The sequence below is a fragment of the Scyliorhinus torazame genome, chromosome 21, assembly GCF_047496885.1.
Source record: "Scyliorhinus torazame isolate Kashiwa2021f chromosome 21, sScyTor2.1, whole genome shotgun sequence".
NCBI classification, from domain to species: Eukaryota; Metazoa; Chordata; class Chondrichthyes; order Carcharhiniformes; family Scyliorhinidae; genus Scyliorhinus; species Scyliorhinus torazame.
The window spans coordinates 47708619-47780707 of record NC_092727.1 but is presented as its reverse complement, the minus strand read 5'-3'; positions in this window follow the sequence as shown (position 1 = coordinate 47780707).

The following is a 72089-nucleotide window of genomic DNA, read 5'->3' as shown; positions in this document are numbered from 1 at the left end:
CATTGAGTGGTACCCCCTACGGTTTGTGTAGAGCAGCCTGTTATCCGCAGGTGCTGGTAGGGGGACATGCATTGCGTTCATCACCCCCTGGACCCGGGGCATCTCGTCGATGGCGGTGAACCCCGCTGCCCGGGCATCCTGTTGAGCAGCTGGTTCTCCAACCTGGGCGGTTGCCACCTGCCCCTCTGCTGCCCGCTCCACTGCTGCTCGCTCCACTGCTGCTGGTTCCTCCCCCTCAAGTAGCGCCAGCTCGGACAGACACAGGGCATCCCCCAGGGCCACTGCGACCAGCAGGAAGCCAACCATTGCTGGTTGAGTTCCAATATCCATTGTCTGCAGAGGGGAATAGGCCAACGTGTTAGCATGGTATACCCCCATGCCCAACTACCATGATGGCCCCAGTTGGCACTGCAGGTTCACCCCCCCATGTCTTCCCCCCCCCACCCCTGTCTCCCCCCCACCCCCGCATCCGTAGCCAACACCGTGGGTGCCTCTGGCTCTCGTCCCTGATGCCAGGGGTACCGTTGGCTGGCACCGCCCATGCCAAGGGTAGGCACTGTGGCCACCATAGGGGCTGTTGTGGGTGTTGCCCTGGGTGGGCCGCCGGTGGGTGGTGCCCGGGGTGGGGGTGAGGGTGCCCATGAGGTCGGTATCACTCTACAGAACCAGGGTGGGTGGTCAGTGGGGTGCGCAGACCACGGTAATGGTGGTCCATGCCTGGACACCACCCTAGTCCCGTGGGGGGTCACTCCAGCCACTAGGCCTGTTCTCTCCCCCCCCCTCCCCCCACCACCACAGCCAGCCTGCAGTCGCTCTTCATCGGGTCATACCTCTTCTCTCCCTCTCCTTCATCAGCCACGGCACCTATTTCACGATTTTTAAAAGCGCGAGTGAACCGCGCCATCGGGAACTCGGCCCATCAGATGAGGAGAATAGCGGAGGCCCTGGGTTGGTCACGTTAATGATATGCAAACGGTGTTGACTGTACATGGGTTCCTGAATGCATTGACGCCGCTGTCGAAGTGATGGAGAATTGCAATTTGGCATCAAATCGGTACCTGCCATGATTGTGGCTTTGGAACCAATTCTCTGCTCACTCGCGTTTCGGCGTCAGTTAACAGAGAATCTCGCCCACAATGTTTTACCAGCCTTTGGAGCCATGCCAATAAGTCTGTCACTGACTCCCCTGGCGTCTATACAGCCGTGTCAAACTGATGCCTTTGCATTATGGCGGTTGGTTCACCACTAACTCCACAGGTTCAGCGAAGGACCGGGGCTGCTGGGTAAGTGAGGTCTTGATTATGCCAAAGGTTGGGGCTCCACAAGCGGTCAGGAGGATTACCTTCCATTAGTCCTCTCCACCAATACCATTCACCGAGAAGAAATGCTGCTTTGCTCAGCATATACGGCCCAATCTGCTAGGCCTACACCATAGGCCTCTAATTTCCTGAAGAGAGGTATTTTCAAAACTCCTCCGATCTTGTCCCAGTATGAGAGTATTGCAATGCAGCTGGGATGTCTAGAATAGCAATCGCTATTTTGACCTTGAAGCCAATATGAAGACCCAGGAAGCCCAAGAAAATAAATAAACGCAAATTTATTCCAATCAAAAAAACAGCTGCAACATTATGTCTTGGTTGGAACTAACAGATTGATGGTCCCTGTATAGAGCAAGGTTATGAGTCCCAGATGGGCAGGCTGTTGTTTGCAAATTGAGAAACTCATATTCCATTTTTCTCGGCACCAGTCAGCTCTCCCCCTCAAAGGGGAAAGCAGCCTATGGTCATCTGGGACAATGGCGACTTTACCTATCCCTCTAAGGGACTGCCCCTTTTACTTTGTCCCTCAGTCTGTTTAATTTTTTAGTGTAAAATTGTTGGATGCAGATTTTCTGCTTGCCCTGGCCGACGGGGGGGCCGGGGGGGTGGGGGTGGGGGGGTGGGGGGGGTCTGGAACAAGGAAATCATATTATCAGGATACGAGGTAGGATGTTTGGCACTGAGATGAGGAGAAACCTCTTCATTCAGTGGGTAAACTTGTGCAATTTTAAACAAGAGAAATAATGAAATGTATTGACTTTAGATTATGTATAAATCCAACATTCCACAAATCGTGTTAGCTTCCGACCATAGAAATGAAATGAAAATCGCTTATTGTCACGAGTAGGCTTCTAGAAAAATAGGAACAGGAGTAGGCCATTTCTAGACTCTAAAAGTGTTGAGGGGTATGGGGAGAGGGTGGGAGTATGGTGTTGGGATAAAGTATCAACCATGGTCATATTAAATGATGGAACAGGATCGAAGGACCAAATGGCCTACTCCTGCTCCTATTTTCTGTTTCTATTGCAGGAAGCCAATAGGATTTGTGGAATATTGGATTGATACATAGCCTAATATCCTTTCTCAGTCAATTATAGTGTTGTGCAACACTGAGAGATTCCATAATTTACACAAATGCATTTCATCATTTATCAAAGGACAAATTATAAAGTTTTAATATTAGTGCAGTTTAAGGAGGCTTTTTCTGGTGTTGGGAAACTGGTAATTCACAAACTACTTATTCTTTGTTCATATCTATCAATTAAATTACACATCAATCATTCCACGGCCTAGATCTTCTGGCGATGGCGTGGGAGGTTGACCTTGTCGGACTTGTCAAGCCATTCAAACATCCATTGACCTCGACAGGACAGAAGATCCAGTTTCTGTAGTTCATGATCAATGAGCAAAGTCAACCTTCACAGTTGCTATTCAGTACTCCAGAGATGTTCGAGAAGTATGAAGTACTGTTTCTTGATTTTAACTTCATGTACTATCTTGAAGAGGGATGTGAATTGTTCCTGAAAGATAGGGTGAGTAAAAATCATTGGACAGCCAAAGTAAATATCTCCTAGCCTGGAGCTGCAAATAGTGACATAAAGGTAGGATAGCTGATTTGTTATGTTGTTGGTGTAACATAAGCGGCTTCCTTGTGGTGCACTTGACAAAGGAAGGTTCAGACGTGGAGATAGCTTCAACACGTTTATTAAGCTATTTACACTTCTATTACTCGGGTTCGACACTACTGCTAATCCTACTATAGCTACCCAGATTGACGAACCAGTTGCTGCAATCCACATGGTGGGAGTGATATTGAATCAACCCTGTGTCTGTACTCACTGACTGTCTCCACTGGAAAGAGGCAGATCATGTGTGTGGTGTCCTTTATATATGGGTTGGTGTAATGCCCCCCTGTGGTCGTATCACCTCCTTGTGTATCGTGATTGTCCATTGGCCGTTTCCTATCTAACTGATCTATTGGCTGAGTGTGTGTGTGTGTGTGATGTTTCTAGTGCTCCCTCTAGTGTCTCGCTAGCCTACATGTATTTACATTGATGCACATCACCACAATAGCAGAATGTGTTAGTAGAGTAAAAGCCAGTGCTAAGTGAAAGCAAAACCAAAGTAGAAGTGACAGATGGTCTGGAGGGGCGGGGGGGGGGGGGGGGCGTTGGGGGGGAGAGAGACAGGTAGTGTTTGCATTAGCATAAATCAAGGGAAACAAAACAAAATCAAAAAGGGGGTTAAGTTAGAGGAGAAAGTTAACAACTAAAGTTGTTGAACTCACTGTTAAATCCGGAAGGTTGTAATGTGCCCAATGGGAAGATGAGGTGTTGTTCTTCCAATTATACAAGCTGAAACATGCTGAGTTGAAAAGGCAAGTGACAGGAAGGTTGGGATCATGCTTACGGGCTGAGTGAAAGTATTCTGCAAAGCAGTCACCAGTCTGTGTTTAGTTTCCTCGATGTAGAGGAGACTGCATTGGGAGCAGAAAATACAGTAGACTAAAGGAGGCGCAAGTGAAACATTGCATGACCTGAAATGAGTGTTTGGGGCCTTGGACAGTGAGGAGGATGGAGGTAAAGGAAGTGTTGCACCTTCTGCGATTATATGGGAAGGAGATGATGGGTTGAGGATGGTGGGGGGAGTCACAGAGGGAGTGGTCCCTATGGAATGCTAATGGTGGGGGGGGGGGGGGGGATGGTTGAGGGGAAGATGTGTTTAAGTGATAGCATCTTGCTGGATTGGCGGAAATAGTGGAGGATGATACTTTGAATGTGAAGGCTGGAGTGGTGTACATTCAGGACAAAGGGGACCAGCTCATGGCTCTGGGAGGGAGGGGAAGGTGTGAGGGCAGAGGTGCGGGAGGTGGGTCGGACATAATTGACCGCCCTCTCAACTACAGTGGGGGTGGAATCCTTGATTGAAAGAAAAGGCTGACATGTCAGAAGAGCTGTTTTCTAAGGTGGAGGGGGGAAGAAATTGGGAAACTGGGATGGAGTCCTTACAGGAAACAGGGTGTGAAGAACTATAGTCAAGGTGGCTGTGGGAGTTGGTGGGTTTATAATCAATATTGATGCTCAGTCACCATAAATGGAGACAGATATGGCAAGGAAGGAAAGGGAAGTGTTGGACATGGACCACTATTAGCACTTCTTTCGTCCTTCTCCCGTTGTCTTGTGCCAGTGACATTTTTGTCAATTGCCCCTTAGCTCCAACCTATCCCAGAAATTCAATCCTGCATCTCCCTCCTCCACCCTCTCCTTTCCAACTATACAATCCATCACATTTCTATCCCTCTTCAGATCTCTAAAAGAGTCAAATGGACTCAAAACGTTAACTCTGTTTCTCTCTCCACAAATGATGCCAGGCCTGCTGCATTTACCAGCATTTTCTATTTTTATATCTAGGCCTTAAGTTTTGGATTGCCTCGCTAAACCTCCCCAAGTCAGGTGGATGTACCTTTAAGAAATGGGTGTTTATCAAATAGCTGCAGTGATGTCATAGTGTGGGTGGAGCTGGGCTGTCTGTCTTTCACTTTTATTTTGAGCTCCATTGTGTTTTTGGTTTAGTTTTCAGAGGTGGAGAGCTGCATTCAAAGCAAGCAGCTGTGTAATGATCTCTCTCTCTACAAGCTAAAGAATGTCTCCAGATCATTGATGATTTCAAAGTAATGCCTGTTTCTGTGGAGCATTTAAACTTGCTGTCTTTATTTAAAAAGGGTTTAACTTGTGGATGTTGTTTGGAAGGCTATTAAGGGTTATCTATAGAGTACTGTATCTTTTGGGGGGGGTTGTCAGGGTTGGTAATTGATAAACTGTTTCCTGTGTGTTTATAAAATGTGAACTGGATTCATAGAATAAACATTGTTTTGTTTTAAACATACTTTAGCTCTCTGTTGCATCACACCTGTAAAGTGGGCCCTTGTGCTCCCCATAACCAAAATCTATTTAAAGTTGTGGGTCAGGTGAACTCCATGATATACTTTGGTGTTCTCTAAACCCTGGCCTATTAGGATGCTTCATAAAACCTGCCTCTTTCTTTTGGTCACTGCTCCTAATGTCCCCTTCTTTAACCTCGTATATGTTTTTGGTTTGATTAAAGGTTGTGAAGCACCTTGTGGTGCTTTGCTACATTAAAGGTGCTCTACAAATGTACGTGTTGTTTAAAAGGGTTTGTGCCCTGCTTATGGTGAAGTTAACGTTTCAAAGCTGGTCAAACTTGATTGAAATGTTTTTGAAGTGGTGATTAAAGTAGTGAACAGCAGAATGTCAATAGATGATCCTTAATGAAGTTCTAGAAGACAGTTGATAAAGTCTTTCAGAAGAGACTGATAGCTAAACTTATAGTAATGGAATTGAAGCTAAATTATTGACCTGATAAAGGGCGAAATCTAACGGCCTCGCCTTCCCCGAACTGGGGCACGACAAGGTTGGTAATTCTCATGAGAGGCTTCTCAGGGAACAATAATAATAATCTTTATTATTTAATCAAATCATAATCAAAGACCCCTCCCACCGGCTTACTCACTCTTCCAACTTCTTCCATTGGGCAGGAGATACAAAAGTCTGAGAACACGCACGAACAGATTCAAAAACAGCTTCTTTCCCGCTGTTACCAGACACCGAAACGACCCTCTTATGGACTGACCTGATGAATACTACACTCCTGTATGCCCTACCCGATGCCAGTGTCTAGGTATTGTTGCCCTATTATGTATTTTCTTTTCTTTTCATGTACTAAATGATCTGTTTGAGTTGCACGCAGAAAAATACTTTCCACTGTCTCTCGGTACACGTGACAATAAACAAATCCAATAATAATCTTCACTATTAATAATAATAATCTGTATTATTGTCACAAGTAGGTTTACATTAACACTGCAATGAGGTTACTGTGAAAATCCCCGAGTCTCCACATTCCGGCGCCTGTTCGGGTACACAGAGGGAGAATTCAGAATGCCCAAATTACCTAACAGCACATCTTTTGGGACTTGTGGGAGGAAACCCATGCAGACACGGGGAGAACGTGCAGACTCCATACAGACAGTGACCCAAGCCGGGAATTGAACCTGGGACCCTGGCGCTGTGAAGCAACAGTGCTAACCACTATGCTACTGTGCCGCCCGCAGAAGGAGTATGATGTAGAGTTACCAAAATGATACCTGGATTCCAAGAGTTAAAATTCGGGAAAACATCACACAAACTACTATTGAACTCCTTGGAATATCAAAAGCTGTGGGGTGACTTGACTGAAGTTTTCAAGATGCTCAGGAGAATAGACAGGGTAGATCGAGAAAAACAATTTTTGTTGGTTGGGGAGACTAGGGGTGAGATTTTCCAACCCTTCAGACCGCGGGATCTTCTAGTCCCACCAAAGTCAACCCCCCTGCTAGGCAAGTTCCCCAGCAGCGAGTCATGAGAAAGCCTGGGGGCTTTGGTGGGACTGTCCAATGGCTCACCACATTCACTGTGGGAAAACTTGCCGCCTGGTTCTGGAAAATCCCAGTCTAGGACGGAGGGCAAATATAGAGCCAGACCTTTCAGGAGTGAAATAAATGCACAAAGGGTGCTCAAAGTTTGGAATGCTCTTCTGAAAATGACAATTGGTAATGGATGAATTGCAAATTTTATATCTGTGATTGACAGATCAGCTTTATCCAAAGTTATCAAAGAATATGGGGCAAAGCTGGCAAATTGGAGTCAGGTCATAGATCAGCCATTATTTTATTGAATGGTGGTTTAGGCCAGTTGGCCTATTCCTGTTCCTATGCCCCTCTGAGTACCTCTGAGAAATTTCCACGGCTCTGATCTTTGAAGATCAGGCAGCACGGTGATACAGTGGTTAACACTGTTACCTCACAGCACCAGGGACCCTGGTTCCATTCTCACCTTGGGTGACTGTCTGTGTGGAGTTTGCACATTCTCCCCGTGTCTGCGTGGATTTCCTCCGGGTGCTCCGGTTTCCTCCCACAGTCCAAAGATGTGCAAGTTAGGTGGATTGGTCATGTTAAATTGCCCGTAGTGTCCAAAGGTTAGGTGAGGTTTCGGGGTTGCAGGGAGTGGGACCAGGTAGGGTGCTATTTCAGCGGGGTCAGTGCAGACTCAATGGGCCGAATGGCCTTCTTCAATGAAGGGATTTAAAAAATACTTTGTAACTCACCAAACCCGGCGTCTGCGTTGATTCAAGTAATTCAGAGTCCTTGGAAAGAAAATAAACATATGCTAGGAACACACGTACAATATGAATGAACAACTAGGTAGACTTCCGGGTGCGGCGATGACCAGCTAAGTCGCACGTTTCGGCAGCTCCCGGTGGAACGGACTTTTGGGCTCTTAATAGGAGCCCCAACGGCAATTTTAACGGCTAAAAACACTGTGCGGTAAACCAGAAGGGAATCCCCCCTGGACACGGATGGAAAAAGGAGAGGAAAGTGGCCGGATTGCGGTGGATCCTCTAGAGCAGCGGCAAGGAGGGCAAGCACAAAGCAAGATGTCGTCGGAAGGTGGCCGTTTAATATGGGGCCCTAACCAACAAGAGTTCCTGCGGCGCTGCGTGGAAGAACTTAAAAAGGAGATGAAGAAGGAGCTGTTGGCCCCGATATTACAGGCGATTGAAGGGCTAAAGGAGGAGCAAAAGACCCAGGAGCAGGAGCTTCGGGTCGTGAAGGCAAAGGCTGCTGAGAATGAGGACGAAATACAGGGCCTGGTGGCGAAGACAGAGATGCACGAGGCACAACACAAAAGGTGTATGGAAAGGCTGGAGGTGCTGGAGAATAATGCGAGGAGGAAGAATTTAAGGATTCTTCGTCTTCCCGAAGGTGCAGAAGGGGCGGACGTCGGGGCATATGTAAGCACGATGCTGCACTCGTTAATGGGATCGGAGGCCCCGTCGGGCCCGTTGGAGGTGGAGGGAGCTTATCGAGTTATGGCGCGAAGACCGAGGGCTGGAGAAATTCCTCGAGCCACAGTGGTGAGATTTCTCCGATATAAGGACAGAGAGATGGTCCTCAGATGGGCAAAGAAAACTCGGAGCAGTAGGTGGGAGAACGCGGTGATCCGCGTATATCAAGATTGGAGTGCGGAGGTGGCGAGAAGGAGAGCAAGCTTTAATCGGGCCAAGGCGGTGCTTCACAAAAGGAAGGTCAAATTTGGAATGCTGCAGCCGGCAAGACTGTGGGGTCACACATCAAGGGAAACACCACTACTTTGAAACGGCAGAAGAGGCGTGGACATTTATTGTCGATGAGAAACTGGAATAGGCGGGCTAGAAAAAGAACGTTTGGGACAAAGTGGTGGGGTGATTACATGGGGTGAAGGGGGGGGGGGGAAAGGGGGAAGGGATGATTTCTCACGTTGTTAATCTTGCGACCCTGTAACATTTCTCTCTTCCCCATGTCGTGGGGGAGGGGGGGGAGCGAGGATGAGGAGCTGTGGGCGCCGGCCATTGGGGGCGGGGCCAAATGGGAAACGCGGGCTTTGTTCCCGCGCTATGGTAATCATGGCGGGAACAGGGAAGCAGGAAGGAGGGGGCCTCGCACAGTGGGGGCCGAGGTCACGGGGGGAAGCCGAGGTCGGCCAGAGTTTGCTGACTTCTGGGAGCAACATGGGGGGTGCAATTACGCTAGACAGGGATCTAGCGGGGGGGGGGGGGTTAACTGGGTTGCTGCTGCTGGGGAGAAGGGGGAGCTGGTACGGGGTGGGGTGGTCGGGGCGGGAGTGCGCCGTTGGGGGGAGATACGGCTACGTGGGAACCGGGTGAGGAGCTGGATTGAAAAAGGAGATGGCTAGTCGACAAGGGGGGGGGGGGGGGCGGTAAAGAGCCCCCCAACCCGGCTGATCATGTGGAATGTGAGAGGGCTGAACGGGCCAATTGAAAGGGCACGGGTACTCGCACACCTAAAGAAACTTAAGGCAGATGTGGTTATGTTGCAGGAGACGCATTTGAAACTGATAGACCAGGTCAGACTACGGAAAGGATGGATGGGGCAGGTGTTTCATTCAGGGTTAGACGTAAAAAACAGGGGGGTGGCTATATTAGTGGGGAAGCGGGTAATGTTTGAGGCAAAGACCATAGTGGCGGATAGTGGGGGCAGATACGTGATGGTGAGTGGCAGATTGCAAGGGGAGGCGGTGGTTTTAGTGAACGTATATGCCCCGAACTGAGATGATGCCAATTTTATGAGGCGTATGTTGGGACGTATCCCGGACCTAGAGGCGGGAAAGTTGGTAATGGGTGGAGATTTTAATACGGTGCTGGACCCAGGGCTGGACAGATCGAGGTCCAGGACCGGAAGGAGGCCGGCTGCAGCTAGGGTGCTCAAGGACTTTATGGAGCAGATGGGAGGAGTAGACCCCTGGAGATTTAGTAGGCCTAGGAGTAAGGAGTTTTTGTTTTTCTCCTATGTCCACAAAGTTTATTCACGGATAAACTTCTTTGTTTTGGGAAGGGCACTGATCCCGAAGGTGACAGGGACGGAGTACACGGCTATAGCTATTTCGGACCACGCCCCACATTGGGTGGACCTGGAGATAGGGGAGGAAAAAGAACAGCACCCACCCTGGAGAATGGACATGGGATTATTAGCAGATGAGGTGGTGTGTTTAAGGGTGAGGGGGTGTATTGAAAGGTACTTGGAACTCAATGACAATGGGGAGGTTCAGGTGGGAGTGGTCTGGGAGGTGTTGAAGGCAGTGGTTAGAGGGGAGCTGATATCTATCAGGGCACATAAAGGAAAGCAGGAGGGTAGGGAAAGGGAGCGGTTGTTGAAAGAACTTTTGAGGGTGGACAGACAATATGCGGAGGCACCGGAGAAGGGACTGTACAGGGAAAGGCAAAGGCTACATGTAGAATTTGACTTGTTGACTACGGGTAATGCAGAGGCACAATGGAGGAAGGCACAAGGTGTACAGTACGAATATGGGGAGAAAGCGAGCAGGTTGCTGGCCCACCAACTGAGGAAAAGGGGAGCAGCGAGGGAGATAGGGGGGGTGAGAGATGAGGAGGGAGAGATGGAGCGAGGAGCGGAGAGAGTGAATGGAGTGTTCAAGGCATTTTATGAAAGATTATATGAAGCTCAGCCCCCGGAAGGGAAGGAGAGAATGATGCGCTTTCTGGATCAGCTGGAATTTCCTAAGGTGGAGGAGCAGGAGAGGGCGGGACTGGGAGCACAGATTGAGACGGAGGAAGTAGTGAAAGGGATTGGGAGCATGCAGGCGGGGAAGGCCCCGGGACCAGACGGATTCCCAGTGGAATTTTATAGGAAGTATATGGACTTGCTGGCCCCGCTATTGACGAGAACCTTTAATGAGGCTAGGGAAAGGGGGCAGCTGCCCCCGACTATGTCAGAGGCAACGATATCACTCCTCCTAAAGAAGGAAATAGACCCGCTGCAATGCGGGTCCTATAGGCCCATTTCCCTCCTAAATGTGGATGCTAAGATTCTGGCCAAGGTAATGGCAACGAGGATAGAGGATTGTGTCCCGGGGGTGGTTCATGAGGACCAAACTGGGTTTGTGAAGGGGAGACAGCTGAACACGAATATACGGAGGCTGCTAGGGGTAATGATGATGCCCCCGCCAGAGGGGGAAGCGGAGATAGTGGTGGCGATGGATGCCGAGAAAGCATTTGATAGAGTGAAGTGGGATTATTTGTGGGAGGTGCTGAGATTTGGCTTTGGAGATGGGTATATCGGATGGGTACAGTTGCTGTATAGGGCCCCGATGGCGAGCGTGGTCACGAATGGACGGGGGTCTGATTATTTTCGGCTCCATAGAGGGACGAGGCAGGGATGTCCTCTGTCCCCGTTATTGTTTGCACTGGCGATTGAGCCCCTGGCCATAGCACTGAGGGGTTCCAGGAAGTGGAGGGGAGTACTCAGGGAAGGAGAAGAACACCGGGTACCTCTGTACGCGGATGATTTGTTGCTGTATGTGGCGGACCCGGCGGAGGGGATGCCAGAGATAATGCGGATACTTGGGGAGTTTGGGGATTTTTCAGGGTATAAATTGAACATGGGGAAAAGTGAGTTGTTCGTGGTGCATCCGGGGGAGCAGAGCTGGGAAATAGAGGATTTACATTTGAGGAAGGTAACAAGGGACTTCCGGTACTTGGGGATTCAGATTGCCAAGAATTGGGGTACATTACACAGGCTTAATTTAACGCGGTTGGTGGAACAGATGGAGGAGGACTTTAAGAGATGGGACATGGTGTCCCTGTCACTGGCAGGTAGGGTGCAGGCGGTTAAAATGGTGGTCCTCGCGAGATTCCTTTTTGTGTTTCAGTGCCTCCCGGTAATGGTCACGAAGGCTTTTTTCAAGAGAATCGAGAAGAGCATTATGAGTTTTGTGTGGGCCGGGAAGACCCCGAGAGTGAGGAGGGGATTTTTGCAGCGTAGTAGGGACAGGGGGGGGGGCTGGCACTACCGAGCCTAAACGACTATTACTGGGCCGCCAATATTTCAATGGTGTGTAAGTGGATGAGAGAAGGGGAGGGAGCGGTGTGGAAGAGATTGGAGAGGGCGTCCTGCAGGTGTACTAGCCTACAAGCAATGGTGACGGCACCGTTGCCGTTCTCACCGAAGAAATACACCAAAAGCCCAGTGGTGGTGGCTACATTAAAAATTTGGGGGCAGTGGAGACGGCATAGGGGAAAGACGGGAGCCTCGGTGCGGTCCCCGATAAGAAATAACCATAGGTTTATTCCGGGGAGAATGGATGGGGGATTTGGAGCATGGCAAAGAGCTGGGGTAGTACAATTCAGAGATCTGTTCGTAGATGGGACGTTTGCGAGTCTGGGAGCGCTGATGGAAAAATATGGGTTGCCCCAAGGGAATTAATTTCGGTCTATGCAACTGAGGGCTTTTGCGAGGCAACAGGTGAGGGAATTCCCGCAGCTCCCGACGCAGGAGGTGCAGGACAGAGTGATCTCAGAGACATGGGTGGGGGATGGTAGGGTGTCGGACATATATAGGGAAATGAGGGACGAGGGGGAGATCATGGTAGATGAGCTGAAAGGGAAATGGGAAGAAGAGCTGGGGGAGGAGATTGAGGAGGGGCTGTGGGCTGATGCCCTACGTAGGGTAAACTCATCGTCCTCGTGTGCCCGGCTAAGCCTGATACAATTTAAGGTGTTACACAGGGCGCATATGACTGGAGCACGGCTCAGTAAATCTTTTGGGGTAGAGGATAGGTGTGGGAGATGCTCGAGAAGCCCAGCGAATCACACCCACATGTTCTGGTCATGCCCGGCACTACAGGGGTTCTGGGTGGGGGTGGCAAAGGTGCTTTTGAAGGTGGTGGGGGTCCAGGTCGAACCAAGCTGGGGGTTGGCTATATTCGGGTTGCAGAAGAGCCGGGAGTGCAGGAGGCGAGAGAGGCTGATGTTTTGGCCTTTGCGTCCCTAGTAGCCCGGTGCAGGATATTGTTAATGTGGAAGGAAGCCAAACCCCCGGGTGTGGAGACCTGGATAAACGACATGGCAGGGTTTATAAAGTTAGAACGGATCAAGTTCGTATTAAGGGGTTCGGCTCAGGGGTTCACCAGGCGGTGGCAACCGTTCGTCGACTACCTCACAGAAAGATAGAGGGAATGGAAAAGAAGAAGACAACAGCAGCAACCCAGGGGGGAGGGGGGGGGGGGGGGGGGGGGGAGGAACCGGGCGGACTCTCAGGGATGTCATTGTATATGTATAGACACTTGTTATAGGTAATGTATATTGGATTGTTGGATTGTATCTTTGGAGAGTAACTATTTTTGACAAGGCAGTTGCCACTCAGTTTTGTTTTTGTTTTTGTTTATATATTATTTATTTATTTGTTTAAAACTGGCCACGGGTATTTATATTGCTTTGTTGTTGTTCAAAAGAAAAATTATGTACTGTTATGTTTGGCCACAAAATTTTGAATAAAATATATTTTTTTAAAAAATGAATGAACAACTACATTTTCTGAAGAATAAAGAAAGATTAACCAATAAAAAACGGATCAAGAATTGGTGTTGATTATGGGCTTGACAATAATAGCAGTGTTGTGGATTGGAACAACTTACATTTTGTCAAACACAGGCTCGGTCAGAGCAACTGGTAAATTGGTTCTTATATTTTCCTGATAATTTGTGTCACAGGTCAGAAGATCACCCTCTCTACAAAATACTTTGAATTACACAGGGTGCAATATTTATGGGAAGGCAGGAAGAGAAAGGGGCAAAGTGTGTTAAAGGGGGAAGGGTATGTGTATTAGGGGGAGGGGATATATATTACGGGGGTGGGATGGGTGTTACGGGGGAGGGGATGTGTGTTACATGGGAACGGTATTGTGGTACAGGATGGAGCAGCATGTAGTTTTGGGGTAGGGGGGAAGCTGCTAACTCGGCAATGGAAATTGAGAGATGCTGGGGTAAATAGGGTGCAATTATTGCAGAAAAAATATATACATATTAGTGTTATGTTGATTGTTTTTATTTTGAAGAGGGAGAATCTGTTAGGAAAGAGTTAATGTTCCCTAGTATTTAAATTTGGAATTGGGGTTTTAACACTTTAATAGATTGCACTTATTGTTTAATAGACTGCACCAATATATAAAGGGGATAGAGGTGGCACTGTTTTGTTGTTGGAGAAGTGATTACTGAACACAATAAACTTGGAGTTGAAGAAGTCAGACTTGTTCCCAAATTCTTATTTTGAAGTTACCATCGAAGCTTAACATCAGTCTTTAAAAATATTCAGCGATGCTGCTGACACTGACTTCTGAGGCAGAGAGTCCCAAAGTTGCACAACCCTTTGAGTGAAACACATTTCTCCCCATCCCAGTCCGATAAAGGGAAATAGCTAAGTTTAAAACAGTACCCCCTAGTTCTGGACTCGCCCACAACAGGAGTCACACTTTCCATGTCCACCTTGTCAAGACTGTTCAGGATCTTATAAACTTAATCAACTCACCCCTCACTCTACTAAACTCCAGTGGAAACAGGCCTAGACTGGCCAACCTTTCCTCATAAGCCAACCCGCTCATTCCAGGCATCAATCTAGTAAACCTCCTCTGAACCACCTCCAATAAATTTACATCCTTCCTTAAATAAGGAGACCAACACTGCAACCAATAGGCAAAACTTTCAGAAATTTACTTGAAGGGTTGTCTCTGGTGAGAAACATGGTGTGCAGCTGCGTTTAGAGTAAACAAATGCTGCAGACATCTCTGAACCTGAAATGCTGGTGAGGTAGGGTCCAATAGAGATGGCAACACTGGCTCCACTGAGATCAGGGTGGCCCGATCTGCACTAAAAAAAACTTTCCCCCTCATCTCATGGTGAGAGGGAACCATCCCCTCGCAAACACACGCACTCACCCCCCCCCCCGCACACACACGCACTCACCACACCCCCCGCGCGCACACACGCACTCACCACCCCCCCCCCCTCGCAAACACACGCACTCACCCCCCCCGCACACAAACTGACTCACCACACCCCCCGCGCACCGCGCACACACACGCACTCCCCCCCCTCCGCACACACAAGCACTCATCCCCCCCACACACACACGCACTCCCCCCCCCTCGCAAACACACGCACTCCCCCCCCCCGCACACACACGCACTCCCCCCCCCCCCGCACACACACACGCACTCACCCCCCCCCGCACACACACGGACTCACCACACCCTCCCCCCGTGCACACACGGACTCACCACACCCTCCCCCCGCGCACACACGGACTCACCACCCCCCCCTCGCAAACACACGCACTCACCCCCCCCCCCCCGCACACACACGGACTCACCACCCCCCCTATCGCAAACACACGCACTCAACCCCCCCCCCCCGCACACACACGGACTCACCACCCCCCCCCGCGCACACACACGCACTCACCCCCCCCCCCGCACACACACGGACTCACCACACCCCCCCCGCACACACGCACTCACCACACCCCCCGCGCACACACACGCACTCACCCCCCCCTCGCGCACACACACGCACTCCCCCTCCCGCACACACATGCACTCACCACACCCCCCGCGCACACACACGCACTCCCCCCCGCACACACATGCACTCACCACCCCCCGCGTGCACACATGCACTCACCACACACCCCCGCGCACACACATGCACTCACCACACCCCCCGCGCACACACGCACTCACCACACCCCCCGCGCACACACACGCACTCACCCCCCCCCTCGCGCACACACACGCACTCCCCCTCCCGCACACACATGCACTCACCACACCCCCCGCGCACACACACGCACTCCCCCCCGCACACACATGCACTCACCACCCCCCGCGTGCACACATGCACTCACCACACACCCCCGCGCACACACACACACTCACCACACCCCCCTCGCGCACACACTCACCACACCCCCCGTGCACGCACACACTCACCACACACCCCTCGCAAACACACGCACTCACCCCCCCCGCACAAACGCACTCACCCCCTCGCGCACACACACACTCACCACACCCCCCTCGCGCACACACACACTCACCACACCCCCCGCGCACACACGCACTCACCACACCCCCCTCGCAAACACACGCACTCACCCCCCCCGCACACACGCACTCACCACACCCCCCGCGCACACACACACATAACGGGGCCACCCCCCCCCCCCCCCACAATAGGCCACCGGGAACTTCCTTCCACGCGCACTAGGGGGAACCTGCTGCCCACCCCCCCAACCATGGATAAGGGGAAGCTCCCCCACACAAGCACTGGAGCAACCCGGTCCCACAACACATAAGGAGAAACCCCCCCAGCACTGTCCCCTAGTACAGCAGAGCCGGGCACAGTGCTAGGGGTCAGTGCTAGGGCATGTTCTTCGGGGCTATATTTACCTTTGCACCCTGGCTGGTTCCCTTCACCTGGTTCACATTCTTCAAAAGCTGTTGTAAATGTCACCGATATGACATCATGATGGTCAGGGGGGAGTTTCTTATGTGGGGGAACATATGGCGGGAAGTCCTTCAATTTTTGCATTAGAATTTATGGGAAGGAGGGTGGGAACCTCGTTATGTCACTGGTAAGGGCAGGGAAAATCATGCAAGATTTTGCAGCCACCTCATCGTTTGCGCTCACGACTAACGTGGGTCCAAAATCACCACCAATATTCGAGATGTGGGGCGAAATTCTCCCCCAACGGCGGGATGTCCGCCGACTGGCGCCAAAGCCGGTGCCAATCAGACAGGCATCGCGCCGGCCCAAAGGTGCGGAATGCTCCGCATCTTTGGCGGCCTAGCCCCAACATTGAGGGGCTAGGCCGGCGCCGGAGGGATTTCCGCCCCGCCAGCTGGCGGAAATGGCGTTTGTTGCCCCGCCAGCTGGCGCGGAAATGCGGCGCATGCGCGGGAGCGTCAGTGGCCGCTGTCAGTTTCCCGCGCATGCGCAGTGGGGAGAGTCTCTTCCGCCTCCGCCATGGTGGAGGCCGTGGCGGAGGCCGAAGGGAAAGAGTGCCCCCACGGCACAGGCCCGCCGGCGGATCGGTGAGCCCCGATCGTGGGCCAGGCCACCGTGGGGGCACCCCCCGGGGTCAGATCGCCCCGCGCCCCCCCCAGGACCCCGGAGCCCGCCCACGCCGCCTGGTCCCGCCGGTAAATACCAGCTTTGATTTACGCCGGCGGGACAGGCAATTCCTGGGCGGGACTTCGGCCCATCCGGGCCGGAGAATTGAACGGGGGGTCCCGCCAACCGGCGCGGCCCGATTCCCGCCCCCGCCCAATCTCCGGTACCGGAGACTTCGGTGGGGGCGGGGGCGGGATTCACGGCGGCCAACGGCCATTCTCCGACCCGGCGGGGGGTCGGAGAATGACGCCGTTGGTTTCATCAATGCCCTGTGTAACTAAAGCAAAACATCCTTACTTTAATGTTCAATTCTTCTTGTAATAAAGGATAGCATTCACTTAATCTTCTTAATTATTTAATCTACTGCATACTAACCTTTTGTAACGTATACAGAAGATCGCCTTTGCACCTCTGAATTCTACAGCTGTTTATTCTGCTTTTTTTTTAATACACTATTCTTCATATCTTGTTTCCTAGTGTCGCAATGAAGCACTTTGGGATGTTTTGCTACATTAGAGGTTGATGCGACCATCAATTCACTCGAGATGGGAGTAGAAGTAAACTGTTGATAGAACATTACAGCGCAGTACAAGCCCATCGGACTTCGATGTTGCGCCGACCTGTGAAACCACTCTAAAGCCCATCTACACTATTCCCTTATCGTCCATATGTCTATCTAATGACCATTTGAATGCCCTTAATGTTGGTGAGTCCACTACTGTTGCAGGCAGGGCATTCCACGCCCTTACTACTCTCTGAGTAAAGAACCTACCTCTGACATCTGTCCTATATCTATGTCCCCTCAATTTAAAGCTATGTCCCCTCGGGCTAGACATCACCATCCGAGGAAAAAGGCTCTCACTGTCCACCCTATCTAATCCTCTGATCATCTTGTATGCCTCAATTAAGTCACCTCTTAACCTTCTTCTCTCTAACGAAAACAGCCTCAAGTCCCTCAGCCTTCCCTCATAAGATCTTCCCTCCATACCAGGCAATATTCTGGTAAATCCCCTCTGCACCCTTTCCAATGCTTCCACATCCTTCCTATAATGCGGCGACCAGAATTGCACGCAATAGTCCAAATGCGGCCGCACCAGAGTTTTGTACAGCTGCAACATGACCTCATGGCTCCGAAACTCAATCCCTCTACCAATAAAAGCTAACACACCGTACGCCTTCTTAACAATCCTCTCAACTTTCAGGGATCTATGTACATGGACACCGAGATCTCTCTGCTCATCCACACTACCAAGAATCTTACCATTAGACCAGTACTCTGTCTTCATGTTATTCCTTCCAAAATGAATCACCTCACACTTTTCTGCATTAAACTCCATTTGCCACCTCTCAGCCCAGCGCTGCAGCTTATCTATAATCCCTCTGTAACTTGTAACATCTTTCCGCACTGTCCACAACTCCACCGACTTTAGTGTCATCTGAAAATTTACTCACCCATCCTTCTACGCCCTCTTCCAGGTCATTTATAAAAATGACAAACAGCAGTGGCCCCAAAACAGATCCTTGTGGTACACCACTAGTAACTGGACTCCAGTCTGAACATTTCCCATCAACCACCACCCTTTGGCTTCTTCCAGCTAGCCAATTTCTGATCCAAACTGTTAAATCACCCTGAATCCCATGCCTCCGTATTCTCTACATTAGCCTACCATGGGGAACCTTATCAAAACATTTACTGAAATCCATATACACCACATCAACTGCTTTACCCTCATCCACTGTTTTGGACACCTTCTCAAAGAACTCAATAAGGTTTGTGAGGCACGACCTACCCTTCACAAAACCGTGTTGACTATCTCTAATCAAATTATTCCTTTCCAGATGATTATACATCCTATCTCTTATAAACCTTTCCAAGACTTTGCCCACAACAGAAGTAAGGCTCACTGGTCTATAGTTACCGGGGTTGTCTCTACTCCCCTTCTTGAACAAGGGGACAACATTTGCGATCCTCCAGTCTTCTGGCACTATTCCTGTAGACAAAGATGACTTAAAGATCAAAGCCAAAGGCTCAGCAATCTCCTCCCTAGCTTCCCAGAAAATCCTAGGATAAATCCCAGTTTTCCCTCTTGCTTAACATCTGCTAATCTTGATGCATTCTAGTATATGTTAGTGAGAAAATAGTGCTCATATAGTGGCTCCGCAATTCCATATACTATCTTGTATGATACCGAGTACGTTCCAGGGTCAATTCCCAGTTTTTGTTGAGTTAGTTGACTGCAACTCAACTGGCAATAAGGAGTTCAACAGTTGGGCTTGGTGTCCATGAGTTGGATAGAGGGAATATTCACAGAGTTCTTGCTGATTGTTATCCTGTCACTACTACAGGCCCCAACATGTTCTCCTATGGATAATGCCATACAATGGCCCATAGGAGGAGCCCACAAGGGCAACAGCATAGATACAAATACAAGGGCAACAGCATAGATACAAATACAATGATGGATTATTGGCATAATACATTCACCACATTCACCCCCTGTTAAAAAAATGAAGTCCGGCGGGGGTGACGGGTTCATAAGTTCAGCCGGTCCGGCGCATGGATTGTGCACTGTGATCGCCGAAGCACTGGCATTGTTGCTGGCCCGGGTGTTGAGCTCGTCCGTGCTGGCATCGTTAGTGAAGGCGCCGGTGCGGGTACAGATGTGGACTCCGGGAGCGTTTCTTCTGGAGCTTCATTCCTGTGGATCGGTGAAGGGGGGATGGCGGGCGGGGGGGGAGCCCGGGAGCCATAGAGGGGCGGGGGCGCTGGTCATGGTAGGTTGGGCGGGTTCTGGTGGAGGGGCGGTGGTGGTGGTGGAACCGGCCGGCGCCAGGTCCCGGAGAGAGACCGTATCCTGTCGGCCATCGAGGTGTTCGATATAAGCGTACTGGGAGTTGGAGTGTAGGAGCTGGACCCGCTCTACCAGAGGATCGGACTTATGGCTCCTGACGTGTTTTCTGAATAGGAATGGCCCCGGTGTCTTCAGCCAGGATGGAAGCGAGGCCCCTGAGGTGGATCTCCTCGGGAAAACTAATAGGCAGTCATGAGGGGTCTCGTTTGTGGCTGTGCAAAGTAGGGACCTAATAGAGTGGAGCGCATCGGGGAGGACCTCCTGCCAGTGAGAAACTGGGAGGTTCCTGGACTGCAGGGTCAGTAGGACGGTTTTCCAGACCGTCGCGTTCTCTCTCTCCACCTGCCCATTTCCCCTGGGGTTATAACTGGTCGTCCTGTTCGAGGCGCTGCCCTTACTGAGCAGGTACTGACGCAGTTCGTCGCTCATGAACGATGAGCCCCGGTCACTGAGGACATAATTGGGGAAACCAAACAGGGTGAGGACACTATGTAGGGCTTTGATGACAGTGGACGTGGGCATGTCGGGGCAAGGGATTGCAAAGGGGAAGTGGGAGAACTCATCAATAATATTGAGGAAAAATGTTTTGCGGTTATTGGAGGGGAGGGGCCCTTTGAAATCGATACTGAGGCACTCAAAGGGCCAGGATGCCTTTACCAGGTGGGCCTTATCCGGTCGATAGAAGTGCGGTTTACACTCTGCACAGATCTGGCAGCCCCTGGTCATGGCTCTGACCTCCTCGGTGGAGTCGGGCAGGTTGCGGGCCTTGATATAGTGGAGAAGCCGGGTGACCCCCGGGTGGCAGAGATCATCGTGGATAGCCCGTGGTCGGTCATCTTGCGCGCTGGCGCATGTGCCGCGGGACAGTGCATCTAGGGGCTTGTTGAACTTCCCAGGATGATATACTATATCGTAATTATAGGTGGAGAGTTCGATCCTCCACCTCAAGATCTTATCGTTCTTGATTTTGTCCCGCTGCATATTATTGAACATGAAGGCTACCGATCGTTGGTCGGTGACGAGGGTAAACCTCCTACCAGCGAGGTAGTGCCTCCAGTGCAGCACGGCTTCCACGATGGCTTGGGCCTCCTTTTTGACTGAGGAGTGCCGAATTTCGGAGATGGTGAGGGTGCGTGAAAAAAACGCTACCGGTCTGCCGACTTGATTGAGAGTGGGCCTTATCTGGTCGATAGAAGTGCGGTTTACACTCTGATGCGTCGCTTTCCACCTGGAAGGGGACGGACTCGTCCAGAGCGCGCATCGCGGCTTTGGCGATGTCCGCCTTGATGCAGCTGAAGGACTGGCGGCCTCAGTTGCCAGTGGGAAGATGGTGGCCTTGATTAGTGGGCGGCCTTTGTCCACATAGTTAGGGACCCACTGGGCATAATATGAAAAGAACCCGAGGCACCTCTTCAGGGCCTTGGGGCAGTGGGGAAGGGGGAGTTGCAGGAGGGGGCGCATACGGTCAGGGTCGGGTCCTAGGACCCCGTTTTCCAAACGTAGCCGAGGGTGGGTAGTCTGGTTGTGCGGAAAATGCATTTCTCCTTGTTGTACGTGAGGTTAGGGCAGTTTGGAGAAATCTGTGGATGTTGGCATCGTGGTCCTGCTGACCATGGCCGCAGATGGTGACAAGTACGGAAATGTGTCCCGCAGCCCGTACCGGTCCACCATATCGGTCCATTGTTCTTTGTTTCTTTCACCGAAACCCCGCTCGTGACGCCAAAGGGGACCCGGAGGAAGTGGAAAAGGCGGCCGTCTGCCTCAAAAGCCATGTAGTGGGGTCCTCCGGGTGGATTTGGAGCTGGTGGTATGCAGACTTCAGATCCACCGTGGAGAACACCCGGTAGTGTGCGATCTGATTAACCATGTCTGCGATCCGAGGAAGGGGGTACGCATCGAGTTGCGTGTACCGGTTTATGGTCTGGCTGTAATCTACAACCATTCGGTTCTTTTCCCTGGTCTTGACGACCACCACCTGAGCTCTCCAGGGGCTATTGCTGGCCTTGATGACCCCCTCCCGCAAGAGTCGCTGGACCTCAGACCTGATAATAGTCCTGTCCTGTATGCTATACCGCCTGCTTCTGGTGGCGACTGGTTTGCAGTCGGCGGTGAGGTTTGCGAAGAGTGGGGGAGGGTCGACTTTTAGGTTCGCGAGGCTGCATATGGTGAGTGGGGGTAGGGGCCCCCCGAACTTCAGGGTTAGGCTCCTGAGGTTGCATTGGAAATCTAGTTCCAATAGGAGAGGAGCGCAGAGGTCTGGGAGCACATATAATTTAAAATTGGCGTACTCGGCGCCCTGTATTGCTAGGGTTGCGGTAGTGCACCCTTGGATTTGCACTGAGTGCAACCCAGAGGCGAGGGAGATGGTTTTGTGCGCCGGGAAAATTGGGAGCGAGCAGCGTCTTACCATATCCGGGTGAATGAAGCTCTCTGTGCCCCCGGAGTCGAAAAGACAAGGCGCCTCGTACCCGTTTACCCGGACGGACATCATGGAGCTCCGGAGGTGCTTGGGTCGCGACTGGTCCAGGGTGACCGTGCTGAGTTGCGGATAGCCGGCGTGGTCGGAGGTGCTCGGGCGGTTCCGCGGTGGCTGCCCTTGTTGATCGTACACGTCGAGCGGTGTAGCAGATGGCGGCCAAGATGGCGGTCCCCGTTGATCGCACGTGGCCAGCCACGCGGGGGAGGATGGCCAAGGTGGTGGCCCCCGGGAGTCGCACGTGCTGTGTGGGCTGGAAGATGGCTGCCCCCACGGATAGCACGAGGCCGATGACACGTCTACAGGGGGCGGAGTCGGCAGACGCGCTGTCACACTGCAGGGTCTGCGGGCCTGTGAGTCTGAGGATCGGGCCTGTGAGTTAGAGTTCTTGGACCTGGCCAGGCAAACTTTTGCGAAATGGCCTTTTCTCCTGCAGCTGCTGCAGTTCACGTTACGGGCCAGGCAGTGCTGCTGGGGGTGTTGGGACTGGCCGCAGAAATAGCAGGGTAGCCCCCCTATGGTGGACGGGCGGCTGCGCGGCACAGGCTTGGGGTAGTCTTTGGTCGGGGGTCCACGAGGGGGTCGCGTGGTCAGCCGGGAACACGTTAAGGCTCTGGAACGCTACTTCCAGAGAGGAGGCTAACTTACCGTCTGATCCAGGTCCAGGGCCCCCTTTTCCAGTAGGCGCTGTCTCACGTCGTTGGACCGGACACCCGCCACGTAGACGTCTTGGACGGCGTGTTCCATATGTTGAGTGGCTGTAACGGCCTGGTAGTTGCAGCTGCGTGCGAGGACTTTGAGGTCGCGTAGGTAGTCTTCTAGCGATTCCCCGGGATGCTGGCGGCAAGTGGTGAGGATGTGTCACGCGTAGTCCTCGTTCACGGGCCATACATAGAGGCATTCGCGAGGGTGTCTGCGTAGGAGGAGGCCTCGTCGAGTTGAACAGAGATTCGATGGCTCACTCGTGTGCGGAGGAGGCTCAGCTTTTGTTCGTCGGTGACGGAAGGTGTAGAGGAGGCTGCGAGATAGGCCTTGAAGCAGCGGAGCCAGTGCGAAAAAACTTATTTCGCCTCCGCGGCCTGTGGATCGAGTTCCAGTCGGTCAGGTTTGAGGGCCGATTCCATAGTTGCGTTTAAGTTGATTAAATTGATGCGACCGTCAATTCACTCGAGGCGGGAGTAGAAGTAAACTGTGGCTCTAATCAACTTAGAACAGTGCCTGCCTGCGACTGATCCAATACTGAGAACCGCCTACAGGTCGACTGCTCTTTATACCTCCCTTCAAGCGGAGGAGCCATGGGCAGCGCCCATACAGGCCCCAACATGTTCCCCTATGGATAATGCCATACAATGGCCCATAGGAGGAGCCCACAAGGGCAACAGCACAGATACAAATACAATGGTGGATTATTGGCAAAATACATTCACCACAGAGGTGTTATAGAAATGCAGGTTGTTACCCTCATTGTTGCTATCCGATTCCCCTTTGATAGGTTGTACAGTCTCTGCCTCAAGAGCAGAATGCTGGGGGGTGATTTTGAGCCCCCACCAGCCGTGCGCGGGATCAGCAGCATGGGCAAAATATCTCACGAGAATCGGGAAACGCACTTCTCGCCAGAGAGATCAAGTTTCTCAATTTTTCCGCCCCTTGCCGGAAATGTCATTAGGTTCATTCCCACAAAGAGCATGAACCTCATTTTAATAGATTTCCATGCATTTCCGTATTATTAGCGGGATCTGCCACACGATCCCTCCTCACTAAATATTCATATCTCACTGACAATGGGCTCACAACAGGTTTGGCAAAATGAGAAACGATCAAAGGGATTCCTCCAGGGTTGTTGAAGGTAAGTATAGCCCCCGAGATAGAGGGACACGCCCGGTCCCCTGGCATAGGTTGGCGTAATGCCAACCTGGCAGTGTCGACCTGGCAGTACCAACCTGACACTACCAACCTGTGCCTGGGGGCAGTGCCAGAGGCAGGCCCAGGTGGGAGCCCCATTGCGGGGGGGGGGGGGTGGGGGGGGGTTGCATTTGTGCAGGTTGGGGGTGGGGAGGACAGACACAGAGTGCCGGCAATACCTCCTTGGTGTTGGTGGGGGTTGGTGGAATATTGTTGGTGGGAGAGCCCCCGATATCTGGTGATGGGAGCAGGGAGCCATTTGCTGCAGCGCTTATTGGGGTGACCTTTAAAGATGGGTGCCCCGATCTCTGTGGTGCTGGTTGTGGGCTCTATGAGGCCCCGTACCGCCAGAGTGACGGCGTAAACCACACCCACTCATTTTTCCCTCGCAGGGGCTGAATATCTGGAGACAAAACTGGTTTGTGCAACTGGGGAGTGACATATTAATTTTCAGTCGATGCCTGACACTTTGCCAAATTCTTGTAAGATTCCGCCCTCTGGGTGGAAAAAACGTTCTTCTAACTTTTCCCTCGTAATCCTCAGTCTTTACTTTCTTGTTGTTTATTTAGTGGTGATAAACAAGTATTTCAGTCTTGTTTTATGTCATGTTATGTAATGCTGGTAATATAAGGCTAGGATGAGTCAGACCATAGAATGGTTTATCTAGCAGAAAAAGGTAACCAGAGCAACCACGGGGACTGTAAATCAGTGGTAATCAAAGTAGAAAAAAAATGGACTTGCATTTACGTAACAACTTTCTTGCAGTGTATACCTAATGCTTTACAATTAGGTGAATGGCGCCACAGTCCCAGAGGATCATAGACTGCTCATCCCTTCGAGAGCTGAGTGGTGGTGATTTAACCTGAGGGTCAGCAGACCTCAGGTGAGGGGAAAGTTTGAGAAAGCAGGGCATTCATGAATAACCTCAGGAATTGAACTCGCGCTGTGGCCGTCATTCCGCATCACGAATCTAAACTAAAAAACTACGAACTAAAATTGGCCGGAATGAGTTGTAAAAATATTTTAAATCAGCTTGGGTCAGAATTGCCATTTTAAAATGCACCATGAGCAGTCCAAGTCCTGAGCCTGCGTCTGATCACATGGTGGCCGTGCTCACTCCGATCGAGATAAAAATGTAATAAATTAAAACACGGCAAATTCCGGGAATGGACGGCTTCACGACTCAAATGTAATTAGTTACGGCGGGGAAAACTCAACTCAGGGACTGGCGGCTGAAAAGTTTAAAACTGAAATCGTGAATGCATGCCATTACTGCAGGAGCACCTGATCTGACAAGTGAGCAAAACCCCATCAAGAAGAAGCAAACAGTGGCACCATCTTGGATTTTCTAACAGCGTTTAAAGCTATACACACTGTGGTAAACTACTGTAGTGTATAGTATGTGTATTGCGGTAAACGGCTACTGTATTATATGTAATATGGTAAACCACTGTCGATGGCTCCGCCTCCCCTCGGGGCCAGTATAAAGGTGGCTGGTCTCCGCCTCTGACTCAGTTCGGGATCAGACGCCAGGAGGCTTTCTGTTTAGTTTATTAAAGCCTCAGTTACGTTCACTACTTGTTTTGTGTTCATTGATGGCACATCAATTTAATAAACTGAACATCTAAGATGAATTCATCGCTCAAGCCTGATCGCCTGGAGCTGGACCCACAGGCAGCCGACGCCACTGCAACATTCGAGCACTGGCTAAGCTACTTCGAAGCGTACCTCGGATACTCCACCAAACACTTCACCGACATCCAAAAGAAGCAGATCCTTCACGCATGGGTGAGCCCGCAAGTCTTTCTTCTCATCAGGGACGCCCCCTCGTATACGGAGGCGATAATGCTACTGAAGGGACAATATGTAAAGTCTGTAAATGAGGTGTATGCTAGGCACCTTCTTGCCACGAGACGACAACCCCCTGGAGAATCACAAGCCGAATTCCTGCTTGCCTTGCGGGTACTCGGCCGGAACTGTGACTGCCAGGCGGTATCGGCTGTCCAACACACGGAGCTGTTGATCAGGGACGCCTATGTCGCAGGCATGAGATCGAACTACATTCGCCAGCGCTTGCTAGAAGGGGGTACACTCGGCCTCCCAGAGACAGTGCAGCTCTCAAACTCACTAGAGATGGCCTTCCACAACATGGAGGCCTACACCTCCGACTACCCGGCGCCCTCGTGGAACTTGTGGGGGCCGCCACCATCCGACTTGAGTGCGACGCAAGCCTGCGCCGCGCAGCAGCCCGCCAACGCTGGAAGCACGAAGAGCTACTTTTGCGGCCAGGGTAAGCATCCCAGACAACGCTGCCCTGCACGGAACGCAACTTGCAACGGGTGTGGGAGGAAGGGCCACTTTGCGAAAGCCTGCCAGGCCCGATCTCTCCCTAAAACTCCTAGGCCCAGCAGCGCTGCCTGCTGCCTGTCGGAGCCGCCCCCAGCTGCCGCGCCACCCGTCATGTGCGACCCATGGGCGCCGCCATCTTCGATTTCAGCCGCCACGTGCGACCCATGGGGGCCGCCATCTTTGACGCCATCTTGTACTCCACCCGTCACGCGCGACCCATGGGGGCCGCCATCTTTGACACCATCTCCGATGCCACCCACCATGCGCGACCTATGGGGGACGCCATCTTGGGACCACTCCGCAGCCCTGCTCACCCGGTCGTACGCTGGCCGCCGCTACCTCCGACTGGCCTACCCATCACCTTCCGAAGCTCGCCTCCATCATGCTCGACCAGTCCTGGCCTCATCACCTCACAAAATCTACGATGACCGTCCGGATCAACGGGCACGAGACGGCCTGCCTTTTTGACTCCGGGAGCACAGACAGCTTCATACACCCAGATACGGTAAGGCGCTGCTCCCTCCCAATTTTACCCACGACCCAGAAAATCTCCCTGGCTTCCGGATCACATTCAGTAGATATCCGGGGGTACTGTGTCACGACCCTTACTGTACAAGGCGTAGGGTACACTAACTTTAAACTCTGCGTCCTTCCCCATCTCTGTGCTGCCCTATTCCTGGGGCTCGACTTCCAGTGTCACCTCCAAAGCCTTACTTTAAAGTTTGGTGGACCTCTGCCCTCCCCCTCACCGTCTGTAGCCTTGCGACCCTTAAGGTCGCCCCACCCTCGCTCTTCGCTAACCTCACCCCGGACTGTAAGCCAGTCGCTACTAGGAGCTGACGATACAGTGCCCGGGACAGGGCCTTTATCAGGTCGGAGGTCCAGCGACTCCGACGAGAGGGGATCATTGAGGCTAGTACCAGCCCCTGGAGAGCCCAAGTGGTGGTCGTCAAGACTGGGGAGAAGCACCGGATGGTCATCGACTACAGTCAGACCATCAACCGGTACATGCAGCTCGATGCGTACCCCCTCCCCCGCATATCTGACATGGTCAATCAGATTGCGCAGTATAGAGTCTTTTCCACAGTTGACTTGAAGTCCGCGTACCACCAGCTCCCTATCCACCCGGAGGACCGCCAATACACTGCCTTTGAGGCAGATGGCCGCCTCTACTACTTCCTCAGGGTTCCCTTTGGCGTCACCAACGAGGTCTCGGTCTTCCAACAAGAAATTGACCGAATGGTTGACCAGTAAGGGCTGCGGGCCACGTTCCCGTACTTAGATAATGTCACCATCTGCAGCCATGACCAGCAGGACCATGACGAAAACCTCCGGCACTTCCTCCACACCGCTAAACTCCTGAACCTCACCTTCAATAAGGAAAAATGTGTTTTCCGCATAACCAGCCTAGCCATCCTTGGCTACGCTGTGGAAAACGGAGTCCTAGGGCCCAACCACGACCACATGCGCCCCCTCCTGGAACTCCCCCTCCCCCACTGCCCCAAGGCCCTGAAGAGATGGCTGGGGTTCTTCCCAGTGGGTCCCCAATTATGCGGACAAGGCCCGTCCACTTATTAAATCCATCATTTTTCCCCTGACGGCTGAAGCCCACCTGGCCTTTAACCGCATCAAGGCAGATATTGCCAAAGCCGCAATGCGTCGGACTTTGCTCTGGCTGCTACCCTCAACCAGGCGGGCAGGCCCGTGACTTTCTTCTCCCGTACCCTCCAGGCCTCCGAAATTCGACACTCCTCCGTCGAAAAGGAACCCAAGCCATTGTAGAAGCTGTGTGACATTGGAGGCATTACCTGGCCGGCAGGCGATTCACTCTCCTCATTGACCAGCGGTCGGTTGCCTTCATGTTCAACAATACATAACGGGGCAAGGTCAAAAACGACAAGATTCTGAGGTGGAGGATCGAACTCTCCACCTACAATTACGATATCTTGTATCGACCTGGGAAACTCAATGAGCCCCAGATGCCCTATCCCGCGGTACATGTGCCAGCACACAAGTAGACCGACTTCGGGCCCTCCACATTCTGTCACCCGGGGGTCACCCGTTTTATTCACTTTAACAAGGCTCGCAACCTGCCTTACTCCATCGAGGAGGTCAGGACCGTGACCAGGGACTGCCAGGTCTGCGCGGAGTGCAAACCGCACTTCTATCGGCCAGACAGGGCACCTAGTAAAGGCCTCTCGCCCCTTTGAGCGCCTCAGCATCGACTTCAAAGGGCCCCTCCCCTCCTCTGACCGTAACGTGTACTTCCTCAACATTGTTGACGAATACTCACGATTCCCCTTTGCCATCCCGTGCCCTGACATGACCTCTGCCGCCGTCATCAAGGCCCTGCACAGTCTTTTCACCCTATTCGGGTTCCCCACCTACATCCATAGCGATCGGGGTTCCTCCTTCATGAGCGACGAGTTGCGTCAGTTCCTGCTCAGCAACGGCATCGCCTCCAGCAGGACGACCAGCTACAACCCCCGGGGGAACGGACAGGTGGAGAGGGAGAACGCGACGGTCTGGAAGGCCAGCCTCCTGGCCCTACGGTATAGAAGTCTCCCAGTCTCCCGCTGGCAGCAGGTCCTCTCCGGTGTGCTCCACTCCATCCGGTCGCTCCTGTGCTCTGCCACCAACGAAACCCCTCACTAACGTATGTTTGCCTTCCCCAGGAAGTCCACTTCCGTGGTCTCGCTCCCGTCCTGGCTGACAGTCCCAGGGCCCGTCCTCCTCCGGAAGCATGCGAGGAGTCATAAATCAGATCCCCTCATCGAGAAGGTCCTGCTGCTCCATGCCAACCCACAATATGCCTACGTGGCACATCATGACGGGCGACAGGACACAGTCTCCCTCCGGGATTTGGCACCTGCAGGTTCCCCAGCGACCATCATCACCACCCCCGACCTCACACCGTCTCCCTCCACCACTACCCACCTACCTCAAGAACTGGCACCCGCAGGCCCACCGGTGACCATCACCCCCACCCCCGCCCATACACCGCCCCCCCCCCCCCCCCCCCCCCCCCACCGACTTAACTACTGGGTGAAGAAGAGGACAACACGCTCCCGGACGCGCAGGTCTCGATACCGGTGCCCACACCACAGCCGGGACTGAGGCGATCACGGCGGAAGGTCATGGCCCCCCACAGACTTGATCTTTAAGTCCACTTCACCCCTGCTGGACTCTATTTTTAACAGGGAGTGAATGTGGTAAACTACTGTAGTGTATAATATGTGTATTGTGGTAAACGGCTATGGTATTATATGTCATGTGGTAAACCACTGCCCGATGGCTCCGCCTCCTCTCGGGCCCGGTATAAAGGTGACTGGTCTCCGTCTCTGACCCAGTTCGGGATCAGAGGCCAGGAGGCTTTCTGTTTAGTTTACTAAAGCCTCAGTTACGTTCACTACTCGTTTTGTGTTCATTGATGGCACATCACACACTTTGTATTTTAAATGATCATGGATCAAAAATCTACCTCACCAGACTAGTTTGGACTCCAGACCAGTCACAAAATTGGGGACCTTGCAGAAAGAGAATTCATAGTTACATGATTGTTCTATCTAGACAAAAATACAGAAGCTGAAAGGGCTAACACACTGCTTTATTCAGTAAGTCCATTAGTTTATGATGTAATAGCTAGACAATGAATCAATGAACCTTTAGCAAAAGTTGATGAAGTTTTAAAATCAGTTGCCACATATTTTAATTTGATCAGCAACAAGTTCCTTGTCCAACTGTCAGGAGAACAGCTGAATCCTTCATTACTGAGCTGTACACAATGTTTGAAGGCTGTGTAAATATGGTGACCTGAAAACAGACCTGAAATCAGTAATAGGGTAGTGATAGCGGGTGATTTCAATTGCCTCAACATTAACTGGGCTTGTCATCGTGTGAAAGGTTTAGAGGAAGCGGAATTCTTAAAATGCGTCCAGGAGAACTTTTTAAGCCAGTACGTAGAAGGTCCTACAAGAGAGGGCGCGATCCTGGACTTAATTTTAGGTAATGGAGCTGGGAAAGTTAAGTATCAGCGGGGGAGCGTTCCTCAGACAGCGATCATAACTACTTTAAATTCAAGATTGTTATGGAAATGGACAAGGGTAGGCCTGAAATCAAAGTTCTAAGCTGGGGGAAGGCCAATTTTACTAAGATAAGGCATGATTTGGCCAGAGTGGACTGGGAGCAGACACTTTTAGGTAAATCTGTGGCAGAACAGTGGGACGCATTCAAGAAAGAAATAAGGAAAGAGTCGGGCCCATTAGGTGGATTGGCCATGCTAAATTGCACTTAGTGACTAAAAAGGTTAGGAGGGGTTATTGGGTTACGGGGATAGGGTGGAAGTGAGGGCTTAAGTGGGTCGGTGCAGACTCGATGGGCCGAATGGCCTCCTTCTGCACTGTATGTTCTATGTTCTATTAAGGACCACAGTGGTAATATGTGTGTGGAGTTGGAGGACGAAGTTAGGGTTCTAAATGAATACTTTGTGTTGGTGTTCACTAGTGCGAGGGATAGTGTGGCTATAGAAATCAAGGAGAAGGACTGTGATCAAATTAAAGAGATTAACAGACAGAGAGGGGGCTCTGAGTGGCCTGGCAGGCTTGAAAGTAGATAAATCTTCAGGGCCAATGAAATTTATCCCAGGCTGTTGAGTGTGGCAAGGGGGGAAACAGCAGTGGGGCTGCAAGAATTTTAAATTCCTCTCTGGCCACAGGAGAGTTGTCAGAGAACTGGAGGATAGCCAATGTGGTTATTCAAGATGGGAGGAAGGGGTAAACCAGGAAACCACAGATCAGTCAGTCTAACCTCAGTGGTGAGGGTACTATTGCAAGCAATTCTGAGAGACAGAATTAATCTGCATTTGGAGAGGCAGTGATTAATCAAGAACAGTCAGCATGGTTTTGTTAAGAGGAGATCATGTCTGACCAACTTGACTGAATTTTTCGAAGAAGTGATGAGTTGTGTAGATGAGGGCAATACATTTGACGTAGTCTACTTGGATTTCAGCAAGGCTTTTGATAAGATCCTACATGGGAGACTGATGTATAAAATTATGAGAGGCATAGATAGAGTAGACAGGAAGAAACTTTCCCCTTGGTGGGGGGATCAATAACCAGGGGCATAGATTTAGGGTAAGGGGCAGGAGGTGTAGAGACGATGTGAGGAAAGCTTTTTGACCCAGAGGGTGCTGGGAGTTTGGAACTCGCTGCCTGAAAGGGTGGTGGAGGCAGAGACCCCCATAATATTTTGAGAAGTATTTAGATGTGCACTTGCCAAGGCATATAAGGCTATGGTCCAAGTGCTGAAAAATGGGATTAGAACATTTTGATGGTTGTTTCTGACTGGCGTAGACGTGATGGGCTGAAGAGCCTTTTCTGTGTTGTAGAGCTCAATGGCTCTAATTGGGGGCAGAATTGTTGCCAGAATGGATGATGCACTCTCGGATATGTCTTAAATTAAGGATAATTTGACCCTTGAAAAGGCCACTCAAATTATCAGGTTATCTGAAATCTGTTTACAACAGGTATTTTCAAAATGGGGGTTGCGATCCACGGTTGGGTGTCGGGAGGGTCCCGGAGCCATCCATCGCGGCTTTCCAGTCGCGGAAATTCACGCGCAACAGCCAGCTTTTAACATGACCAGCTAAACAAATGCGGGCGCACTGCGCATGCGTGCCTGCTCATCAGTGTGCATGCACGGAGCCCAGCGAGAAGCACCACCTCCTCCTGACATCAGCGCGCTCATCCAGGAAACTTTAAAAAAAATTCAAAGCAAAATTCCTGCCTGCAGCGAGGCAGAGAGCAGGTCACACTACCCGAATGGTGCCGTCATATGCTTTGGGCATGATTGTGAATCCTCCATTTTGTTAGCAGCAAACAAGTAAATGAGGACCAAGCAGGGTCACCTCTCATTAAAGGTAAGAGAAAATGGTGGGTCGCGAATGTCGGCCAGTGTGAGTCGTGAAGGTCGGCCGGATGGGTCCCGAAGGTTGGCTGGTTGGTAAAAATGGGTCCCCGGAGAAAACGTTTGAAAAACACTGGTTTACAGCACAGATCCACCTGAAGAGGCAAAGACAAGCCATGAAACAGATTGCCCACCTCCTCCCCCTCACTGTCCAGATAGTAAAACAACAGAGGATCAGGGATAGCGCAGAGCACTAGAGGGTGGGCGACCATGTGAGTGATGTGGAGACCCCACAGGCATGATCAACGTCCAGCAATCTCAGCAAAGTGTTTCAATTGCAACCTAATAGGATACTTTGGAAAGCTATGCCAAGCGAACATAACCAGATGCACGGGTGGTCCCAAGATGATTCATGAGGTTAAGATACCGTACCAGGAGGAAACACAAGCATGTTTCTTAGATGAGGTCAATGTTCAGAGTTTTTCATTCTGGAATGTGGATGCCTTGGTTAATGATCACCTCACAAACTTTAAATTAGGCACGGGAGCCAGTGTAAGGGCCCTCTCAGACAAGGAACTGTGACTGACAGACCTCTGGCTATGAATGACAGACACACCACTCCACGGGTCTGTTCTGGAGAAATTTGACTTCCATTTAAAGACATGATTCTGGAACCATTAAGGTACGGCTGCAAACAAATCATTCAAGTCATGTACATCATCCGTAACCAGTCTTTTTCTCTTCTGAACCGAAATGCCTGCGTTATCCAGAACCTCCTTAAAATGGCAGACAACGTCAAAACAATCATTGCTGTCAATTACTCAGAACGACAAGTTTCCAAAAGTCCTAGTCAATAGCAATTTCAGCTCTGAATTGTTTCACTCTATGCAGAGCCGGTTTAGCCATTTTCTTTACAGGTGCCAGAAGCTCCTCTTTGGTCAGACCAGCCAAACATTCAGATGGTTACCGTGATGCCTCAAGTGGAAAACAACCAAGAGATGAACCAGTGGCAAGAAGAGCCTCCATCTCCGGCTTCGACATCTATTGATAAGATACCTCAACATGGGCGTTGCAACCTCCAGCCAGTAGGGCCAGTTTGACAGACGATGCTGGAATAGAGAAGCGGACATCATCCGACTGCTGCACACCTCACCGAGGCAAGAAAGCAAACCTATGAGAAAGTCCTGATACAGAAAGCTAAACTGCAAAGTGAGCCTGTTGATGAGTTGCTCCAACACAATAAGAGATAGCTTCCATCCCCAACGTGCATCACAGTGAACCGCACACAAGAAGAAAAACAGAATGATCACTATAAATAAGCTGTGAGTTCATTCTCCACAGTAGCACAGTGGTTAGCACTGTTGCTTCACAGCATCAGGGTCCCAGGTTCGATTCCCGGCTTGGGTCACTGTCTGTGCGATGTCTGCATGTTCTTCCCGTGTCTGCGTGGGTTTCCTCCGGGTGCTCCGGTTTCCTCCCGCAAGTCCCGAAAGACGAGCTGTTAGGTGAATTGGACATTCTGAATTTCCCCCACTGTGTACCCGAAAAGGCGCAGAGTGTGGCGAGTAGGAACTTTTCACAGTAACATAATTGCAGTGTTAATGTAAGCCTACTTGTGACAATAATAAAAGATTATATGGCCGTATATAATACCAGGTGGGGAGTTGAGACAGAGTGGTTCAACTCCAAAGAATGAGCAAAGAGAATGAAAATCAACTAACCAAACGGCAGAATGGCCACATCCAAAATAATGTCCCATTCATCAAGGTTTATCCAGTGCAATGGAGTCAACCACTCCTCCAACTGTCGCAAAGACAAAATCAGGGAGAATTATAAAGATTCCAGACTGCCTGAACCTGTAACACAGACTTGACGGTGGAGGGGAGAAAGGGTAGTGGAAGAAATGTAAATATTTTGGGGAAATGAATGCATTGTAAATATGTTGGATAAAGACTTGGGGGAGGTGTAGTGTAGGTAGTTTTACAGATTTAGTTTTACAAATAGTCTTAGGGTGACGCTCATTTTTGTACTTCAAATCAATGGGCATGATCTAAAGAGAAAAAAACGAGTCCATTCTGCTTGTAGCGCCGGGAACAATCCTGCTTTCTAACCACACTTTTTTTTGGTCCTCAGCGGAGAACCACCTTCCTCTCGCCACCCCAAAGCTGCACTCAGGTGTATTTCCTGCACCGAGGAGCTCCGCCCTCTTGTGCAGGAAGAGATTGAGGCACCAGTGCTGGAAGGGATCGGCAAGGCCAATGTGCCCAGGTGGCATCAGCAGTGCCACCCTGCCCAAAAGGTTAAACACGTGGGGGCCTCCAATCGCCTGGCAGAGCCCCCTCAAGTGCCGTTCTGCCTGGTCCCAGTTTGTGGAGACCAGGGCTAAACGGCGTTTGCTTGGGGCCTCTGAGGCGAAGGGATTCGATCCCAGCACCTTGGGCAGATCTGGTAGGTGCATATTAAAGTGAGTCTAGCTGCTCACTTTAATATGCAAATTTGCCAAATACGGATCCCACCCATTGTGGGTGGGATCCAGATCGCGACATCTCACGAGATCCTGTTAGATCTCGTGAGTCATAACAAGCCAGGTAAGTATCCCGAGGAGGATTCAACGCAGCCATTAGATTGCGCCCAGTTTGTTATTTAGCATGGTCAGACGACATTTTAACAGCTAGAAGGCAGTTTAAAAACTAAATCATTCACTGCATGTATGTCACTGCATTGCATATCATAACACAAGGGAGTTTTCCCGGGTGTCCGGATCGATATTTACCTCTCGAGCAACACCTGATTCAGTCATTATTGCTGTTTGTGGGAGCTTGTTGTGCATAAACTAGCTGACATGTTCCCAACTTACAACAGTGACTACACTTTGAAATGTGCAAAGCATATGGCACTCATGCAGGATTATATATTGAATAATGAATGGCGAAGAAAAATTACATGACATCTGTGCCAGAGCACAGTCTAAGAATAATAATGGAATCATTACTGATCAGCTCTTTTCCCCCTTCCCATTAAGCTTACAGTTCTCACTAAGTAGTGGTCATTTTGGGATAGCAGAGAGTTGCTATCCTATCATGGAACAGTACACTGATAAGCACAATTACCTTCATCATGGGAGAGCAAATGTAAAACTTGAAGGAGAAAAACAACCATCTTTTTACTTCAGAAAATACAGTATTTTTAAGTTCCTGTAAAACGGGAAACCGAATGTCAGGTACCAGTGAAAGACACTACGCCTAAGGAGGTGGACTTGTTTCTCTGTGCTGTTGAGGCCTTGAGCTCAGAGTCACATGAGGGAGAAAAGGCCAGGAACTTTATCAAAGAAGACTCAGGTTCCTGGCCTTTTCTCCCTCATGTGACTCTGAGCTCAAGGCCTCAACAGCACAGAGAAACAAGTCGACCTCCTTAGGCGTAGTGTCTTTCACTGGTACCTGACATTCGGTTTCCCGTTTTACAGGAACTTAAAAATACTGTATTTTCTGAAGTAAAAAGATGGTTGTTTTTCTCCTTCAAGTTTTACATTTGCTCTCCCATGATGAAGGTAATTGTGCTTATCAGTGTACTGTTCCATGATAGGATAGCAACTCTCTGCTATCCCAAAATGACCACTACTTAGTGAGAACTGTAAGCTTAATGTGAAGGGGGAAAAGAGCTGATCAGTAATGATTCCATTATTATTCTTAGACTGTGCTCTGGCACAGATGTCATGTAATTTTTCTTCGCCATTCATTATTCAATGTATAATTCTGCATGTGTGCCATATGCTTTGCACATTTCAAAGTGTAGTCACTGTTGTAAGTTGGGAACATGTCAGCTAGTTTATGCACAACAAGCTCCCACAAACAGCAATAATGACTGAATCAGGTGTTGCTCGAGAGGTAAATATCGATCCGGACACCCGGGAAAACTCCCTTGTGTTATGATATGCAAACATGCAGCTCATGAACACATAGAATAGGACACGACCAATGAGCAGTCAGGACACTCAGGGGTAGTATCTCACTATAAAAGGGATGAGGCACTCACACCCCGCCTCTTTCCACAGACCAACATCTACAGAGTGAGACAGGGTGTATCCTCAGCATCACACCCCAGCACGTGGCTTAGAGCAAGGCTGGTTCAGTTAGACTGAGTTACTACATTTAGATTAGCTGAGAGTCAAACTCATTGAGAACTGTGCTGATAGTTCAATAAAACACAGTGAACTCACTTCAATGTCTGGAGCATCTTTTACTCAAAACTGCATCAAGTGGCAGCTTGTGTTATTCCAAATTACATAACACAACATGATACCAGGAGTCTGTTCAATCTAGTTAGTTCAAGTCAGCAAGATCCGTGACGACCAGCGAATGTATCCCGGCACAATGGAAAAGATTCCAGCTCCTCACCAGCTCAGGACCTCCGGCAATCTCTATGCCAACTGGCGGACTTTCAAGCAGAAATTTCAGCTTTATGTCGAAGCATCAGACCTCAATGGTGCGCCTGATGCACGGAAGATAGCTCTTTTCCTCACCACAGCGGGTGATCACGCCTTGGAAATATTCAACTCCTTTCACTTCACCGAAGACCAGGACAAGACAAAGTTTCAGACCATCCTGGACAAGTTTGACAGCCACTGTGAGGTGGACACCAATGAAATCTTCGAGCGCTACATATTCAAGCAGCGATTGCAAGGTAAAGACGAATCCTTCAACTCATATTTAACTAACCTTAGCCTGCTAGTGCAATCCTGCAACTTCGATGATATCACTGACTCCATGACAAGAGACCAAATCGTTTTTGGAGTTCACTCTGATCGTCTGAGAGAGCAGTTACTGAAGATCAAGCATATGACCTTGCCAGTCGCGATTGAAACATGCACAGTGCATGAGCACGGTAAAAATCGCTATTCCCAGTACAAAACAGCAGAAAATGATAAACTAGCCTCCCACGAGGCGGAGAGTGTGCAGGCCATCTCCTGGATGCAGCGCCTCAACATTGCTGAAAGTGGCCATTTTGCACGCTCTTCCCGGGGCCCGACACATGCGCGATACGAACGGGATAACGAAGCGGCCGAAACCCGCACTGCGCAGGTGCAGACGTCTGAGAACCGCACTGCGCATGTGCAACGACGCACGGAGCGTCAGGACGCCGACGTCATGACGTGCTCGAACTGTGGCACCGCCCATTTAAAGAAACACTGCCCTGCAAGAGGCAGACGCTGTTTACACTGCAGGAGGGCAGGCCTGTGCAGAACTGCACTACCAGTCAGGAGCCAGCGCTCCCAATTCCGATGACGGCGCATCCGGAGTGTGCAACAACACCTACAGGATTCTGAACCTGGCAGTGCAATGGATCCAGATGATGAATGCATGGACAACGCCTACAGTGTTACAACGTGTGAATATGCCACACCAGACTCATCGCAAGTCCACTCAATCCTAGCTGTGGATTCCGAGGACGAATGGCGAGCAGTGATGAACGTCAACCACTGCCCCATCCAGTTCAAGCTGGACACAGGTGCCTCTGCCAACCTCCTCTCACAGGCAGACTTCAAACGCATTACGAAGCTCCCCACCTTCCTTCCAGCTGCCTGCAAGCTCCTGGGTTACAACGGGAATGCCATCACGGCACTGGGATCCTGCCATCTGCACGTATCCAACCGACACCCACCAGCACGGTTACGCTTTGAAATTGTTAAGCTGGACAGGGCATCCCTACTCGGTGCGCACGCCTGCAAGTAGCTGAACCTCATTCAAAAGGTTTACACCTCGACATCCTCCCATGTGGATCTTCAGGCCGGCATCGACGACATCCTCGCCAGTATCCAGATGTGTTAAACGGGATGGGCACGCCGCCATATCGATACAAGATTCTGCTATGACCTGATGCCAAGCTAGTGGTCCAAGCACCACGACATGTCCCTGCTCCACTGAGAGCGCGCCTGAAGGCACAACTCAAGGATCTTCAGCAAAAAGGCATCATATCCAAGGTCACTGAACCGACTGACTGGGTCAGCTCGATGGTGTGCGTAAAGAAGCCTGCGGGGCACCTGCGGATCTGCATTGATCCCAAGGATCTCAATAAGAATATCATGCGGGAACACTACCCAATCCCGAAACGGGAGGAACCCACGAGTGAGATGGCACCCCCGCGCTTCTTCACCAAATTGGATGTATCATAGGGATTTTGGCAAATCCAGCTGGAAGAGTCCAGCAGAAGGCTCTGCACCTTCAACACGGCTTTTGGCAGATACTGCTGCAATCGCATGCCATTTGGCATCATCTTGGCATCGGAGATATTCCATCGCATCATGGAGCAGATGATGGAAGGCATTGAAGGGGTTCGTGTGTACGTGGACGACATCATCATATGGTCCACGACCTCTGAAGAACATGTGTCCCGTCTCCAGAATGTATTCCGCCATGCACATGCCAAAGGCCTAAAGTTAAACAGGTCCAAATGTTGTTTTGGCACATCGACGCTCAAGTTCCTAGGCGACCAGATCTCACAGCATGGTGTGCGCCCGGACACAGACAAAATCAAGGCCATCGAGGCGATGAAGGTCCCTGAGGACAAAAAGGCGGTGCTGCGCTTCTTGGGTATGGTCAATTTTCTGGGCAAGTTCATTCCAAACATGGCCACACACACATCACGGCCCTATGCAACCTGGTGAAAAAGTCAACTGCCTTTGAGTGGAAGGCGGCACACCAGACAGAGTGGCTGGGGCTGAAAGCCAAGCTCACCACTGCACCAGTCCTGGCATTCTTCGACCCAGACCGGGAGACAAAGATATCCACAGATGCGAGTCAGGATGGCATCGGTGCGGTGTTGCTTCAACGCGATGACACATAATCCTGGGCACCAGTAGCCTATGCATCAAGGGCGATGACGCCCACTGAAACCAGATATGCTCAGATTGAGAAGGAGTGCTTGGGTCTTCTCACCAGCATCCTCAAATTTCATGATTATGTCTACGGCCTGCCGACATTCACTGTTGAGATGGATCATAGGCCTCTGCTCCACATCATCCACAAGGACCTGAACGACATGACGCCTCGGTTGCAGAGAATCCTGCTTAAACTTAGGAGGTATGACTTCAACTTGGTGTACACACCTGGTAAGGAGCTCACCATCGCTGATGCATTGTCCCGCTCCGTCACCTTGCTCAGTGAGCCGCTGGAGATCATCCAGCACATCGAATCGCAGGTGCGTATGTGTGCTCGCACTCTCCCGGCGACAGATGAGAAGATAGTTCTCATCCGTGATGATACAGCCAAAGACCCCCTCTTGCAGAACCTCACCAATGGCTGGCAGAAAGGGCAGTGCCCACAATTTTACAATGTGAAGGATGACTTGATGGTGATTGATGGTATCCTCCTAAAGCGGGACAGGATTGTCATTCCGCTCAGTCTACAGAGCTTGGTGCTGCACCAGTTTCATGAGGGACATCTGGGCATCGAGTAGTGCAGGCGCAGAGCCCGGCAAGCTGTCTACTGGCCCGGCATCAGCCAGGACATCACGAACATGGTCCTGAACTGTGCTACCTGTCAGCGGTTCCAGCCAGCGCAGAGCAAGGAGACGCTCCAACAGCATGACATAGTGACCTCTCCATGGTCCAAGGTTGGCATCGACCTGTTTCATGCGAATGGTCGTGACTACTTATTGATCATTGACTATTTCTCGAATTACCCTGAGGTGCTGAAGCTCCTGGACCTCACCTCTCGGACCGTCATCAAAGCCTGTAAGGAGACGTTCTCAAGGCATGGCATCCCAATCACCGTCATGAGCGACAATGGCCCGTGCTTTACCAGTCGAGAATGGTCCACGTTTGCCAGGTCATACAATTTCCAGCATGTCACCTCCAGTACGCAATCTCCGCAGTCCAGTGGAAAAGTCGAGAAAGGGGTGCACATTGTGAAACAGCTCATTTGCAAGGCCGCGGACTCTGCTTCCGACATACACCTTGCACTGCTCGCGTACAGGGCGACTCCATTGTCCACTGGCATGTCGCCGGCTCAACTCCTGAAGAACAGGGACCTGCGGACGACGCTTCCAGTCATACACCTGCCCAACCTGGATCACCTCCCGGTGCTGCAGAAGATGCAGCAGCTCAGAGACCGTCAAAAGCAGGACTATGATGCCCATGCCACCGATCTGGCCGTGCTATCCCCGGCAGACGCTGTCAGGATCAAGATACCTGGGTGGTCTGGCCCGGCTGTCGTTGTTCGACAGGCCGCGTCCCGCTCTTATGTTGTACGTATGGCTGGTGGCTCCAGCGTGTGAAGGAATCGACGGGCACTGCGCAAAGTTGCCTGCCTGCACCCACTTTCTCCTCCATTTCCATATGTTGAATTGCCACCTCCTGATACCTCGCACCATGAGGCCACCAGTCAGGCTTCCATCCCGCCTGTCAAGGCGCCGTCGTCCCCTCCGCCACCTCTCCAGTGGTCGACCAGGATCAGATGCAAGCCTCAGAGACTGGACTTGTGAAGGTTTGTTTTGTTTGCTCTGTTCTGTTGTCCTCCATCAGTCACGTTAGACAGACTCACTCACATGTAAATACATTCACATATGGCAACAAAACATTTTTAAAAAGGGAAGATGTCATGATATGCAAACATACAGCTATTGAACACATAGAATAGGACATGACAATGAGCAGTCAGGATACTCAGGGGTGGTATCTCGCTATAAAAGGGATGAGGCACTCACACCCCGCCTCTTTCCACAGACCAACACCTACAGAGTGAGGCAGGGTGTATCCTCAGCATCACACCCCAGCACGTGGCTTAGAGCAAGGCTGGTTCAGTTAGACTGAGTTACTACATTTAGATTAGCAGAGAGTCAAACTCATTGACAACTGTGCTAATAGTTCAATAAAACACATTGAACTCACTTCAAATTCTGGAGCATTTTTACTCAAAACTGCATAAAGTGGCAGCTTGTGTTATTCCAAATTACATAACACAATACCTTGCTCTTCTTCAAATTAGTGTCATGGGATCTTCCATGTTTGCTCAAGAGAGCAGATGTGGCCTCATCTCATCCAAAGAAGCCAGCACCTCTGACAGTGTAGCACTCCCCCAGAAATACAGTCAAAATGCCAGCCTAGATTATGTACTCAAGTCTCTGGAACAGGACTTAAACCCATAATCCTCCATCTTATAGGCAAGAATGCTACAAATTGAGCCATGGTCAACAAACAATTGCAATTTCCCGCTAACACAGAGAGCTGAGTAATCGGCTAAACCCGGGGTATTAGAGTCTTGAATGAGAATGGGGATGGAGTAGTGAGCCTTGAGCTGAAGCAAACTCCAAATTAATGGGCATGATCTGTAGAGAAAAAAAAGAGTCGATTCTGCTTGCAGCGCCGGGAACAATCCCGCTTTCTAACGGCACTTTTCTATGGTCCTCAGCGGGGAACCACCTTCCCCGTGAGCCAACGTTTCAAGTCTGGATGACTCTTTGTCAAAGCTCTCGCAATCTAGCACTCAGCAGGGCGCTCCGCAGCTGAGAAAAGGCCTCTACCTCAAATGATTTCCAAATGGATAGTCTGCTCATTCAAACTAGTTACTGAAGTGCTAACAGCTAAGCTGTGACCTTGTGCTCGGTTGCAACTTTGAAACCCACCTACGAACAAATAAATTCCACCCATGACATGATGCTGACTCTAAAGGTGTATTATTACCTTCCGAGCATATTGTTAGTCAATTGGGTCCCAACGACCTTAAAATGAACTTTTAATTGAGATTAACATGCCGTGGGCAGCGTACTATTCAAAACCGGTATGATGATATCTGAAATGTCGTCTGACATCATCATGCCCAATTATACCTCTCCCAGTGCGGGAACCCCCCTAATTTATTATTCAGCCCAACATCTTACTAAATTCATCATCTTAAAATCCTCAACTGGATGACTTCTCCTCTATTATTCTCAAGGGATAGCTTGTCTTAGGCTTTTAGAACCAGTATCTTATTGTGTTTTTTAAAATAAAGTTCGTGGCCTTTTCTCCCTCATATGACACTGAGCTCAAGACCTCAATAGCACAGAGAAACAGGTCGACTGCCTTAGGCGTAGTGTCTTTCATTGGTACCTGACATTCGGTTTCCCGCTTTACAGGAATCTTAAAATACTATATTTTCTTAAGTACAAAGATGGTTGTTTTTCTCCTTCAAATTTTACATTTGCTCTCCCAGTGTGTGTGTGTGTGTGTGTGTGTTATATTACACCATGCCTCTGTACGGACGTTTGGATGTTTTTGCTGCTGCGCTGGAAAGCTGGAACCAGTACGCACAACGGATGCGTTACTATTTCCGGGCAAACAATATCACTGACAACGAGCGCCAGGTGGTCATATTGCTCACTGCCTGCGGCCCGCAGACAAGATCGATACCAGCAACCATCAGCATAACAAAACACCAGCCATCTGCATACTAATGAGCAATCCCCGGGAACAATAAGCAACATTTAGACACACAAAGCAAAACCAGACTCTTCGGCACCAGCAGAAGCCTACAGAAAAGGAGGTGAACGACCACCTCCAGACCGCCCATCGATCAAGGAATCACTCCAGTATTGGAGAAAATCAAACCAAGCGATTGGGGACAAAGTCCAATCACTTGGGACCAGGTACAGGGTCCGCCCCGAAAGGCGGGAAGCCCCTGGGAACTATAAGAATTGAGCCCCAAGTTCAAGTCACTCTCTTCAGCTCTTCACCACCGCTTCTCCAGCTCTTCACTCCTCAGCAGCTGGTTAAAACTGTAAGTCTTACTTCAACGCTCGCGACGAAATGGGCGCTCCTAGCTACCAATCTGTACCAACTTCGAATCACTGTGTATAATAAATGTGCTTTGATTTAAATCTTACTAAGCGGTGTATTGGATTATTGATCATTACTCGGACTTGAACCACGTGGCGGTATTATAAAGATACCTGGCGACTCAAGAGCAAAGGCAATAAAACAGAGCAATTAAACTAAGGCAAAGTTAGCAACATTATTTGGCGACTTCCTGACAGGACCCGATCTAGAAGTGGAAAACCACTCCGGGAGAACCCAGAATTTGAATTAGAGACCCAATTGGAAACAGAAAACCACAAGTGTTCAAGCAGTTCTGATCAATACTCATAAATTCGGAAGTGTGTGTATGCATGCGTAACTAACAGGGCGATAAGGTGAAACTGATAGATATTTTGTTGCGACAAAACTGACCGAAGTTTGTATATCGGAAAGTAGTGAAAGCCGTACCCTTATTTACAGCACCGCCTTAATACCCCTGTCCCAAATTTGAAGAGCAGCATTTGGATAGGAAACATGGCAATGCAACGCCTCATGAACCCAGAGGAATTTGCGGTCGCAGTGACCAGCAGCAGTAGAGTGGGACAATGTCCCATTTGGGAGGAAGAGATCAGGAAATATCTCAAAGGGAAAGGATGGCCCCTTTGGAATGAATTCTGTGACAACGAGGAATCAGGCCCCGGGAGTATAGGACATACTTGGTGGGAGAACCTGAGCGAGATCCACAAAAAGAGCTTAGGGAAAGCTCGCAAGCCGATGGCAATCGTATCCTCCTTGGCACAATTGCGAGGCACAGAGGAGGTCGTTAGGACGCTCCGGAAAGAAGTTGAGGGCATACATCGAATGAGTAAGGTCGATGTAAGCGAGGTAGAAAAGGAGAATTTAGAATTGAGAAGGAAGTTGGCAGCAAAAGATGTAGAGGTGGAGGATGCCAAAAGGGCACACCAGTCTTGTCTGGCGCACCTAAGCAGCTTCCAGTCTCAATACGAAAAGGCCTATCAGGACACGCAACGTGCAGTCCTGGTACGTGAGGAAACGGAACAACAGGTAGAAGCGTTACAGAGACAGTGTAGTGATCTAAAGGCAGCATTAAGAGCCATGCTGCCACCACAGAACAAAGACAAAGCACGCTAGATCACGCAAAGTGCCGGAAGCAGATTGCCGAGCTGCAATCATTGCTTTCTGTTCAGAAAGGTTTCCAGGCAACCTTTGGAGAACAATTCGATCAGGAAGACGGCCCTGATTGGGAAGAATTGAACGAAACAGCGCAGAGATATGTTCAGGGAACATGTGCGCAGGGAAAGCCACAAAAGAGGAAAGCACCCCAACTCCCCACACAGCAGATAGATCACGCTCCAATGAACCCAGTAACCACCCACCGCACAGCCACATCAGACGATGCGGAATTTCTACACTCCACCCCCTTAACAGTGACCCAATTACGGGACGCGTGCGAGAAGATCACACCGGTCCTCCCCACCTCAGACCCCCACCATTTCTTTGCCACAGTTAAGCATCAGGTGACCATGTACGGCCTGGATGAGTGAGAGCATGTAAAGCTCACCGTTTTAAGTTTAGACTCGTCAGTAGCAGCAGCCCTTCCCGACCCACAGAATGTAGGAGGAGGCACCCTTGCAGAAATGCATACCGCGATCCTGGATGCGATCGGGTATAACCAGGGTGACCCCGTCGATGGCCTCAACAAATGTAGGCAAAAGAAATCCGACCACCCCACAGCGTTTGCTGGACGCCTGTGCATCCACTTTGCAGCAGTCTTTGGAGACTTAGACCGCGCCCATTTGTTCCCAGACAACATGGCCAAATGGACCCGCACCCTTATCTCCCACGCCACAGAAACAGGACAGAAAGCTTATGCGAGTTATGATCCCTCAGAGGAGGCCCAGAATGAGAAGTGGGTAGTGAAAAGATTGTCCCGCGCTTGGGAGCAATCTATACAGAGCAAACCTGCAGTCAAGAATCCCGAGGAAAAGCAGGCCGAAGCAGATATGCAGGCAGTAAAAACACACCCAAACCCCGCATGGGAGAATGAGGGAAAGAACAGCCCCCCACCCAAGTCACAGGAGTGGTACAATTGCGGCCAGTTGGGACACTTCGCAAGAGAGTGCAATGCCCCTAAAAAGCCACAGAGAGCCCAGCAGACGGGCACTCTGAGTAAGAAAAAGACAGAGCCCATTCATAGCGTTAGCGCCCCTTCAGATCAGACGGACTCGACCGGAACGGTGTATGGGCTCCCCCAGTTGGGTCTGCGACACCCTTTGGGATAGGTCCAGACGACTGGTAGTTGCAGCAAAAATTCGGGGACAGCCCATCAAATTTCTATAGGACACAGGAGGGTCCCGCACCACAATAAATTCCTCCACCATGTTCCAAAAAGACACGTGGCCCACTACAGCCACTATCACCCTCAGCGGCTTTACAGGCCACTCACAGCAGGGACACATCACAGCCCCTGTACCCATTCAAATCGGTAACATCCCCACCAAGCACCCCGTGGTTTTAGTTGACCTGCCCCACACAGCAGAACACATTCTGGGAATAGACTTCATGAATTCCCACCACCTTTCATTCGATCCAGTCAACCAGTGTGTCTGGAAGATGGCAAAGTCTGCAAGAGCCCCCGCAACGCTCAACATAGGAGAATACACGAACAAAATTAGTGCCGTAAGCGAATTTTGGTTCAACCCGACCACGCTTAGTACGGAGAAGCAGGTTAGGGCAGTTCTGCAAAAGAACAGAGCAGCATTCGCGACCCACAAGCACGACTGTGGACGGATGACTGGCTCCGTACAAATAACAGGACCTGAACCTAGGCCCCCAAAAAAGTGCAGATTTCCCCAAGAGGTAGAGGGAGAAATCTCCAAGGTAATCAAAAGCTTATTATAGCAGGGCGTACTTAGATCAGTACCTTCCACTAATAATGCCCCGATTTGGCCAGTGAGAAAGCCCGATGGATCATGGCGACTGACCATCGATTACCGGGAACTCAACAAAATCACCCCTGCAGCAGCCTCCACAGTAGCAACAAGTCCCGAGACCATGCTCAAGCAGGGACTCAATTCCTGATTCTTCACGGTTTTGGACGTCAGTAATGGATTCTGGTCCATTCCATTGGCAAAGGCGTGCCAGTACAAATTTGCCTTCGCCTTTAAAGCACAGCAGTACACGTGGACATGCCTGCCACAAGGATTCCACAACTCCCCCTCCATTTTCCACCGACAGTTGGCAAATGGTTTAGCCAATTTCTCTCGCCCCGAATGTCTGGTACAGTATGTAGACAACCTACTACTGCAGACAGACACCAAGAAAGAGCACATTGAGCTTCTGTCCAAACTCCTGGAACTCTTACACTCAATCGGTTGTAAAGTCAACCCCAAAAAGGCCCAGATTTTGGAAAATAAAGTGATATATTTGGGAACAATTATCACACATGGTAAACGCGAGATCGAGCATAAAAGGATTGACTCGAGTGCTAAATTGCCCCTTTCCCAGAACGTTTCAGCCCTCCGGTCGTTTTTAGGACTGGTTGGCTACTGCCGAAACCACATTGATGGTTTCGCCAGCAAGGCAGCACCCCTCTCAGACCTCCGAAAGAAAGGAGCCCCCTGGGAATGGCTTCCGCAGCATACGGATGCTGTGGACTCTTTAAAACAGACACTCATAGCAGCCTCCGCACTACAAGTTCCAGACCCGCTTTCCCCTTACGCCATAGAGGTAGTGACCACAGACCGCACCCTTTCAGCCGTGCTCCTCCAGGAACGGCACGACCAGTTAAGGCCCGTAGCTTACGCCTCCAGAATTTTAGATGATGTGGAGCAGGGATTTTCAGCCTGTGAGAGGCACCTGCTCGCAGTATTTTGGGCAGTGCAGTATTTTTCGTATATTACCGGACTGAACCCCATTACAATTCTCACCGAACACACCCCCACCCAACTTTTACTGGACGGACGACTCAAGGACGGTACAGTAAGCCAGATTAGAGCAGCTAGATGGACCCTTCTCTTGCAGGGACGGGACATCACTGTTAAAAGGACAAAGACGCACACCTTTTTAGCCGACAACCTACAGTACAGAAGGAGGTTGAGGGGCGACCTGATAGAGGTATACAAAATTATGAGGGGCATAGACAGAGTGGATAGTCAGAGGCTTTTCCCCAGGGTAGAGGGGTCAATTACTAGGGGGCATAGGTTTAAGGTGAGAGGGGCAAGGTTTAGAGTAGATGTACGAGGCAAGTTTTTTACGCAGAGGGTAGTGGGTGCCTGGAACTCACTACCGGAGGAGGTAGTGGAGGCAGGGACGATAGGGACATTTAAGGGGCATCTTGACAAATATATGAATAGGATGGGAATAGAAGGATACGGACCCAGGAAGTGTAGAAGATTGTAGTTTAGTCGGGCAGTATGGTCGGCACGGGCTTGGAGGGCCGAAGGGCCTGTTCCTGTGCTGTACATTTCTTTGTTCTTTGTTTGTTAGTACCCCGGAACCCCCCATGAATGTGAAATTATCTCTCCACACCACAAAACAGGCCCCTTTATTGCTAAAACACCCCCCAGAAAGAATGGTAGTTCAACCCAGAGCCCCCCGCACACAGACACGTGTGAGCCCATAAAGATCTATGTGGATGGATCTTCCACAGTCTTGGATGGGAAGCGCATAACAGGTTGTGGTATCTATGTCGAGGATGCGCAGGGACGCGCCCTAGAGGAAATATCGTGAAAACTTCCAGGCCACTTAGGCGCGCAGGCAGCAGAGTTCGCGGCCATAGCATATATAGTAGAACACCCAGATTCCTTCCCCAGCCCAGCAGACATATACTCGGACAGCCTCTATGTCTGCAACAGCCTCACGGAACTCCTGCCCCTGTGGAAAGCAAGAGGATTTGTTTCCGCAGATGGGAAACCCCTCCCCTCAACCCCATTGCTCCGTCATATTTTAGAGAGAGCCCAGAACAGGACTTTTGGGATAATCAAAGTTCACAGTCACCATCGTTCCTCCACCCTGGAAATGTAAAGGCCGACGCACTGGCTGAAGCAGGTTCCAGGCAAGGATATTTTTGGAAACCCCCCGAAAGCGCACCAGTGAGTGCAGTTCAGGTCTCACAGACAAAGATCGAGGATCTAGTAGAGGCCCAGAAGCAGGACAACAATCTCAGGGAGATTGTAAAAGGAAAATATCCAGCTCCCTATGAGAGGTTCAAAAATGCACTGACCACACATGACGGTGTGGTGTTAAAAGACACCCTTTATGTGGTTCCTGAACAGGACAGGAATCAACTGATTTGTTTGTTCCATGACTGTCATGGACATCAGGGAATCGATTCCACTACAGCCCATCTCAAGCAGCTTTGTTGGTGGCCGAATTTAAAGGAAGATGTAAACCATTATATCGAGAATTGTCTTATCTGCGCCCAGAATAATCCGGACAGATATGCCAAAAAGGCTCAACTCAGCCACACCCGACCCGTTAATGGCCCCTGGACTAACCTCCAGATTGATTTTATAGGACCATTGCCCCCTTGCAGGAACGGCTATAAATATGTACTTGTGGTAATTGACACATTTACGAAATGGGTGGAAGCATTCCCAGCCCACACAAACACTGCAAAAACCACAGCCAAGATTTTGACCCACCACATCTTTACAAGATGGGGACTCCCCCGCAGCATTGAATCCGACCAAGGTTCCCATTTTACGGGATGTGTCATGCAGAACGTCCTCACGATATTTGGCATCACCCAAAAATACCACATAGCATACCACCCCCAGTCGAGTGGTATCGTGGAGCGCATGAATCGGACCCTAAAATCCATCCTCAGAAAAATGGTCCAGCAAAACAACACCACTTGGGACTCAGTCCTCCCTTTTGCGCTGATGTTTTTGAGTAACACAATTTCTACTTCCACAGGTTACACCCCACACACTCTCATGACCGGACGCCCCATGAAAGGCACAGAATATTTGTTAGGTTTAGACTTGACCAGCCCCAAAGTGACGGCCCTCACACACGAGAGAGCAGTAGAACAATTAGTGGAAAGTGTTAAAACGGCTCAGCTAGCAGCCGCAGTAAAACTGGGCACCAGAAAGAAACAGAGAAAGGCTAGTTTCGACAAGACAGTGCATGCGACTGAGTACAGTATAGGACAGCAAGTTATGCTCTCTGTATATAACCCCAGCACATTCCTGTCACCAAAATACTCGGGTCCGTACTCCATTGCGGACAAAGGAAGCCCTTCCGTGTATAAAATAAAGTACCCCATGGTAAGACTGCGTGGTTCCATATAAACCTGCTGAAGGCATATGGAACACAGTCGAACCACGCACGCCACATCATGCTCGATGCAGCACACCACGCCCCGCCCACAGCCAACGTAACCCTACCAACCCCCACCACGTCCAGCCCAGCCACGGACTCGACCTCGACTCCACCCCCGAAATATACACTCCGCCCCGGAACACCCACAGGCTGCAGCAGCAGCGACAGCGACTGTGACTCGGACGATAGCCACAGCACGCCTCCCTACTATCCCCATGCAACAGGCCCCACACCCAGCGATTCCGACTACGATGCAAGTGATCCCTTCATGATCACTTTCCTAAACAAACCCCACCACCGAACTACACTGACGACCCTTATTTTGTCCCCACACAGCTAGACACCAATTATTGACACCGAAATGACTCGTCTGCAACGACGAGAGCGACCCCACCTCACACCATGCAGCCCTTTCAGCCCTGATACACTCAAGAGTTTGGCACCTGAGAGAAGATGACGACCTTGGGTCTGACTCCCAAACCGAGAACCCCTTTGCGACCCTGTTCGCAACCGAGAACTGAGGTGTCCAGATGATGTTTTAAAAGGAACCACTTGGGAGAAGTGGTGTCCTTTCTGATGGAACCTGCAGAATGTTTTATGTTGTTTGTAAGTTTGTTAAATGTTGTTTGTCAGACAGGAAAAAAATTTCACGGCCCCACGCCTTTTCGACCGAAACCTCTGAGGACTTGCCTACAGAGACTCACTATTGCCAGACACTAGTTCAGAGGAACTAGCTTGTCTGCAGACCTTTTACGGTACCAGATGCCCGTTCGTAACTGCCCTTCTCGTTCGAAGGAAAGAACCACTACGGCAGCCCCACCACGATGACTACATTTTTTGCCCGTTCTTGTCGGTTGCTCAGGCAGTGGAGAAACGGCTTGGGACCCGCCCTGCCTGGGAACCCCCCCCTCTCTGGTCAACTACGCTTGGGTAGGAGAGACACGGCATTGGTAGCCGTCCTACCCGGGGACTCCATCCAACTCTCACCCGTCGCGGCCCATATGCACCTCATTTTGGCACTTTTCATTCAAAAAGTTTTGTTTTGTTTAGGTAACCTTTAGGTTGCCAACCACATGCTATTTACATCCTGAAACATTTGGATGGTAAATTGCACAGTCTGCGAGACGGCTTGCACTGGTTCATTATTGCGAAGTGTGTGTTGTCCTAAAATTCGATTTTTGTAAAAAAATGAGGGAGTCACACATAGTGACAATTATAAAGGGAGTAATTGGCACTACAGGACAGACACACTATCGTATGAGCTATTAAACAAAGATAGTTACAGACACTATGCTTGTTTCCACAGAACTCCAAAAGCTCCAGGACCGTAGAAGACAAAGAAAGAAAAGGAAAGAGAAGAGCCATGAGGACTTCCTCCACATGGATCAGCATCATGTTTATGGACATTTGGTTGCACGTGAACGCGAACCCCATGACTTCAAACCCAGCCGTTAATGTTTCACTTCCCCGTAGTACCCAGAGCCCAGTCACCAGCGATACCACGTCATCTTGGTGTGCCAGGTTTATAACCTGGTACTCTCTGTCATATGTCATAGAAACCTTACTGGTATTAGCGATACTCTGCTGCATAGTGCAGACTATGTATCTACGGAAATGGAGAAGGAGAGCCTACTGCGCTCGAACCCCGGTATATAGGATCAGATCCCCTATTTTCGGATACGACCAGACCCCCGACCCCCGCGATCTATAATAAAGAGCATTCACTTGCGTTTTATTGTAAATAAAGAAATGTGAAGAACTGTTCATGAGCAAATTGTACGATCCTGAGCTTGACTGCAAAGCCAGGAAGACTGTGTATAAACTGCTATGATTTTGTTTGCATGGTTGAGGAAGGTAGAATGATGAAATGTGTAAGTGAGTGTAGTGTATTAAGAATAGTTAGAGGTTCCCAGTTTATTGTTTTGTAATGCATGTCCCAGTTTGACATAGCGCCCTTAGAATTGTCAGTTAAAATTTTTTTGCATACTATGGTCAGTGCAGAGGCCATAAAGGAGGTGCCCCCCCCAGGTCAGGGAATGGAAAGCAACATAGTTATGTGATCCTTCACGCTTCGCGTTAGGATCACAAGGAGGGTATGTAGCCACTTAAAATGGCCAAATCCCGATTCAAAATGGCGAACGGCAAAGGCTGATGGGAAAGTCAGCCAACAGGACAAAAACGAGCAGCTGCAGGTTGGCTGTGTATTTACCTCTGGAAAGGCCAGACAAGATCGATACCAGCAACCATCAGCATAACAAAACACCAGCCATCTGCATACTAATGAGCAATCCCAGGGAACAATAAGCAACATTTAGACACACAAAGCAAAACCAGACTCTTCGGCGCCAGCAGAAGCCTACACAAAAGGAGCTGAACGAGCACCTCAAGACCGCCCATCGATCAAGGAATCACTCCAGTATTGGAGAAAATCAAACCAAGCGATTGGGACAAAGTCCAATCACTTGGGACCAGGTACACGGTCCGCCCCGAAAGGCGGGAAGCCCCTGGGAACTATAAGAATTGAGCCCCAAGTTCAAGTCGCTCTCTTCTCTTCAGCTCTTCACCACCGCTTCTCCAGCTCTTCACTCCTCAGCAGCTGGTTAAAACTGTAAATATTACGTCAACGCTCGCTACGAGATAGGCGCTCCTAGCTACCAATCTGTACCAACTTCGAATCCCGCAGGCTTAGAACCCGAACGAAAGGCCATTCGTTTCCCTGACCTGGTGGGCCAGTTCCAAGTTAAGTATTGGCCTGTTAGTTGTAGAAGTAGCTTAGACGTAGAATTTGTGCATGAGTAGCGATTACTGTGTATAATAAATGTGCTTTGATTTAAATCTTACTAAGCGGTGTATTGGATTATTGATCATTACTCGGACTTGAACCACGTGTTGGTATCCTAAGGATACCTGGCGACTCAAGAGCAAAGGTGATAAAACAGAGCAATTAAACTAAGGCAAAGAGAGCACACCCCCCCCCCCCCGCACTCCTGCGGTACCTTGGGTGAGACGACGTCCGGATCGACGCCAGTGGCCATCGGACATTCCTCCCCGAAGGGAGCCTTCTCCAGAACCAATGAATGAGGAGCCATGTCTGTGTCAGACTTGTAGGCGCCGACCCCGTCGCGGATGCCGGTCCTGGGGGCGTCGTTCTGACTGAAACTGGGACCAGCCCAGGGGCTGTACCTATCATGTGGATGAACCTGTGGTGACTACTCCTGAGGACGTGGAGACGGAGGACGACTGCCTGCAGCTGCATTGTGTGGCAGCTCCCCGTGTGGCCCCCATTAAGGTGACAGTACGGGTCAATGGCCACCCGCTCGAGATGGAGTTGGACACTGGCGCAGCGGTCTCCGTGATTGCCCAGAGGACATCCGACCGCATCAAGCAGGGAATACAGACCCTTACATTAACTGACACACAGGCCAGGTTGGCCACCTACACGGGGGAACCATTGGACATCGCAGGAAGTACGATGACCCCTGTTTCTTATGGACGCCAGGAGGGGTGTTTCCCATTTATCGTGGTGCGCGGCCATGGGCCCAGCCTGTTGGGTCGGGACTGGTTGCGCCACTTGCGCTTGCAGTGGCAGCACATCCTCCAAACAGTTTCTGGAGGGTTGACTGAGGTGCTAGGACGATACCCAGATGTATTTCAGCCCGGTTTGGGGAAAATAAAAGGGGCCGTAGCCCGTATCCAAGTCGAACCGGGCGCGCCTGGTGCCTTACGCCTTGCTCGAAAAGATAGAAGGGGAGCTCACTCGTTTGGAAACTTTGGGTATTATCAGGCCCGTCCGTTTCGCTGACTGGGCAGCACCAATTGTACCTGTAATGAAGCCAGATGCCACAGTTCACTTGTGCGGCGACTATAAACTTACAGTGAATACGGCTTCCCGACTCGATCGATATCCAATGCCTCGCATAGAGGTTCTCAACGCAAAGCTTGCAGGTCGACTCTCATTCACAAAATTAGATATGAGTCACGCCTACCTACAGTTGGAGCTGGACCCTGCCTCCCGACCGTATGTAACAATTAATACACACCGGGGCCTGTATGAATATACACGTTTGCCCTTTGGAGTATCCTCTGCCTGCGCTATTTTTCAAGGCGTTATGGAGGGCATTTTGAGAGGTTTACCACGTGTTGCTGTCTACTTCGATGACGTTTTGATCACAGGGACGTTGGAGCAGGAACATTTGGAAAATCTGGAGGCTGCCCTTAGACGCTTTTCGGAGGCTGGAGTCCGTTTACGTTGCACAAAGGCGAAGGAAGTAGTCTACCTGGGTTATCGGGTGGGCCGCGAAGGTTTGCACCCCGTCGCAGAGAAGGTGCGTGCGATTCAACAGGCCCCCGCCCCGACTGACACTTCGCATCTTCGTTCTTTTCTCGGTCTCGTAAACTATTACGGGAAGTTCCTCCCCAATCTGGCAACTACACTGGCCCCGTCGCATCTTCTGCTAAAGAAAAATCACACCTGGGCTTGGGGTCAGCCGCAAGAAACCGCTTTCCGGCGGGTAAAACAACAATTGTCGTCGTCTGGGTTACTAACCCACTATGATCCTGGAAAGCCTTTGCTCATCACATGTGATGCATCCCCGTATGGTATTGGGGCCGTCCTGTCCCACAAGGTTCGACACATAGTCCTGTTTGGTGGGCAGCATAGACAGCTCCCAGGCGAGTTGCGGGCATTTTCCTCCAAGCTGTCAGAATTCAGCGTGGAAGACGGCATCATCTTGTGGGGGACGCGCGTGATTGTCCCGGAAAAAGGACAGTAGCTGATACTAACAGACTTGCACAATGGGCATCCTGGTGTGACCAAAATGAAAATGTTGGCTCGGAGTTATGCTTGGTGGCCAGGCCTCGACGCCGACATTGAGAAGGTGGCCCAATGCTGCTCCATTTGTCAGGAGCATCAGAAGCTTCCGCCGGCCGCGCCCCTACATCACTGGGAATGGCCAGGGCGGCCTTGGGCGCGCTTGCATGCGGATTTCGCCAGCCCTTTTCAAGGATACATGTTCCTTTTATTAATCGACGCCCAGTCTAAATGGCTAGAGGTGCATAAGATGCTAAGCACAACGTCCTGCGCAACAATTGAGAAGATGCGTTTGTCTTTTAGTACACATGGCCTCCCCGAGGTGCTGGTCACGGATAACGGCACTCCATTCACCAGTGAGGAGTTTGGGTGGTTCATGAAGATGAACGGCATACGCCATATCTGCACTGCCCCTTACCACCCGGCTTCAAATGGGTTGGCGGAGCGCGCAGTGCAGGCATTCAAACGAGGCCTAAAAAAGCAGTCTTCCGGGTCAATGGACACGAGACTGGCTCGCTTTTTGTTTTCGTATAGAACCACCCCCAATGCGGTGACTGAGGTAGCTCCCGCAGAACTCCTAATGGGCCGGAGACTTCGCACCCGCCTTAGTATGGTTTTCCCGGACATTGGCGCAAAGGTACGCCGCACACAGGAATGGCAGGGACAGGGTTTTTCTCGGCATCGGCCAATTCAGCAGTTTGCACCCGGTGACCCAGTGTTCGTTCAAAATTTTGCTGGGGTTGCACAGTGGGTCCCTGGGGTAATCTTTTGCCAAACGGGCCCGATATCTTACCAGGTGCAATCCCAGGGTCGTCTCCAGCGCAAACATGTAGACCACGTTCGGTCCAGAAGGCTATCCCTTCCAAAGATTCCCCGCCCCCGGAGATCATTTCTACAGCCGCAGAGACCAGAGACAATGGAAAGTAGTCCTCACAATCTTCCTCTGGTGCCTCACTCAAAGCCTGCGCAGGTCGTTACAGAACTGCGCGGAGATAGAGACGCCGAGATGACAGAGGCAGCAGGCTCTGACTCCGAGATGGAGACACAGGACGCATCAGAGGGGGAATCCTCGGGCCCACGGGCCGTGGATGTACAACCGTTACGCCATTCATCATGGAAGCGCCGGTCTCCGTCTCGTTACACGCCGCCCGATCCAGCGCCTCGTGCAAATGGTGTGCGGTTTGCGGCAAAACAAGTCCGACGCCCTCCTTCGCCAGGGTCTTTGGTGGATTCCTTGGACGTCAGGGGGGAGGGATGTTATAACCTGCCTGCTTACCATTGGCTGGGGACTAATGACAATCCCACAATCCTGTGGGAGTATGAGCTTCCCCAATGAGGGGGGCGGAGAAATCATTAGCAGACTCCCTGTATAAATAAAGCTGGCCAGTTTGGAACTAGCAGGAAGGAGTAAGCAGCAAGTGAGGTTGCTGCTGTTATGTATATATATATGTTATTGTAAATACATTTTATTTCTTGTATCCTTGAAACTCGTGCTGGATTCTTCGTGGCCCTCACAAAAGCGCTTATCACAGTACTGTTCCATGATAGGACAGCAACTCCCTGCTATCCCAAAATGACCACTACTTAGTGAGAACTGTAGCTTAATGGGATGGAGGAAAAGAGCTGATCAGTCATGATTCCACTATTATTCTTAGACTGTGCTCTGGCACAGATGTCATGTGATTTTTCTTGCCCATTCATTATTCAATGTATAATTCTGCATGTGTGCCATATACTTTGCACTTTTCAAAGTGTAGTCACTGTTGTAAGTAGGGAACAAGCACCTAGTTTGTGCACAACAAGCTCCCACAAACAGCAATGTGATAACGGCTGAATCAGGTGTTGCTCGAGAGGTAAATATCGATCTGGACTCCCTGGAGAACTCCCCTGCTCTTCTTCAAATTAGTGTCATGGGGACTTTCATGTTTGCTCAAGAGAGCAGATGTGGCCTCATCTCATCCAAAGACGCCAGCACCCCTGACAGTGTAGCACTCCCCAGAAATACAGTCAAAATGCCAGCCTAGATTATGTACTCAAGTCTCTGGAACAGGACTTAAACCTATAATCCTCCGTCTTATAGGCAAGAGTGCTACAAATTGAGCCATGGTCAACAAACAATTGCAACTTCCCGCTAACACAGAGAGCTGAGTAATCGGCTAAACCCGCGGTATTAGAGTCTTGAATGAGAATGGGGATGGGTGGAATAATGAGACTTGAGCTGAAGCAAACTCAAAACGAAATTCAAAGTTTGCCACTCAATGTATCTGGCAGCATTAAACGTCCCTTCCTGCCTCATTGCAGTGATTGACCATGCCAGCTTGATGCCTGGCTGTCTGTCTCGTGACCTCCCACCTCCCACCCCCGGAAAGCCCCAGAAATTCCTGTTGAGCAAATACATTTTCAGACAAAATGAGTAAGTAAATAATTAACAACAATTTTAGGTGAACACAATTGAAATCTTTCTACCTCCTCAAAACAAAAGGAAACGGTTACAGTCTAAGGCCATGCTTTTCTTTTATGTCATGATGTGGAGATGCCAGCATAGGGCTGGGGTGGGCACAGTAAGAAGTCTTACAACACCAGGTTAAAGTCCAACAGGTTTATTTGGAATCACTAGCTTTCGGAGCGTAGCTCTTTCATCAGCTTCCACTCACCTGTTGGACTTTAACCTGGTGTTGTGAGGTTTCTTTTATGCAACCTGCATTTACGCACAGAGTTTAAGTCAAAAAATACCATTGAACTCTTTTATGGAAGCAGATTCAGTAACAATTTTAGTTGACAGGAAGGGACTGGTACCAGAGGCATGGTGCAATGAGATTTTGTTTTTAAATTTAGAGTACCCAATTCACTTTTTTTCCAATTAAGGGGCAATTTAGCATGGCCAATTCACCTACCCTGCATATCTTTGCGTTGTAGGGGCGAAACCCATGCAAACACAGGGAGAATGTGCAAACTCTACATGGACAGTGACCCAGAGTTGGGATTGAACCTGGGACCTCGGTGCTGTGAGACAGCAGTGCTAACCACTGTGCCACTGTGCTGCCCTGTGCAATGAGATTTTTATTTTATTCATTCAGGGCATGTGGGCTGAACTAGCATTTATTGCCTGTCCCTAATTATCCTTGAACTGAATGGATTGCTCGGCTCTTTCAGAGTCAACGACATTGCTGTGGGTTTGGAGTCACATGTAGGTCAGGCCAGGTAAGGGCGGCAGATTTCCTTCCCTAAAGAACATTTGTTGTAAAAGTCCATCTGGTTCACAATCGACAATAGTTTCATGGTCGTCATTTTCAATTCCAGATTTTTTACATTTTCTAAATTTACATTTCATCATCTGTGGGATTCGAACCAAGATCCCCAGAGCATTACGCTGGGTCTATCAGTCGAGTGATAATACCATTGTGCCACTGCCTGTTCTGATCTGGAATGTGCTGCGTGATAGAGCATTGGAGACAAGTTCAACAGCATCTCTGGGAAGGGCATTGGATAAAACACTTGGGAGTGGAAAAATTTGCAGGGCTTTGGGGAAAGAACGGGAGAGTGGGATTTATTTGATAGCCCTCTTAAACTACTGATACAGGCATAATGCACTGAATAGCCTCATTCTACCCCATATCATTTTACTAACTTGTGGAACAACTTATACATTAAAAAAAATAAGAATATCTATTCCTTAACAGTTGGTACACCAAGATGAAGGAGGCAAAAGTGTGGGTATATTTTGTAGGTCAAAGATCTTGGGATTGTCACTTACATTTCTCAGAATTTCAATACTACTGCGATATAGTAAATGATTCTGCCATGGTCATTAAGAAACCTGGAACTAGATGAGAGTTTAGAGAATTTTATCCTTAATCTCCAGTGTCAGAATTTCTGCTGAACATTGCCAGATACAGAGACGCCATTAAATGGCCTGGAGTCCCCTTTGAGGAGGAATTTAAGACAAATCGGAACCTAATGTTCCGTGAGTTATTCAAAACCTGCCAAGTCCTGATTCAATACTCAACACCAATACTCAATTAATTCAGTGAGGTGCGCAGGCAGAGTGTTAATATGTGGAATGGGTTTTAGGAGGGGGTGTTGGAACCAGCTGATAAAGATGCTGCAATATAGGACTGTTGACCGATGATCCTGTGTTCTGTATTTGTACACCCTGCTCCTCGGCCCACTGTGACCACGAATGCCACCAAGCACCTATCTATTCTAATCACATTTCTCAGCACTTGGCCCGTATGCTATGGTGTTTCAAGTGCTCATCTAAATGCTTCTTAAATGTTGTTTGGCACGCAAGTAAATCCTGTGTTTTAGCTTCACCTCATTTTTTTTTTTTAGAAAATATTTTATTGAGACATTTACAATTTTAACATTTTAAACAGAGAGATCCAACACACGCAAGAACCCCGCAATAACACACCCAACTCGTCCCATGCCTAAACCTTAAGTACCCATACATTAGATTCCCTGCCCTTAACTGTCTCTTCCATACCTCTCCTTCGCCCCTCCACCCCCTGCTGACGGTCAATTTTCCTTGAAGAAGTCGATGAACGGCTGCCACCTCTGGGCGAACCCCTGTAACGAACCCCTGAAGGCAAACTTAATTTTCTCTAGCTTAAGAAACCCTGCTATGTCGCTGAGCCAAACCCCCGACTTTGGAAGCTCCGAGTCCCTCCATCCCAGTAAAATCCATCTCTGGGCCACCAGGGAGGCAAAGGCCAAAACGTCGGCCTCTCTTCCCCCTCTGGGCTCCCGGATCTTCCGACACTCCAAATATTGCCATCACTGGACTCGGAGTCACCCTCCCTTCCAGGACCCCTGCCAATCAGCCTCGGACATGCCCAGAACATATGTACATGATTTGCAGGACTCCCCCCACACACTGTCACACCTGTCCTCCACCTCCTGAAAAAAACCTACTCATCCGGGCCACAGTCATATGAGCCCTGTGGACCACCTTGAACTGGATCAGGCTAAGCCTGGCACTCGACGAGGATTCATTGACTCTCCTCAGGGTCTTCTCCTATAACCCGACTTCCAACTCCCCTCCCAGCTCTTCCTCCCACTTCCTCTTCACCTCCTCGATTGGGACCCCTTCCCTCTCCATCAGTTCCTTGAATATTTCCGAGACCCTCCCCTCCCGAACCCCTGGTTTTAGACAATACCTTGTCCTGTAGCCCCCTTAGTGGGAGGCGAGGAAAGCTCGGGACCTGCCTCCGGACAAAATCCCATACTTGCAGGTACCGAAACTCATTCCCACCCGGTAACTCAAACTCCTCCTCTAGCTCCTCCAGGCACGGGAAGTGTTCCTCAATGAAGAGGTCCCTAAATCTCTCAATCCCTGCCCGCTGCCACCTGAAGCCCCCGTCCAGCCCCCCCCGGGAACAAACCGGTGGTTATCACAGATCGGTGCTCACACCAATGCTCCCTCCAGTCTCATGTGCTGCCTCCATTGTCCCCACACTCTCAGGGCTGCCACTGCCACTGGGCTTGTGGAGTACCGAGCCGGTGAGAATGGCAGAGGTGCTGTTGACATAGCCTTCAGACTCGTGCCCTTGCAAGATGCCACCTACAATTTTGCATCTACATTTAACAGAGAGATTGGCCTATATGAGCCACAGCTCTCCGTCTCCTTATCCCTCTTCAAAATAAGGGAAATCGATGCCCGCGATAACATTGGGGGGAGCACTCCCAGCTCCTTGGACTCATTAAAAGCCTTTACCAGGAGCGGCCCCAACAGCCCGGAAAACTTTTTATAAAACTCCACCGGGTATCCGTCTGGTCCCGGGGCTTTACCTGATTGCATCTCCCCCAATCCGTCTCTAACCTCCCCAAGCCCAATTGGGGATCCCAGATCCTCCACCAACTCCTCAACTATCCTCGGGAACTCCAGCCCTCCCAGAAATCGCTTCATTCCCTCCTCTGCTAACAGCAGGCTGGGGTTTCCAATTTATACAATTTATTACAAAACTCCTGTAGCACATCATTTACCCTCTCACTTTCACAATCTCTCTCGCCGTCTCCTGTTTCCTCAGCTGGTGCGCCAGCATCCAGCTGGCCTTTCCCCCAAATTCATACACCACCCCCATTACCCTCCTCAGCTGACCCTCCGTCTTACCTGCGGACAGGAGCCCAAATTCCAGCTGCAGTCTCTGACAGTTCATCAAAAGCCCATCATCTGGAGACTCCGCGTACCTCCTGAACACCTGTAAAGTTCCGCTTACCATTCTGTCCAACTCCGCCCGCTCAGCCTTCTCCGAATGGGCCCGAATTGAGATGAATTGCCCCCCTAATAACCGCCTTCAGTGCCTCCCAACCACCCCCGCCGAAATCTCACCCGTGTCATTGATCCCTACATATCCGCGCATGGCCTCCCTCACCCACTCACATACCTCCTCCTCTGCTAACAGCCCCACATCCAACCTCCATTGTGGGCGCTGGGCCTTTCCCTTGCTAACTTGCAGGTCTATACAGTGCGGGGCATGGTTTGACACCACTATTGCTGAATATTCAGCATCTACCACCTCAGCCAGCATTGTTTTGTCCAACACAAAGAAGTCTACACGGGAATACAAATTATGCACATTGGAGTAGAATGAAAACTCCTCACTCCTCGGCCTCCCAAATCTCCATGGATTGACCCCCCCCCCCATGTGCTCCATGAACCCCCAAAGCTCCTTTGCCATAGCGGATACCTTCCCAGACCTAGACCTAGAACCCGACCGGTTCAACCTTGGATCCAGGACCGTATTGAAATCTCCCCCATAATCAGTCGATGCGAATCTAGGTCTGGGATTTTCCCCAGTACCCGTCAAACAAACTCCACGTCATCCAGTTCGGGCCATATATATTTACCAATAGCAAAGCCATTCCCTCCAGCTTTCCACTAACCATAACATATCTACCCCCCTCAGGTCCGCTTCTATATTCCCCACCTTGAATGCCACCCGCTATTAACCAAGATTGTTCCACATGACCAGCCTGGTCCTGGGGACACACCACCCCACTCGCCTGCTGATCAACCATAAACTCTCCTAGGCCAGTCTGCAGCCCTTGTCTCGCACCTCCCCTGGCCCGCCCTCGGGCAACTCGCGTCTCAACCCCCCTCCTCTTCCACTTCGAAAGTCCCCCCCACCCCATCAGCAGTGTAATCCCTCCCCAACCCACACCCCCTCTCCCGCTCCCATCCCCACCCACTTCGATCTTCAGCTCACCCCCCACTTTGCTTCTGTGAACTAGCCTGTCCAGCTAGCCTGGCAGCCCCGCCCCATGGCGCCTAGCATCCTACCCCCCACTGATTCCCCTCCCCCCGCTCTTAGTGCGAACAGTCAAAATAAAGGGATGAAGTAAAAACAAACAAACAATCCCTCCCAAGGTCCGAACACAAAGGCCCACCCCTCTTCCCTTATCAAAGCACAGTATACCGCGGTGCCAAAGCACAGTATACCGCGGTGTCAAAGCACAGTATACCGCGGTGCCAAAGCACAGTATACCGCGGTGTCAAAGCACAGTATACCGCGGTGCCAAAGCACAGTATACCGCGGTGTCAAAGCACAGTATACCGCGGTGCCAAAGCACAGTATACCGCGGTGTCAACGCACGGTATACTGCGGTGTCAAAGCACGGTATACTGCGGTGTCAAAGCACGGTATACTGCGGTGTCAAAGCACAGTATACCGCGGTGTCAAAGCACGGTATACCGCGGTGTCAAAGCACGGTATACTGCGGTGTCAAAGCACGGTATACTGCGGTGTCAAAGCACGGTATACCGCGGTGTCAAAGCACGGTATACCGCGGTGTCAAAGCACGGTATACCGCGGTGTCAAAGCACAGTATACCGCGGTGTCAAAGCACGGTATACCGCATTGTCAAAGCACGGTATACTGCGGTGTCAAAGCACAGTATACCGCGGTGTCAAAGCACGGTATACCGCGGTGTCAAAGCACGGTATACTGCGGTGTCAAAGCACGGTATACCGCGGTGTCAAAGCACGGTATACCGCGGTGTCAAAGCACAGTATACCGCGGTGTCAAAGCACGGTATACCGCGGTGTCAAAGCACAGTATACCGCGGTGTCAAAGCACGGTATACCGCGGTGTCAAAGCACGGTATACTGCGGTGTCAAAGCACAGTATACCGCGGTGTCAAAGCACGGTATACCGCGGTGTCAAAGCACGGTATACTGCGGTGTCAAAGCACGGTATACCGCGGTGTCAAAGCACGGTATACCGCGGTGTCAAAGCACAGTATACCGCGGTGTCAAAGCACGGAATACCGCGGTGTCAAAGCACAGTATACCGCGGTGTCAAAGCACGGTATACCGCGGTGTCAAAGCACAGTATACCGCGGTGTCAAAGCACGGTATACCGCGGTGTCAGAGCACGGTATACTGCGGTGTCAAAGCACAGTATACCGCGGTGTCAAAGCACGGTATACCGCGGTGTCAAAGCACGGTATACCGCGGTGTCAAAGCATGGTATACCGCGGTGTCAAAGCACGGTATACCGCGGTGTCAAAGCACAGTATACCGCGGTGTCAAAGCACGGTATACCGCGGTGTCAAAGCACAGTATACCGCGGTGTCAAAGCACGGTATACCGCGGTGTCAAAGCACAGTATACCGCGGTGTCAAAGCACAGTATACCGCGGTGTCAAAGCACGGTATACCGCGGTGTCAAAGCACGGTATACCGCGGTGTCAAAGCACAGTATACCGCGGTGTCAAAGCACAGTATACCGCGGTGTCAAAGCACAGTATACCGCGGTGTCAAAGCACGGTATACCGCGGTGTCAAAGCACAGTATACCGCGGTGTCAAAGCACGGTATACCGCGGTGTCAAAGCACAGTATACCGCGGTGTCAAAGCACAGTATACCGCGGTGTCAAAGCACAGTATACCGCGGTGTCAAAGCACGGTATACCGCGGTGTCAAAGCACAGTATACCGCGGTGTCAAAGCACAGTATACAGCGGTGTCAAAGCACGGTATACTGCGGTGTCAAAGCACAGTATACCGCGGTGTCAAAGCACGGTATACCGCGGTGTCAAAGCACAGTATACCGCGGTGTCAAAGCACAGTATTCCGCGGTGTCAAAGCACAGTATACCGCGGTGTCAAAGCACGGTATACCGCGGTGTCAAACCCCAACCAGAACCAAAAAACGAAGGAAAAAGCGAAAGAAATCCACACAACATCAACCCAAAGTTTTTCACAGTATAGTTCAGCTCTACCCAATCAAAGTTCGAGGTTATCCTTCTCCTGCCAGTCTATTTTCCTTCATAAAGTCCTCCGCCGATCCAATGTACAACTCCCGGCCCCCATAGATCACCCATAGGCAAGCCGGGTACAGGAGTCCGGACTTTACGGCCTTCTTGTACAGGGCCGACTTAACCTTATTAAAGCTTGCCCCTAGGTCCTTGTACACCTGAATCTCGATGTCCTCGCCTCATCTGCCTAGCCCACCTCATGATGCGTTTCTTGTCCAGGAACCGATGCAATCCCAACACCATCGCCCTTGGCATCTTGCCCCCCTGGGGCTTGTGCATCAGTGCCCTGTGGACCCGATCCACCTCCAAAGGCCGTTCAAATGCACCTTCCCCAAGCAGTTTCTCCAGCACCTTCTCAACGTGCACACCTGCATCCGATCCTTCCACTCCCTCCGGCAGACCCACGATCCAGATGTTCTGCCTCCAAGAACGGTCTCCAGGTCCTCCACTTTCTCCATCAGTCGCTTCTGCTGGTCATGCATCAGCCTAATCTCTGCTGCCATCGAGGTGGACTGTTCCTCCTGCTCCCCCGCCTGCTCCTCCAACCTCTGGATCGCCTGTCCCTGTGCTGCCAGTCTCGTCTCCATGCGGTCACCCACCGCCTTGATCGAGTCCACTGCCCGGGCCAGGTCTCCGTACTTTCCTTTCGCTGTTGGGTGAACGTCTCATTCAGGAAGCTCACCAACTGGTCCATTGACCACTGAGCCGGATGGGCCATACACTGCACATCCGCCATCTCTGCGTGCGTTGCCTGCTTCTCGCTCGCCTCAATCCACTGGTTCGCTTTTTTCCGGCACCTTTGGACCGCAGCTCCATTAACTCGGGGTCACTCTCTTCTGCTCTCACTTCTGCACCTTTTTGTTACAAAATTCCTGCGACAAACCGGTGTAAAGGCCACAAAAAGACCACCATGAGCAGGAGCTGCCAAATATGCGATTTCTCACTCCATGGCTGCCACCGGAAGTCCCTTCACCTCATTTTTAGGTATTCCTGGTACTGCTCCTTTCATGAAGCTGTCTGCCGCGACCTGTCTGCAGCCATTGACATAATTGATCACCCCATCTTTCTCTAATGTCACTCCTTCCACCAGCTGCAGGACTGTATTTGCCTGGTTCTGTTCTTAACTCTCTAATTGTAGCCAGAAAATTGCTGTCAGTGGCGACTCTGCCTGTTCCCGCTTAGTCACCTGCGCTGTCCCCATCCTCGGTCCTTTTCTCATTTACATGATGACATCGTCCAGAAACACCCCACAGACTCCCATATCTATACTGATCACCACCATCTCTCTTTGATCTCTCCACTTTGTCAGACAGCTTGTCTAACATTCAGTACTGTTTAGCAAAAAATCCCTTCAATTAAATTTGGGGAAAATTCAATGAACAAATTTCATTATTTGAGTAAAATTCCATTTATAAGTAAAACAAAAACACAAACCTTGATCACATGAGCTTATACCAAATTCTAACCGTACTCATGTATACATGACCAGAGTGTCATTCAGACATTATACAGAAATTATAAAGAGTGTAGGGAACGGAAATCAAATTGATCAGTCGTATAAGAACAAGCTTGAATAAATGAGCAATGAAACAGTAGGAGCAGATTTCAGATGTCAATCTCTGGTTTACAATCAAAGCTGAGAATAGGCTAGGAGCCGAAGATTAGCAAGATCAATGCCACATGGTCAAATGTGGTCAGGAAAGAGGATATCTGATTTATGGCATAATATCACCAGTTCTGGGGAACAATGTTAGAAATACAGGTCCCTTTAAGAATAGTCCAGGTCTTGAATCAGAATGAATGAGAGCATGTGATGCTCATTGAAGCTTTCAGAACAACTTCAGGTCATGCCCTGAACCCTTCTCTGTAGTGGAGCTGGACAACATTCTGCCAAAAAATCAAGTCTGGCTCTGCTCCTGCTGCTATGATAATATTCTTCCCAAGTTCCTCAAACACCCTGTCCCACGTGCCTGCTGCTGGTTGGCCCAATTCCTAAAATGGTTATCTGCGAAGGAAGACTGCCTAAACTCTGGCATTTGTCCAAAGTAATTGGCTTCCCAAAACCAGGCAAAGACCCAAACCTAGCTCCAAGCTATGACCAATATCTCTGCTCTCTGTGAGCTGCAAGGTCGAAGAGTGCCTCATGTTATTGCAGGCTTAATAACATAGGTCTAACATAGAATTTACAGTGCAGAAGGAGGCCATTCGGCCCATCGAGTCTTCACCGGCTCTTGGAAAGAGCACCCTACCCAAGCACACACCTCCACCCTATCCCCATAACCCAGTTACCCCACCCAACACTAAGGGCAATTTTGAACACTAAGGACAATTTAGCCTGGCCAATCCACCTAACCTGCACATCTTTGGACTGTGGGAGGAAACCGGAGCACCCGGAGGAAACCCACGCACACACGGGGAGAACGTGCAGACTCCGCACAGACAGTGACCCAAGCCGGGTATCGAACCTGGGACCTTGGAGCTGTGAAGCAATTGTGCTAACCACTATGCTACCGTGCTGCCCTAATGACATGGGGGGGGGTCCACACTGAGTAAAATAAGAAACAAAGTTTTATTTACACTAACTCGGTAGATCCCTGGCGGGTTTCTAATTCGGTCAGTGCCTTCTTGAACCACCTTTTAAACAATGATTAATAAGATACCCCGTCCCTAGCAGGGAGTTCGTACTCCGGAAGGAGCACGGGGCAGATAAGCATTCTCACCCCATAGGTCACGTGCGGGATATTACATTCCTCCCCTCAAAGTCCGAAGACCCCCTCGACAAATGATGAGGCGGAAAAGGAGGAGCAGGCGGAGGATGTCAGAGTCTCTTCAGCTGCGGCAAGTCTTCATGGAGCTGATGCGCCAGATCAGTCAGCATATAACTTGCTGGTGAATGTAATCTGCGGCAGGAACAGCATGGTGGACAATCGACGGTGGGGGTGGGGGGGGGGGGGGGGGGGGGGGGGGGAGGTGCTGGTTTAGCATACTGGGCTAAATCGCTGGCTTTTAAAGCAGACCAAGGCAGGCCAGCAGCACAGTTCAATTCACGTACCAGCCTCCCCAAACAGGTGCCGGAATGTGGCGACTAGGGGCTTTTCACAGTAACTTCATTTGAAGCCTATTTGTGACAATAAGTGATTTTCATTTTCATTTTTCATTATGGAGGCAGAACTATGGAGTCGACATCCGAGACCTGAGGTCTGCGTTTCCATCTCGGAGTCGGAGTGCTAGGACGGTGGCTAAATCCAGATAGAGCCAGAGGATTAAGGACAGGTTTCTATTGAGGCACTTCCCGAGGGAGCAACCAGGCGTCGTTTCAATTGTCGCCGTCCGACCTGAACTTGGTAGGAGACAGGTCCTGTTAGACAGATGAAAATCCCAGAGAGCCAACGAGCATGGTCGTTGAAGTTACGAACGAACACCTTGTCTTTAGGTGCGAAGTGTTGAAGAGGTTGACATCGAACTGGGCAACGCCTTTTCAAATCTTGGTTACAACATCTGATGTAATCAAACTCTGTCGTGTACAAAGCCTACGATCCATTAACATCTCAGCGGGGGCTACCCCAAACTGTGTGTGGTGTGGTTCTGTAAGAAAATAAAAATCTTGCCAGTCTAGTGTCCATTGAGATAGACGTCTGTTTCTTGAGTCCTCGTTTAACCGTCTGCATAGCCCTCTCTACCAAACCATTCAATGCCTGATGGTGTGGGGCGGTGGAGACATGGCGAACCACGTTACTTTTTACAAAGGCAGCAAATTCTTCATTCGTAAAAGAGGCGCCGTTGTTGGTCATGTGTACCTTAAGGATTCTGTGAGCGGAAAAGGAAATGCAAAACCGCTCCATGGTTGCCCAGGAGGTGATCTGGACCTGCAGCCACTTGAGTGGGTGTCCACCAGGATACAAAACATCGAACCCAAGAAAGGGCCGATGAGATTGCCACCTGCTCGAGCCAAAGGGCGCTCTGGCCACTCCCAAGGGTATAAAGGTGCCACTGCAGGGAGCTTCTGCCGCTCTTAACAGATGGAGCATTGCTGGGCCAATGCCTCGATATCAAACCCGCCCACTAGTCAAAGCTTCTCGCCTGCATCTTCATTTTGGACACTCTGGGCTGTCCGTTGCGAAGGTCTTTCAACACGATAGCCTGATAACCTGTCCCTTCGCCGGGACAACAACCCTGGTCCACCATAGGAGGATACCGTCCTCCACGGTCAATTATGACAATTTTGGGCAGAAAGCCTTCCACTCTCCTGCCAGCTGTCGCTGCTGCCTACCATACACCACCAGATGTCGCACCTTGGCAAGTACGGGTCGATTTTCATTCAATCACAAACTAACCAGTCACAAACCCCGCACCTCCTCTCCAACAGCACCTTCTTTACCTGTGCGGATTTCTCCGTCCACACAAACTCCGAGATCAACAAATTAACTTTCCATAAGAATAATTGTGGGATGAAGATCGGGAGGTTTTGAAAAACAAATAAAAGTCTCGGCAGCACCGTCATTTGCACCCCGCCAATGATAGCGGCAGCACATCCCACCTCTTGAAATCCCTCCTCATCCCACCAACCGCGTCAAACTCAATTTGTGCAGTTGCTCCCATCCCCACGCCACCTGGATGTCCAAATACCTGAAACTCGCCCCCACCACCTTAAACGGCAGCTCACCCAACCTCCTCTCCTGCCCCAGTCCACAAACCACTGCCCAAACCCAAACCGTCCCAACACTTCCCACAAGTACTCCCATTTCCCCGATCGAATACCTTCTCTGCATCCATTGCAACCGCCACTTCCACATCCTGTCCCTCCGGGGGCATCATTGTAACATTCAGTAATCTGGTGTTCACCGACAGTTGTCTCCCCTTTACGAACGCCGTCTGGCCTTCCCGGATCACCCCCGGTATACAGTCTTTAATTCGCGAGGCCAAGATCTTTGCCATCAATTTGGCATCCACATTGAACAATGATATCGGGCGATAGGGCCCACACTGCTCCGGGTCTTTATCCTTCTTTAATAGTAGGTATATGAACACCTGCGATAATGTAAGGGGGAGTTTCCCCTTATCCCTCGCCTCATTATATGTTCTTACTAGCAGGGGCCCCAGATCCCCAGTAAATGTTTCATACAATTCTACAGGAAACCCATCCGGGCCCGAGGCCATCCCTGCCTGCATCGTCCACGTGCCTTCCATCACCTCCACCAGTCCAATGGGGAGCCCCAGCCCCTCCACCAGGTCCTCTCCACCTTGGGGAACTTGTCTAGCAATCGCCACATTTCATCCCCCGTGGCCGGGGATTCCGATTCGTAGAGTGTCTTATAAAACCCCTCAAAAACCCCATTCACCCCATCGGGTCCATTTTCACTGCCCCCCCCCCCACCTGTCCTTCATCCATCCAATCTCCCTCGATGCCTCCTGCTTCCTAAGTTGGTGGGCCAGCATCCTGCTCGCCTTCTCCCCGTGCTCGTACACTGCCCCTCTGGCCCTCCGCAACTGCCCCACTGTCTTCCTTGTCGACACCAACCCAAACTCTATCTGGAGCTTCTACCTCTCCTTCAACAATACCGCCTCCGGGGCCTCCGGATACCTCTGATCCACCAGTAGAATCTCGTCCACCAGCCTTGCCGACTCTGCTCGTCCCACTATTTCCCTATGTGCCCGGATCGATATGAACTCCCCACTGCCTTCAGCGCCTCCCATAGCGTGGCGGCCGAAACCCCACTGTGGGTTCTGGGCACCCCCCCCACACGCCAGTCCACTTGCAAGTCCACCCAGTGCCAGGCGTGGACTGAAACAACGATTGCCGAGTACCCCAAGTCGACGACCCCGCCAGCAGCGTCCCGTCCACCACAAAATAATCAATCCGTGAGTACACCCTGCATGTGAGAACGAGTACTCCTTCGCCCTCAGCTTCCCAAACCTACACGGGGCTGGCGCTTCCTCAAGAGCATGTGTGTGTGTTGGGGGGTGGGGTGCTAGGACGGTGGCTAAATCCAGATCGGATTAAATTGTCCATAGTAAGTTAGTAGTCCAAGAAAAGATCAAAGCTCTTTGGTGTCTCGCGGAGCAGTGACCATTTTGATTGCCCTTACCTCTCGGGGACCGTGTGTAGGCTGTCTCGGTTCCCCTGATAACCTAATATACCACTTCTTTCATGTGAAACACGCACTTCACGCGGTGCAGGCGGACCCCATATTCGAAAAACCGCTTCAACAGCGCCTCGAGGTTCTGCAGGTGTTCTTGCCCTGTGACCCCTGTGACTATCACGTCATCTAAGTAGACCGTCACATGCGGCAAACCACTCAGGATGTTCTCCATGATGCACTGGAAGGCTGCGCACGCCGAGGATACCCCGAAAGGAAGCCGGGTATACTTGTGTGTATTAATTGCAATGAACTTCTGCGAGGATTTATTTAGCTCCAGCTGGAGATAGTGTAGCTGATGTCCAATTTCATGAATGTACAGCCACCAGCCAATGTTACATACAAATTCTCAATGCAGGGTAAAGGGGAATGTTCTAATTTCAAAGCCTTATTCACCATCAATTGATAGTTTCCTGTCTTATCTGGCTTCATTACAGGGGTCACCGGCGCCGCCCAATCAGCAAAGTACACAGGCCTAATGATGACCAAACTTTCTAAACGCTGAGGTTCGGTCTCAACCTTCTCCACTATAGTATAGAGAACCGGATGGGCATGAAAATATTGGGGTTGGGCTTCCAGATCCGCCTGGATTTTGGCCACGGCCCTTTAATGGTACCCAAACCAGGCTGGAAAACCTCCAGGAATTTACTCAATACGGTACACAGACTGCCAGACCCCATTTGGAGGATATGCTGCCAAACCAGCTGCAGCTGGTGCAGCCAATCGCACCCCAACAGTCTAGGGCTGTTTCCTTGCACAACCATGAGGGGCAGCTGAACTGATTGTTGCACATAAACTACTGAACTAAGGGTGGACCCCAATGATATTTAGTCGCTCCCCTATGCAAGAGACCAAATGAGCCACCGTGTCAGACAAAGTATGCACTCCTTGCTTGGTAAGATCAAAAGTGCTATGCGCCACCACAGAAACGGCCGCTCCCATGTCCAGCTCCATATGGAGCTTTTGACCATTTGCTTGTATTGGGACATGAATAGGGGCCATGTGGGGCATTGCCAAACAGGTCAGCTGCATCTCAGCCTCAGCTTTCTTCTGGGTCATCCAGATGCAAGGCCCTGCTCCAGGGCTGACACCTACCTCAACCAGGGTGCCTGGAGCGCTGGCTCTCCTGAGGCCTACGAAGCTTGAAAGCCGAACAAGCTGGTTTTTGGTGAGGCTGAAGCACATGCGATCAGGTCCTTGCTCTGACCACCTTCATTGAAAATGGTTTCGAAAATAACCTCAAAAAGGCGCTGTCATTCTCAATCTCATTGCAGCATATGACATGACCTGGCACATCAGCCTCCTTGTCAAGAGTAGTCCTTCCTCCGGGGGTTACTGATGCCATCAAACTATTACTCCGAGGTAGACAGTCCAGGGTGCATGTGGATGATGAGAAAAGTGCTTGAAGGAAACAATCCAACAGATTTCCTGAGGACTTTGTTCTGGGCCCAATTTCTCTATCAATGATCTGTCTCCATCCCTATCTTGGAAGTTCATCTATGCTGACGATATCTGCTGCTCCTCTCAGGCTCGGATATTATCTGAACGAGAGGCAACATGAAACAACTATGATGCAAAGCTGGCCAACTCCTGGAAGACCTTCAGCCCAGCTGCAACAAAACAGTCTCAAGTATATTCCACCTGCACAATGCCAGCACCAAGTAGGAACTCAACATCTCCCTGAATGGTAAGAGACTGAATCACAAACACCATCCCGTTTATCTTGGTGTTACTCTTGACCCAACACTGATGTACACAAAATATCTCAGCGTGACAGCAGTAAAGATCAAAACGCAAAACAACCTCCTCAGCTATGGTGATCTGTAATGATCGTCCCTTTAAGGGCAACACAGCAAAGTAAGGGTCACCTGGCCTGAGGGAGACCACTTGGGACTGAGAGTGGGTAATCACCGCAGGGGATGGAGTTCTCTCTTCGGCAGAGAGACGTGTAGGGACTAGGGCAGCCGGTTGGGCTGCTGGGCTCTAGAAGAGCTGGGCTTTTCTCCAGGGGGGGGTTTGCTTCTAGACAGGTAGAGGATCCAGAAGGAAAGAGTGGAAGCTAACATTTGTACTGAACTATAGTATCACAACAGAACGGGAGTGAATCATCAGAATGTCTTCTGCTGTCTAATTCAGTAAATAGATATTCACCTTTCGAACACTAGGGATGACAGCGCCAGAACTTAAACTGTGCTTACATATGAACATGAAATGTACTTGCAAAATAAGGAAATGTTGAATCATTTAAACAATGTGATGGCAGAAATTATAAAATCAATCAGAAAAAACAGTGGAGAAAATAGCAATGGATTAGATTGATGTTCGCTAATCATTTCTACATATGTAGGGTTAGGATTTGCTTTAATCTCACATGATCAAGGTTTTTGGT